General features: G+C 49.8%; 8 protein-coding genes and 1 pseudogene across 8 annotated transcripts in view; 3 read left to right on the forward strand and 6 right to left on the reverse strand.

The window, feature by feature from the left end:
• The first annotated feature begins 9,748 nt into the window (after positions 1–9,748).
• LOC145400145 (uncharacterized) lies at positions 9,749–12,192 on the forward strand. The gene is made up of 2 exons (XM_080272657.1): positions 9,749–10,240; positions 10,402–12,192. The coding sequence occupies exons 1-2, from the start codon at positions 9,749–9,751 to the stop codon at positions 12,190–12,192; spliced, it is 2,283 nt and encodes a 760-aa protein (XP_080128783.1).
• A 12,245-nt stretch (positions 12,193–24,437) lies between these two features.
• On the reverse strand, positions 24,438–24,848 carry LOC145399985 (histone H3-like). The gene has a single exon (XM_080272485.1). It carries the CDS (start codon positions 24,846–24,848, stop codon positions 24,438–24,440), a length of 411 nt encoding a protein of 136 aa, XP_080128611.1.
• Positions 24,849–25,448: 600 nt separating this feature from the next.
• LOC145399986 (histone H4-like) lies at positions 25,449–25,753 on the forward strand (annotated as a pseudogene).
• Positions 25,754–34,029: 8,276 nt separating this feature from the next.
• LOC145399988 (histone H2A-like) lies at positions 34,030–34,401 on the reverse strand. Its single transcript, XM_080272486.1, has one exon. It carries the CDS (start codon positions 34,399–34,401, stop codon positions 34,030–34,032), a length of 372 nt encoding a protein of 123 aa, XP_080128612.1.
• Positions 34,402–34,558: 157 nt separating this feature from the next.
• On the reverse strand, positions 34,559–35,995 carry LOC145400146 (uncharacterized). The gene has a single exon (XM_080272658.1). The coding sequence runs from the start codon at positions 35,993–35,995 to the stop codon at positions 34,559–34,561; it is 1,437 nt and encodes a 478-aa protein (XP_080128784.1).
• Positions 35,996–39,865: 3,870 nt separating this feature from the next.
• On the reverse strand, positions 39,866–40,096 carry LOC145399989 (histone H3, embryonic-like). The gene has a single exon (XM_080272487.1). The coding sequence runs from the start codon at positions 40,094–40,096 to the stop codon at positions 39,866–39,868; it is 231 nt and encodes a 76-aa protein (XP_080128613.1).
• An 8,483-nt stretch (positions 40,097–48,579) lies between these two features.
• On the forward strand, positions 48,580–48,891 carry LOC145399990 (histone H4-like). The gene has a single exon (XM_080272488.1). It carries the CDS (start codon positions 48,580–48,582, stop codon positions 48,889–48,891), a length of 312 nt encoding a protein of 103 aa, XP_080128614.1.
• Positions 48,892–69,448: 20,557 nt separating this feature from the next.
• On the reverse strand, positions 69,449–69,859 carry LOC145400147 (histone H3-like). Its single transcript, XM_080272660.1, has one exon. The coding sequence runs from the start codon at positions 69,857–69,859 to the stop codon at positions 69,449–69,451; it is 411 nt and encodes a 136-aa protein (XP_080128786.1).
• Positions 69,860–70,329: 470 nt separating this feature from the next.
• Positions 70,330–70,940, reverse strand: part of LOC145400148 (uncharacterized) — a 2,166-nt gene continuing 1,555 nt past the window's right edge. Inside the window, exon 1 of the mRNA XM_080272661.1 lies at positions 70,330–70,940. This exon is cut by the window's right edge and continues 1,555 nt beyond it. Within this exon, the coding sequence (XP_080128787.1) occupies positions 70,330–70,940 (611 nt within the window).

Genomic DNA, 70,940 nt, shown 5'->3' on the forward strand with positions numbered 1-70,940 from the left:
TGTGGGAATCAGTGGCAACGAGCGTGCTGATCACGCTGCGCGCTCAGCTTGTGATCTTCCAGACATCACATTCCCACTACGCCCTAGTCCCTCGCACCTCATCCACACTCTCACTGCCACCATAGGAAGACTATCCCTAGAGGACCATCAGCTCTGGGTCACGGAGGGCTCTTGCTCTGCAAAATGGTATGCTACTGCCACGTCCTATTCCCTCCTGCTGCCCCCCCCAGGTCTACCTAATTATATTGTAGTCCGGCTTCGAAGATTGCGTCTTGGGTTTCTCTGCTACAAGCAAATTGTGGGTATGGAGCCAGACCCATGTGCCCATTGCTTGTCCAGCTGTGAGGAGCCCCTTCTTCATTATCTTCTGGACTGCCCAGCCACCACCATGCTCAGGTCTGAGCTAGACTCGGCCCTTGCCCGATCTGGTGACGTCTTTATGCATGCTGCAGCCGTTGTTGCCCGTGCTCCATTAAATATATTAATTACTAAAGTAAAGGATTATCCTCCACCTCGCTAAAGCAAGTTCGCGCAAGTAGTGCGCACCTCTGACGGGCTCTCTGTTTTGCCCGTGTCCTAGGAAACTGGGACAAATATCAAACAAACAAGGTGGCTGACACTCGCCTCCCAACAGTTTCGATAAGCAGGCCTTCACCGGAGCTCGCAGTTCGATGGGTGGTGGTGGTGGTGGTGGTGGTGCTGCTGCTGCTGCTGCTGATGATGATGATGATATTATTATTAATCTTGATGATGATGATATGATGATGATGATGAATGAATGAATGGATGAATAGATGGTGGTGGTGGTGGTTTTTGATTGTGTAGTAACTAGTTGTTGCAATACTACTCATAATGACGAGAGAAATGAATGAAGAGTATTTTCTTCATTATTGCTCTTATTTGGGGGTGTTAAATCCACCATCCATGGTCGTCACCACACGGCTAATATATATATATATATATATATATATATATATATATATATATATATATATATATATACTGTTGTATCACCATTTCCTCTGCCACTGAACGACTTTGTCCATTCCTTCGATGGTGGGAGAACAGCCATCATCATCATCATCATCATCATCACCTATGTTTTCATTCATCCACCCGGCCAGGCAGTTAGGAGGCATAATTATACAGGACAGTATTATGCAGGTGCAGTTGGGAACGAGACAAGACTCTATGTAGTAGTGGGAATAATAATATTATTATTATTATTATTATTATTAATCCACCTTCACTGATGTCAGTAGCTTCTTACATGCAACCGAACGTAAATATAGCCACAGACACATGCCAGCATTCAACACATACCACGTTATAGGCACATACACACAGACACAAACATACAATATACCAACACATTCATCCATACACAAAGATGATGATGATGATGATGATGTTGGGCAATGCCAAAGTCTATTCTCTCTCAAGAAACGAATGTGGCTCCTAAAGGAGCCGATGGAGGTGAAGAAGAAGAAGGATTTCTTGGAAGCATTTACTTCTTCTCCGTCTTCTTGGGGAGCAGCACAGCCTGGATGTTAGGCAGGACACCTCCCTGGGCGATGGTGACGCCAGAGAGGAGCTTGTTGAGCTCCTCATCATTATGGATAGCCAACTGCAGGTGACGGGGAATGATACGAGTCTTCTTGTTGTCACGGGCTGCGTTGCCAGCCAGCTCAAGCACTTCAGCTGCTAGGTACTCCATGACTGCAGCCAAGTAGACGGGAGCACCAGCACCCACACGCTCGGCGTAATTGCCTTTACGAAGGAGACGGTGGATCCTGCCGACGGGGAACTGGAGCCCAGCCCTGCTAGATCGGGACTTGGACTTTCCCTTCACCTTGCCTCCCTTGCCACGTCCGGACATGCTGCTCCTGCTGGAGTAGTAGGACCTTCAGGAGAAGACTAATGCATCACCCACCGTTGTTGTTGCTGTTTGGATATTTGCCCCACCAAAAATGGTGGGGACACGGGCAAACAAGAGAGCCCGTCAGAGTTGCGCATGAGGCGCTAACCTTGAATTATCGAGGGGGAGGGTAGTCCCTGACCGTTTGGAGTAGAATATGGAGGGGAGCACGGGCGACAATGCCAGCAGCATCCATAGAGTCATCTCCAGACCGTGCCAGTGCTGTGTCAGGTTGAGGCCTAAGCATGGTAGTGGCAGGGCAGTGAAGCAGATAGTGAATAAGCGGCTCCATAGAACTAGCTAGACAGTGGGCACACGGTTCTGGCTCTGTGCCCATAATCTGCCTGTAACCAGGGAACCCCAGACGCAAGCGCCTGAGCCGCACTAGAAGATAATTAGGTGTACTCGGAGGAGGTGACAGCAGGGAATAGGACGTGGCTGTGGCATACCAGGTAGCTGAGCGAGAGCCCTTCGTTACCCAAAGCCGATGATCCTCAATGGATTGCCTGCCGATTGTAGCATTTAGAGTGTGGATGAGGTGCGATGGGCCGGGGCGCAGTGGAAATGTTATATCAGGGAGACAGCAAGCTGCATGTGCTGCATCATCTGCAAGCTCATTGCCGCGGATGCCAACATGTCCAGGGAGCCAGTGGAGGATGATATTAGCACCCCTGCGGACAAGAAGGGATGCAAATGTATAGATGGCCGTGAGAAGAAAGATATTGTCCCGAAGGGAAAAGGAGCGGAGTCTGTGCAGGGAGGAAAGAGAGTCAGTATGAATAATGACTCGGTGGCGATGATGGTGATGGGTGTGTCGCAAGGCACCCAAGATGGCAGCAAGCTCTGCTTGGAAAGCTGAGACACCCTGGGAGAGTCGCCAAGACTCTACCAGTTGGCCAGAAACAAAGGCCGCGCCAGCAGAGCCATCAGATGAAACTGAGCCATCAGTGAAGTAGACGGCCGAGTCCGGTAAGGCTAGAGTCGCTACTCGGCTTAGACCCTCCTGACGGAGGAGTGCAGGAAAGGATGAACGAGGTTTAGCCTCCAAGGGACCAAAAAAGTGAAAAAGCGGGGGATCCCATGGTGGTGGTTCCGCATATCCTGGAAAAGGGGAGTCAGGATCCTGACAGAGGCTCTCTGCAGCTCCCAACCCACGAACAATGGCAGCTGTATTGCGGGCCCAGTCATGCTGAGGGGCCTGTGCTGGTGGTCGACACATAAGCCTTTTTAAGAGTGCCGAGACAGGCAGGTGGGGCCGGCACTGCACCAGCTGTAGAGTGATGAGCACCACTCGTAGCTCAATACGACGTGCCAGAGATGGCAAGCCACCCTCCATTCGCAGATTGACAACCCGGGTCCAACGTGGAGCACCCAGCATGACACGGAGGGCATCGTTCTGGATGACCTCCAGAGATCGAGACACTGGTGAAGTGAGGCCAGTCAGACAGATGGCGCTGTAGTCCAACAGAGATCGGATGGCGTGAATATAAAAAGTCCGGAGGACAGAAAATGATGCCCCCAAAGTCCGCCTGGAGAGATATCTAAGAGCAGCCATTCGGGTGGAAGCACGTTCCCTCAGATACTGAACGTGACACGCAAAGGTGAGACCCCCATCTAGCCAGACCCCCAGATACTGGTGGACGGTGACCAGGGAGAGCTGATGACCTCCAAGCAGCAGTGGAAAGTCGGGGGGGCGGAGGCCAAAAGGCAGACACTTCGTCTTGGCGAAATTGATCTTTAGGCCTAGCTCGGTGCACTTGGCATGCAGCCAAGAAAGGGCCAAGTCCGCCTGTGTGTAGCAGTCTCTCCTCGTGAAGACGAGGGCCAGATCGTCAGCATAGCAGACAAGACTTATGCCAGGCCCATATTCCACAGTTAGGAGCTCCTCCATCAGGACGTTAAAGAGGAGAGGGCTCAAAACGCTTCCCTGGGGGGTGCCATTAGGATGAGGATGAAAAGGGGAGAGGTGCCCCTGAAAGAGGACCCCCGCAGTGCGGTCACTGAAAAAGTCCCGGACCCAGGATATGAGCCTGCCCCCTACTCCCCTGGCCACAAGAGCCGCCAAGATAACAGTGGGGTTTGCCAGTTCGAAGGCCTTCTCGAGGTCGAGGAAGATGGCCATCCCCCGTCCGCCCCTCAGCTCCCCAAGGAATGATGCAAGGCAGTGGGTGGCACTCCTGCCTGGATGATAGGCATAAATCCTTGGGTGCACCACAAGATTTTCGATAAAAAGGGGAAAGACAGACTTACCAATTTTCCTCTCAGGAACTCTGGTTTATCAGCTTTCTCTCTCTCTCTCTCTCTCTCTCTCTCTCTTTCTTTCTTTTCGGCAACGGTGGTTTGGGATGGGCACGTAGGCACAATCGAAATGTTTTGAACTAGGGTTGGGGGTTAAAACAATAGAGTCAAAACAAGAGAGTAAATAGGGCCGTGCGGGCCTTCTTATTCATATGAACAACCAACAACAACGTACCGTCGCCCCAAGAAGTGACGGCACAGTTTCAGATTGCTTCGGTCACTCTCCACTGCCATACGTTCTAGGAAAACAGTGAATATAAGGTAAACATTCAATGCCTTCATCACGTCATGCCAAATAACGTATATATTATATCGTGCAAATAATGATGTAAAATGAATAACAGGAGGCAGTGATATATTAGATGGTAACACTTAGTTATCTTTCCCGATCTGAATGAATGTGAAATGTAATAACTTCGCGCGCGGTGGCCAGTACGCCTAAAACTCCCAGTCCTTTTTTTTTTTTTTTTTTTTTTTTTTTTCCTGAACAGAAAATGCTTATTCGGAAGTTTTGAACTCAATGATTTCTTTATGAACCTCTGCATTTTATTACTCTTGCGAATCGATTATGCACTGAGGATATCAGAAACTGACAGAAGGTAGCATTCTCCAAGGAGCTCCGATTCTAATCTAGGCAGATTTCGATTTTTTTTTTTTTATCCACCGATAGCCCTCTGTCTTATATGAAATAATCCTGAGATTTTTCTTCGGGGGAAACTGGCCAAAGGCAGTGTAATAACTGCATGTCCTTGAGTGAATCTTATCTCCTTTCGTGCGTGTTGACCGAAACATTTAAAATAGCTTACCGGCTTACGCCTCCTTCCCGCTTTCTGTCGTCGTCCACCGAGACATTGGAAACGGAAATAAATGACTTTAAATTATTCCCTAGTATTGTACGGAAATTATTTTCTAAATAATATTTATTCATATCCAATGTTTATTGAAGCTCCCTTTGGTTCATTCTTACGCTACCCAAACGTCACTGTCTGTTACCATGCTAGATTTGAACTCCACAACATATTTATTCCCGACTCTTCCTGAGCGACAGTTGTGAAATATCACTTAGTTCCGTTTAGGAATACCTATTATCGTAACGAACCAACTGCTTCCTACAATACTTTTGAAATATACAGATAATTGGTCATGGATTTATTGTTTCTTGTAACAATTTTACGTATTAGGTTTCACCTCGTACAGATATTAGGAAGAGTAGGGACACTCGCTGACCGAAAACTTCTGGATACTCCGCCGGCACTTCTTAGGCCGCCTGTACCAACCAACACACTCAACAGGCATACAGTAAATACAGGCATGAATGACATCGTATCATGCCTATTCATGTCAGCCTATATGTAGGTACATACAACAACACATGTGCACAAATACATTTATACTATGTACGCAGTGACCTACACATGTACGTAAGTCATGCTCACATACACACAAGCCCTCATACGTCCGTACACACAGACATACATGCTCACAAAGACACACACATACACATACGTACAGTATAAACATACATACATACATACATACATACACACGCACAACTACAGTTAAAAATCGATGGGTTCAGGTTCACTTTTTTTTCTTCCCCCCCCCCAAGTATATTAACTGAAGGATTTACCGTGCGTTCGTGGCCACTGTCAAACCTTCATGACGGGTACAGAGCATCTCCTAATCCTTCCACCATCCTGCTCTTCAGTTCTGGCCTAGCTCTCATAGTGAGAACATCTCTTCCCCAGATCCTGAACTGTGGCTTGATTTCTCCTTAGACTTTCACAGTCTGTTTTTTCTCGTTTACGAGATCCGGTGCTTTCACAAAGTCTCGTGTGCTCTTGTGCTTTTTGTGTGTGTGTGTGTGTGTGTGTGTATCAGCTGTTTGTCCGGCTGCCACTTAGAGTCCCTGCCGTAGTACGACGCCGAACCCTGAAGGGATACCGTAGGGTATTTCCATGAAGGGGGGCCTTAGAGGCCTGGTTATAGGAGGCGGCAAGGGTAGGCTTTCTGTTAGGGCTAGGGTTAGGTAAGTCCCTCACGGGGCAGTGTTGGGGTACTCTCACGGCGCCCTTTAGAGGGCGGGGAGTTTAGGCCCCCGGCACTGTAGGGAACCGCCGGATTAGCAGCTGATAATTTATTTATTTTCTTGTTTCTTTCGTTGCTCTTTTAAGGTATATACATTGGTTCATGCACATATATTCGTGTATATTTTAAGTATACATGTGTGTATGAGTATGTACATGTGTGTATGCTAGGAAGAGGAATGGAATAACATTTAAATAAATAAATACTCCAGTACATATATATATATATCTTACAGATACATATATATATAGAGCCCATTTTTTTTTTTTTTTTTTTTACCATGAGCGCACCGGATCCTGCACTTGATCCTGACCAGAGTGGTGACTTGTGTTCACCTCCATCACCTACAGGCACCAAGCCTAAGTCTCAATGCAAAAGGCCACGACTAACAGGGCCAGAATATGGTGCTGATGATCTCTTCCTGAACATGGATACCGAAGATGTCTCTCCCACTGATTCAGACCTCTCCAGCAAGAACGCCCAGCTACCTCCTCCTGACACCTTGACCTCCAAGACAGATGCTACCCAGGCCCCTGCCACCACGATGACTGAAGATGACGGCTTTACACTGGTACAGAAAAGAAAAATCGCAAAAGACTTACCAACCTTGCTGATGAGCCAGCCACATCCTCCTGCAATACAGACCGCCACACCACACTCACAAACACACGTTCCTCTTCCCAGCACCTTCCTCAGCCACCTAACACTACCAGTACACCCTCTTCCCCCTCCAAGCCTCCTGCATTCCTTATCACCAATAATGATGCCTTCCCCACCCCTTATGACACTGTGATCGCCTTGGAGACAGAGATGCCTCATCTCAAGTTTAAATTAGAGGCAACACGGAACCAAAACACGATCCTGGTTCCTCTCGATAAAGACACCTTTCACGTCCTAGACTCTCTCACCTCTGTGGCAGGCAAACCTATCTGCCTGAAAAAAACTTGACCCTAACCTGTCCACCAGAAAAGTGATCCTCCAAAATTACCCTACAAATTTTCCCCTGCAAGCCATAAAAAACAATATCCAAGTGGAGGAAGCCACGAGATGCGAGGTAGGGGGAGCCCCCACCAGGCAGGTGCTAGTCACCCTCAGAGGCCCCATCCCAACAGCACTCGACCTACAGTCGTGGGGCACCTACACTATCCGCCCATACACCCCGGAACCTCTCAGGTGCTTCAATTGCCAGCGCTACGGGCACCACCAGTCACGTTGCACTCGCCCCCCAACATGCGCTGTGTGCAGCGGTCGTCATGCCACGGAGGAGTGCATCTCCAAGTTAAAGGCCAAGCAGCCGGTCCAGCCGAAATGCCCCAACTGCCAGCTCCCTCACCATGCCTGGAACAAACTATGCCCAGCTCGCAAAGACCTAGTGCAGAAGGGCATAGTGAGAGAGCACCGTTGGCTCCAGGCAAGGACCACAGTGACACCAGCACCACCAGGGACCTTCACATGGGGACAACAACGCACACCACAGTCCACAATACGGCAACCACCGGCCCCAGAAGAGTTCCCCCCTCTACCTCCAAGCAAACAGACACCTCCAGCAGTTCCCCCACCTCCATCCAGACCCACTCCCACTGCCACATCACACACCACAGCACAACCGCCTCCACCAACACGTCCGACAGTCCACACCATCTCGACTCAAACAGTGCCAGATGCCGCCACGCAAACTCCTCCACCAGCTCCCATACTACCTCCAGGATATGTCATTCTGAACAGGGACCAACTGGCCTGCTTTGCTCAGCAAATAGCCGACCATATCACCACATGGATGGGAAAGGAGCTAGGCATGCCTATCCCCAGCCCAGAGGGAATTCACTCGTTCGTACACAAATCCCTGGACCGGTTTGCACACAGCCCACAGCCAACACAAACAGAGATGCCACCGCCACCCACAACCCCTACCACAGCTCCTATTCACACACAACACAGCAAACAGAAGGGAAAAGAGGAACGTCAGAGCCGCTCACGTTCACGCAAGAAATCTCAAGGACGCTCACAAACACCTCTCCCACAATCACGCTGCCATGCCAACACCACAGACAAACAGCAAGACAAAGCACACCAGCTGTCCCCAGCACCACCACACACAGACACCAACACACACAGGAGATCACGATCCCCCATCCCAACGCACACAGACATGGACGACTAACACACACATTCCCTCACAGACAACCCACACACACACAAGCACTCCACATTTTACAGTGGAACGTCTATGGGATTACTCCCAAACGCCTCCTACTAGAAGAGGCAGCCCATAGAGACCATTTAGACATCCTCCTCCTCCAAGAAACACTCCTCCACCCAAACAGGCAGCTCCGAGTGCGAGGCTTCACCACCTTCCGCCTCCCCAGCACTCCAGGCGGCCCCAGAGGCTGTGCCATACTCTGTTCGGAGCCATATACCTGCCACAGCTATTGATCCGCCACCAGACTGTGGCGAAGGTGTTGAGGTACAAGGAGTTGACATAACCCTGGCAGATGGTCACCTACAAATATATAATATTTACCGTCACCCTACAGCAGACATTAACCTTGGGGAGGTTGCCACTCTCTCCACTGCTAACCAGCTCTTCATTGGTGGCGATCTTAATGCCCATCATCCCAGCTTAGGCTCTAGATCCCCACGAATGCAGCTGGATGCCATGTCTCTGCACTACTAGAGGAGGTGCCAGAGCTCATACTTCTAACGACCCAGCCACCCCAACACACGTCCGTGGAGGCAGGCTAGACCTCTCTTTTGTGTCTTCCAGCCTAGCCCCCCTCACTACCTGGAGGCTCCATCCCACCCTTACGTCTGACCACCATGCCATACTAACCACCATCAGTGTTGCCCCACTCCCCCACGCCTACTGGGCCGCCACCACGATGGAATACTAAGAGGGCAGACTGGCCTAAATTCACTACCACACTGGAAGAGACAGCAGCATTTAACGCTACAGTAAATCTAGAGGAACATGCTGCCCTCCTCACAGATGCCTTTAGTGCAGCAGCAGGCTCCTCTATCCCAAAACTGCTCCCCCAAAGGCTTACCATACAGACCATTGGTTCTACTGTGACAGGGTGAAGGAACTAAACAGACGCCTTAACAGAGCCAAGAAGAACCATAGAGCCAACCCGACAACTAATAGCCTAGCCTACCTCCAGGCCGTCGTCAGGCATTCTACAGCAGAGAAAACAGACATAAAGGAGCAAAAATGGCTGGAGTGGTGCCAGTCCCTTGGTGCTCATTCAAGACTGGGAAGCATTTGGAAAAAATTGAGAGCTGTTTCCAATCCGTTGCCACCTCGTCCCCCCTCTCACCCCGACCCACAGGGGAGAGGCTGAAAGACTGGCAGCTACATTTGCCCAGAGGACCTCCCCCACACAGCTTCCAGACGACACCAGACATAAGCAAGAAACCCTAAACCAGACCAGGACGGATCTTATAAACATGTGCAAGGCCACCCCAGCTGACTCTGATCATCTATTCACGATGCATGAGCTTGATCAAGCCTTGAAAACAAGCACTGACACTGCCCCAGGCCCAGATGGTATCACCTACTCCATGCTCACACACGCTGGGCCTACAGCAAGATCCGCCTTCCTAGACCTATTGAATCACTCCTGGTCTATGGGCAAAGTCCCTGAGCAATGGAAGACTGCCACCATTCACCCCATCCCCAAACCACCTGATCCCACAGCCTTTAGACCCATCTCCCTCCTCAGCTGCTTGAGCAAAACTGTTGAGAGGATGGTGCTCCAGCGCCTCAACTGGATTCTGCCATCACCCCACAGTCACATCTTTGCATATACCAGAGGCAGGGGAACGGCTGAGTGCCTGAGCTCCTTCCTCTCGGAGTTGCGTGGAGGAAGAGGCCTGGCCATTTTTATAGACCTCGAAAAGGCCTTCGAGCTGGCATGCCCGAAGGCTATCCTGGCAAAGGTCGCCTCCTGTGCTGGCTTGAGAGCTTCTTTCAGGGCCGACGGGCAGCAGTACGATTTCAGGGGCACACATCATCAGAACACCGCCACATCAACGGAACCCCACAGGGCAGCATTCTCAGCCCCACGCTTTTTAACGCCCTAATCAACTGCCTCCTACAGGTGGATCTAGGCCCTGGAGCCCGACTCCTCTGTTATGCTGATGATATTACTCTGGTAATCCATGGTGGCCCATATCATGCAAAAGCCCAGAGGGCTCTGACAAGACTCCACCTAAAATGTACAGAACTGGGACTCAAAATCAACCCAAATAAAACCAAGGCTCTTCCCTTCCTCATAAACCCACCGAAAGACAAACTCCACCTCGGTGACACAGCCATCGATTATGTTCCCACACACAAGTACCTGGGAATTATCTTCGACTCCAAACTTTCTTTCCGGACTGAGGTCAACCACCTCCGAGAAAGAACAAAGCTTCGCCTCAATGCTCTGCGATCCTTGGCAGGAAAGGGAAGGGGTGCCTCATACAAAGTCCTCCGTCTATTCTACATCCAGACCATAAGAGCAATAGTGGACTATGCAGCGCCAGTACTACCGTCCCTTGACGAGCCACAACTGACTAAACTGGAAGTCATCCAGAACAGTGCCATGCGCACCATGACTGGTGCACCCATGTGGACCAGACTATGCAATCTCCGCATGGAATGTCACCTCGAATCCTTACACCTTCGCATACAAGCAAGGGTGGCGGGCCTAGCAGCCAAACTAGCCCACAACTCTTCCCCCCTTCCCCTATTGCCACGGCTCACAGCAGCAGCCAGCCTCCACCAGGACTTACTCACAAATAGCTGGGTTCATAATGTAGCTCGAGCTATCCACACCTACGAACTAGACAACTTTATAACACAAGCCAATAACACACCTGCCACCAACTTCATCCCCCAGCCTCCTTGGAGTCCACCCCCATTCACGCTCATTCTCACGCACACACTACCCAAAAAACAAACGCCCACCCAATTGCTGCGTCAAGAGGGCCTCAGACAAATTGCCACCCACACAATCCCACGGTCCAATACATACTACACCGATGGTTCTGTCACACCAACCAAAGCTGGAGGAGCTTTTGTGTGTGGGGACAGATCTTTTGGCTTCCGTGTCACAGATGGTGCCTCCACCCTCCAGGCCGAGCTGGCAGCCATATTAGCTGCCCTCTCTGATGCCCTAGAGCACAACCCCACTACTCCCACTATCATACACACGGACTCTGCTTCGGCTATTCATACTCTTCGCCAACACACTCACAAAGACAACATTCACTTAATCCATGACATTCTCACCACCTCACAAGGTCTCTGCAATGCTGGAGGATCGATTATTATAAATTGGATCCCAAGTCATGTAGGCATCGTGGGTAACGAGAAGGCAGACCTTACAGCAAAACACGCCCTAGAAAGACCGAACATCGATTTTGTTATCATGACAAGCCTAAGCCAAGTCAAGCAAGGCATTAGAGAAAGGGCAGCCAGATTAAATAAAGATGACCACCGCCTATATGTCGAACTACGCTCCCCCTCTGCTAGATGGTATGCACTTGCCACACGCTACAAGCCACTACCACCTATCACTAGCTCCAACCTTAACATGCTCACTCGTCTGCGCCGCCTTCGCCTGGGATATAAATGCTGCAGCGAAATCATCGACGGTGACGAAGCACCAGAATCTGAATGTCAGCACTGTCAAGCGGCTACACTCTACCCCCTCCTGCACTACCTCCTCAAATGCCCAGCCACCTCACGCATCAGGAAAAGACCTCTTCCGAACCCAGATATTCCCAGAACCCATGATGCAGCCAGATCCATTAACTGTCTACGAAACGCTGCAGCCTATGTTGTAGCCACGGTCCCTCTCCCAATATTGACTGAGGTGGTACGCTCTGCCCCCCCTCCCACCTAACATGCATGTCCATCGATATGCAAGTATACATGTGTGTATGAGTGTGTGTCTGTGTGTGTCCATGTGTGTGTGAATATGCACATATACGTGTATATGTGCATATATATATTTTTACCAGTCAAGAGACTGCTCCGGCAGTATCTACCCCTTACTGATCTGTGCCTAAATCCACTGACTGGGCTAACATATGGCCCGGCCCCTTCCATTTAATAGAAGGGGAAATCTTTAACAAACAAACAAACAATCTCCTAATCCGCAGCGGGAATGAGGGCGTGACTGAATCGGTCAGGAAGTAAACGAAACAGGCAGATAACGATAACAGATCAACAAAAGAAATAAACGAATAGGTAAGTTCCTCTCCCCCCCGCCCAAAACAAGTAAATGAATGATTGAAAAAAGGATGAATGAATGAATGAATGCATGTATGTAAGTATATAAGTATAGTTCATTCGTCTGTGTGTGTGTGTGTGTGTGTGTGTGTGTGTGTGTGTCCTCAAACGTCCGTACACAGACATACATGCTCACAGACACACAAATACATACGTACAGTATAAACATACATACACATGCACAACTGCAGGCGAGAATCGATGGGTTCATTTTTTTTTTTTCCAGCATAGTAACTGAAGGATTCATCTTGCGTTCATGACGGATAGAGAGCATCTCCTAATATGCGGCGGAAATGCCTTTCTCGTTGTGCAAACCTGTGTACCTTTATGAGGGCGTGAGTGAGTCGCTGAGTAAGTCAAAGAAACGCAAATAACGACAACAAAAACTGCGACGCGAACAACAGATCAACCAAAGATATAAACGAATAGGCAAGTTCCCCCTCCCCCCCAAAAAAAAAAAAAATAAGTAAATGAATGATTGAAAAAAGGATGAATGAATGAATGCATGTATGTAAGTATATAAGTACAGTTCATTCGTCCGTAAGTGTGTGTGTGTGTGTGTGTGTGTCCTCTTACGCCCGTACACACAGACATACATGCTCACAAAGACACACAAATACATCTATCTATCTATCTATTGCCAGACGCCTCAATCCCGTTTGGGGTGGCCACAAACAAATCGCCTCCAAGTCGCCCTGTCCCCCGCCATTTCACTACCCTGCTCCCAACTCACACCCCCCTCTCTCATATACCTCTCCACCCCATCCCTCCATCTCATCCTCGGTCTCCCCCTCCCTCTTCCACCCTCCACCTCACTCACATACACTCTCTTCGTCAGTCTTTCACCCTCCATCCTCTCCACATGGCCAAACCACCTCAGTGTGTTCCTCACAACGCTTCCTATCACATCCACATCAACACCACAACGCTCCTTTATATCCTCATTCGTCAGCCTGTCTCTCCACGTGACTCCACAAGCTCCTCTTAAATAACTCATTTCCACTGCTCTCACTCTTGACTTGTGTCCTTCCAACAACGTCCAAGCTTCACTTCCGTACGTTAGAGTTGGTATCACAATACTGTCGTGTAGTAACTTTTTTACTTCCATGCTCACTTCCCTGTTTCTTATCACTGCTTTCAAGGAACCAGCAACCTTTCTTCCCTGCTGTACCCTTTCAAGCACTTCACCCTCCAAACCTCCATCCTTACTCATCACACTACCCAAATACTTAAACGTACTCACATTTTCCAATTCCTCACCATCCAACCTCGCTATACATTCACTGACTTCACCTCTCTCAAAGACCATCACTTTACTCTTCCCTACATTCACCTTTAGGTTCCGTTTCTTACACACTCTCTCAAACTCATCCACCAAGCCTTGCAGCTCCCCTTCATCTTCACTCAACAACACAGTATCATCTGCAAACAACAGTACAGGGAGTTTCCAAACACTATCCTCTCTCACCAGGGCCACTCCAACATCCACTACCCTACCTTGTACCTCTTTTATTACCCCATCCATGTACAGATTGAACAACCATGGAGACATGACACATCCCTGTTTCAAACCAACTTTCAAAGAGAAAAATTCACTTAGTTCACCATCCACACGCACTGCAGCCTTAGCACCATCATACATACTCTTCACAGCATTCAACAACTTCCCATCTACTCCATATATTCTTAACACTTTCCACAATCCTTGTCTATCCACCCTGTCATATGCTTTCTCCAAATCCATGAAAGCCGCATACAACTTCTTTCCCTTCTCTAGAAACTTTTCCATTAAAGATCTAAGAATGAATATCTGATCTACACAACCTCTTCCCTTCCTAAAGCCTCCCTATTCTTCTCCAACTAATTTCTCTGTTCTTTCTCTAACTCTGTCTATAAGTATCCTACCATACACTTTTCCTATTATACTAAGAAGACAAATGCCCCTATGATTACCACACACTTCTTTTTCCCCTTTTCCTTTGTACAAGGGAATAATTATACCTGACTTCCAATCCTCCGGGACTCTACCTTCCTCCCAGGCCAATCTGCACATCTTCCACATCCATTCTACTACTATCTCTCCCCCATGCTTCAGCATCTCACCACACACTCCATCAATTCCTGGGGCTTTCCCCGATTTAACTTTCTTCATTGCTTCCACAACCTCTATCCTACTGATTTCTACCTGTCTTCTCACCTCCCTCCTTCTCCCAGCCATTCCCCAGCCACTTATACTCGCATTACTTCCATCCTCTACGTTCAACAATTCCTTAAAGTGTTCTCTCCATCTGCTCACTTTTTCTCCCTTCTCCACTAGTAATCTACCATGTTTATCTTTCACTCCCCTGCTAACTTCACTTCCACCCTGTCTTACTCTTTTCACTTCTCTCCAGAACATTTTCTTACAGTCCCTCCACTTTACACTCAAATTCCTTCCAAATTCCTGATCCACTCTCTTCTTACTCTCTCTTACTAATCTTTTCACCTCTCTTCCTTTCCACATATAACTCTCTCTTCTGCCTCTCAACTTCTTCCACGCCCCTATTTCTCATCCATTCATTGTATGCTTTCTTCTTTTGTGCCACAGCCTGTTTCACCTCTTCAGTCCACCACGCTGTTCCTTGCACCCCCTCCGTCTTCTCTTCCTTCCACACACCACATCACATGCTGCACATATTTCTTCTGTAAATATCTTACACACACCTTCCACGTCTCCCATCTGCTCCAATTCATATTTGCCCAATCGTTCCTCCACTTCTCTCTTATACTCTGCCTTTTTCTCATCCTCTTGTAACCTTTCCACTCTCCTTGCAACTACTCCTTCCTCTCGTCTTTCCCTTCTTCTATTCCTCCATCTTACTTGCATCCTAATTCTGGCCACCACCAAGTAGTGGTCAGAAAGGCCACTCCCCCAACCTCTATAAACTCTTGCATCCAATATACATCTTCGCATCCTTTCATCCACACACACATAATCAATCATTGCCTTCCTTTCATTCAGTTCACCACCCACCCTTCTCATCACTCGCCATGTATACCTGTGGATCATTTTATGCCTGAAGAGGGTATTGGCTATTACCAACCCCCTCCCAGCACAGATGTCCACTAACGCACTCCCATTCTCATCTATCTCAGCAGGCACACCCCACTCACCAACTATTCCATCCACCTTCACATTACCAACTTTACCATTCATATCACCGATCAAAAACACTCTCTCATTCCTTCCAAACTTTTCCATGCACACTTCCACATTTGTCCAGAACTCTTCTCTCACTCTTCTAGCACGATCTTGCGTTGGCGCATACACACACACAATCGCCCACATTTGTATTCCAACTTTCAACTTTACCCACACAATCCTTGACCCAACTGATCCATACTGTCTTATGCTCTTCTTCCATCTTTTACTCACAACTATACACACTCCTTCCTTTGCCCTCTCATTCTCATCTACTCCTGCACATATACCCCATCCATACTCCCATTCTCTCACACTTTCTCCTCTCCATTTTGTTTCAGTTATTCCACATACATCCACTTTCGCATCCTCAAGCACCTGGACAATCTCTCTCTCTTTCACCTCATCATTCGCTCCTCTTACATTCCATGTACACATTACCAAGTCCTTTGTCCGGTCCTGGGTCGTCAACGTTTGGTCAGTCCTTGTCCGAGGCTTCTTGTTTGTTTTTTTAGTTAGTTGTTTTCCGGGGGGGGGCACTAACCCTCCGCCAACCCTTTTAGTCGCCTTTTACGACAAGCAGGGATACTGGGGGAGTATTCTTGAAAACCCCCCTACCCCCAGTACAGTATAAACATACATACACACGCACAACTGCAGGTGAAAATTGATGGGTTCAGGTTCCCTTTTTTTTTTTTTTTTCCCAGCATAGTAACTGAAGGATTCATCTTGCGTTCATGACGGATAGAGAGCATCTCCTAATATGCAGCGGGAATGCCTTTCTCGTTGTGCAAACCTGTGTACCTTTATGAGGGCGTGAGTGAGTCGCTGAGTAAGTCAAAGAAACGCAGATAACGACAACAAAAACTGCGACGTGAACAACAGATCAAAGAAATAAACGAATAGGCAAGTTTTCCCCCCTCCCCCCTTCCCCCCCCAAAAAAAGTGTAAATTGAAAAAAAAAAAAAAATGAATGCATTTGTTTAAGTAATGGAGTTCAATCGTGTGTGAGCATGCTTCGCTGCGGAAAAGCAAGAGCTGATACATGCAAACCTAAACTGAGGGTCTGTCATCATCTCTCTTTGAAGAAGGGTTTTGGCCCTTAAAAGGGCCGAGATTTCTTTCGATGGAGGTGGGGGGCCTCTCGCCTTAGGCCTTTGTCTCTGGGCAAATAGTGGAAGCTTGGCGACTCTCTTCAGGTGTATCCGGTTTCCAGGCGGAACTTGCGGCCATCCTGGGTGCTTTGCGCCATGCTCACCACCATCGTCGCAACCGAGTCATAATCCACACAGACTCTCTTTCTTCGATTCAGAGATTACGATCTTTCTCGCTGCATGACAACGTCTTTCTCCTAACAGCGATCCATACATTCGCATCACTTCTTGTCCATAGGAGCGCAACGATTAACCTGCACTGGCTCCCGGGACATGTGGGAATCAGTGGCAACGAGCGTGCTGATCACGCTGCGCGCTCAGCTTGTGATCTTCCAGACATCACATTCCCACTACGCCCTAGTCCCTCGCACCTCATCCACACTCTCACTGCCACCATAGGAAGACTATCCCTAGAGGACCATCAGCTCTGGGTCACGGAGGGCTCTTGCTCTGCAAAATGGTATGCTACTGCCACGTCCTATTCCCTCCTGCTGCCCCCCCCAGGTCTACCTAATTATATTGTAGTCCGGCTTCGAAGATTGCGTCTTGGGTTTCTCTGCTACAAGCAAATTGTGGGTATGGAGCCAGACCCATGTGCCCATTGCTTGTCCAGCTGTGAGGAGCCCCTTCTTCATTATCTTCTGGACTGCCCAGCCACCACCATGCTCAGGTCTGAGCTAGACTCGGCCCTTGCCCGATCTGGTGACGTCTTTATGGATGCTGCAGCCGTTGTTGCCCGTGCTCCATTAAATATATTAATTACTACAGTAAAGGATTATCCTCCACCTCGCTAAAGCAAGTTTGCGCAAGTAGTGCGCACCTCTGACGGGCTCTCTGTTTTGCCCGTGTCCTAGGAAACTGGGACAAATATCAAACAAACAAGGTGGCTGACACTCGCCTCCCAACAGTTTCGATAAGCAGGCCTTCACCGGAGCTCGCAGTTCGATGGGTGGTGGTGGTGGTGCTGCTGCTGCTGATGATGATGATGATGATGATGATAATGATTATTATTATTAATCTTGATGATGATGATAATGATGATGATATGATGATGATGATGAATGAATGAATGGATGAATAGATGGTGGTGGTGGTGGTTTTTGATTGTGTAGTAACTAGTTGTTGCAATACTACTCATAATGACGAGAGAAATGAATGAAGAGTATTTTCTTCATTATTGCTCTTATTTGGGGGTGTTAAATCCACCATCCATGGTCTTCACCACACGGCTAATATATATATATATATATATATATATATATATATATATATATATATATATATATATATATATATATATATATATATATACTGTTGTATCACCATTTCCTCTGCCACTGAACGACTTTGTCCATTCCTTCGATGGTGGGAGAACAGCCATCATCATCATCATCATCACCTATGTTTTCATTCATCCACCCGGCCAGGCAGTTAGGAGGCATAATTATACAGGACAGTATTATGCAGGTGCAGTTGGGAACGGGACAAGCCTCTATGTAGTAGTGGGAATAATATTATTATTATTAATCCACCTTCACCGATGTCAGTAGCTTCTTGCATGCAACCGAACGTAAATATAGCCACAGACACATGCCAGCATTCAACACATACCACGTTATAGGCACATACACACAGACACAAACATACAATATACCAACACATTCATCCATACACAAAGATGATGATGATGATGATGATGTTGGGCAATGCCAAAGTCTATTCTCTCTCAAGAAACGAATGTGGCTCCTAAAGGAGCCGATGGAGGTGAAGAAGAAGAAGGATTTCTTGGAAGCATTTACTTCTTCTCCGTCTTCTTGGGGAGCAGCACAGCCTGGATGTTAGTCAGGACACCTCCCTGGGCGATGGTGACGCCAGAGAGGAGCTTGTTGAGCTCCTCATCATTACGGATAGCCAACTGCAGGTGACGGGGAATGATACGAGTCTTCTTGTTGTCACAGGCTGCGTTGCCAGCCAGCTCAAGCACTTCAGCTGCTAGGTACTCCATGACTGCAGCCAAGTAGACGGGAGCACCAGCACCCACACGCTCGGCGTAATTGCCTTTACGAAGGAGACGGTGGATCCTGCCGACGGGGAACTGGAGCCCAGCCCTGCTAAATCGGGACTTGGACTTTCCCTTCACCTTGCCTCCCTTGCCATGTCCGGACATGCTGCTGCTGCTGGAGTAGTAGGACCTTCAGGAGAAGACTAATGCGTCACCCGCCATTGTTGTTGTTGTTTGGATATTTGCCCCATCAAAAATGGTGGGGACACGGGCAAACAAGAGAGCCCGTCAGAGTTGCGCATGAGGCGCTAACCTTGAATTATCGAGGGGGAGGGTAGTCCCTGACCGTTTGGAGTAGAATATGGAGGGGAGCACGGGCGACAATGCCAGCAGCATCCATAGAGTCATCTCCAGACCGTGCCAGTGCTGTGTCAGGTTGAGGCCTAAGCATGGTAGTGGCAGGGCAGTGAAGCAGATAGTGAATAAGCGGCTCCATAGAACTAGCTAGACAGTGGGCACACGGTTCTGGCTCTGCGCCCATAATCTGCCTGTAACCAGGGAACCCCAGACGCAAGCGCCTGAGCCGCACTAGAAGATAATTAGGTGTACTCGGAGGAGGTGACAGCAGGGAATAGGACGTGGCTGTGGCATACCAGGTAGCCGAGCGAAAGCCCTTCGTTACCCAAAGCCGATGATCCTCAATGGATTGCCTGCCGATTGTAGCATTTAGAGTGTGGATGAGGTGCGATGGGCCGGGGCGCAGTGGAAATGTTATATCAGGGAGAGAGCAAGCTGCCCGTGCTGCATCATCCACAAGCTCATTGCTGCGGATACCAACATGTCCAGGGAGCCAGTGGAGGATGATATTAGCACCCCTGCGGACAAGAAGGGATGCAAATGTATAGATGGCCGTGAGAAGAAAGATATTGTCCCGAAGGGAAAAGGAGCGGAGTCTGTGCAGGGAGGAAAGAGAGTCAGTATGAATAATGACTCGGTGGTGATGATGGTGATGGGTGTGTCGCAAGGCACCCAAGATGGCAGCAAGCTCTGCTTGGAAAGCTGAGACACCCTGGGAGAGTCGCCAAGACTCTACCAGTTGGCCAGAAACAAAGGCCGCCCCAGCAGAGCCATCAGATGAAACTGAGCCATCAGTGAAGTAGACGGCCGAGTCCGGTAAGGCTAGAGTCGCTACTCGGCTTAGACCCTCCTGACGGAGGAGTGCAGGAAAGGATGAACGAGGTTTAGCCTCCGAGGGACCAAAAAAGTGAAAAAGCGGGGGATCCCATGGTGGTGGTTCCGCATATCCCGGAAAAGGGGAGTCAGGATCCTGACAGAGGCTCTCTGCAGCTCCCAACCCATGAACAATGGCAGCTGTATTGCGGGCCCAGTCATACTGAGGGGCCTGTGCAGGTGGTCGACACATGAGCCTTTTTAAGAGTGCCGAGACAGGCAGGTGGGGCCGGCACTGCACCAGCTGTAGAGTGATGAGCACCACTCGTAGCTCAATACGACGTGCCAGAGATGGCAAGCCACCCTCCATTCGCAGATTGACAACCCGGGTCCAACGTGGAGCACCCAGCATGATACGGAGGGCATCGTTCTGGATGACCTCCAGAGATCGAGACACTGGTGGAGTGAGGCCAGTCAGACAGATGGCGCTGTAGTCCACCAGAGATCGGATGGCGTGAATATAAAAAGTCCGGAGGACAGAAAATGATGCCCCCAAAGTCCGCCTGGAGAGATATCTAAGAGCAGCCATTCGGGTGGAAGCACGTTCCCTCAGATACTGAACGTGACACGCAAAGGTGAGACCCCCATCTAGCCAGACCCCCAGATACTGGTGGACGGTGACCAGGGAGAGCTGATGACCTCCAAGCAGCAGTGGAAAGTCGGGGGGGCGGAGGCCAAAAGGCAGACACTTCGTCTTGGCGAAACTGATCTTTAGGCCTAGCTCGGTGCACTTGGCATGCAGCCGAGAAAGGGCCAAGTCCGCCTGTGTGTAGCAGTCTCTCCTCGTGAAGACGAGGGCCAGATCGTCAGCATAGCAGAGAAGACTTATGCCAGGCCCATATTCCACAGTTAGGAGCTCCTCCATCAGGATGTTAAAGAGGAGAGGGCTCAAAACGCTTCCCTGGGGGGTGCCATTAGGATGAGGATGAAAAGGGGAGAGGTGCCCCTGAAAGCGGACCCCCGCAGTGCGGTCACTGAAAAAGTCCCGGACCCAGGATATGAGCCTGCCCCCTACTCCCCTGGCCGCAAGAGCCGCCAAGATAACAGTGGGGTTTGCCAGTTCGAAGGCCTTCTCGAGGTCGAGGAAGATGGCCATCCCCCGTCCACCCCTCAGCTCCCCAAGGAATGATGCAAGGCAGTGGGTGGCACTCCTGCCTGGATGATAGGCATAAATCCTTGGGTGCACCACAAGATTTTCGATAAAAAGGGGAAAGACAGACTTACCAATTTTCCTCTCAGGAACTCTGGTTTATCAGCTTTCTCTCTCTCTCTCTCTCTCTCTCTCTCTCTCTCTCTCTCTTTCTTTTCGGCAACGGTGGTTTGGGATAGGCACGTAGGCACAATCGAAATGTTTTGAACTAGGGTTGGGGGTTAAAACAATAGTCAAAATAAGAGAGTAAATAGGCCCGTGCGGGCCTTCTTATTCATATGAAGAACCAACAACAACGTACCGTCGCCCCAAGAAGTGACGGCACAGTTTCAGATTGCTTCGGTCACTCTCCACTGCCATACGTTCTAGGAAAACAGTGAATATAAGGTAAACATTCAATGCCTTCATCACGTCATGCCAAATAACGTATATATTATATCGTGCAAATAATGATGTAAAATGAATAACAGGAGGCAGTGATATATTACATGGTAACACTTAGTTATCTTTCCCGATCTGAATGAATGTGAAATGTATTAACTTCCGCGCGGTGGCCAGTACGCCTAAAACTCCCAGTCCTTTTTTTTTTTTTTTTTTTTTTTCCTGAACAGAAAATGCTTATTTGGAAGTTTTGAACTCAATGATTTCTTTATGAACCTCTGCATTTTATTACTCTTGCGAATCGATTATGCACTGAAGATATCAGACACTGACAGAAGGTAGCATTCTCCAAGGAGCTCCGACTCTAATCTAGGCAGATTTCGATTTTTTTTTTTTTTTTTCCACCGATAGCCCTCTGTCTTATATGAAATAATCCTGAGATTTTTCTTCGGGGGAAACTGGCCAAAGGCAGTGTAATAACTGCATGTCCTTGAGTGAATGTTATCTCCTTTCGTGCGTGTTGACCGAAACATTTAAAATAGCTTACCGGCTTACGCCTCCTTCCCGTTTTCTGTCCTCGTCCATGGAGACTTTGGAAACGGAAATAAATGACTTTAAATTATTCCCTAGTATTGTACGGAAATTATTTTCTAAATAATATTTATTCTTATCCAATGTTTATTGAAGCTCCCTTTGGTTCAGTCTTACGCTACCCAAACGTCACTGTCTGTTACCATGCTAGATTTGAACTCCACAACATATTTATTCCCGACTCTCCCTGAGCGACAGTTGTGAAATATCACTTAGTTCCGTTTAGGAATTCCTATTATCGTAACGAACCAACTGCTTCCTACAATACTTTTGAAATATACAGATAATTGGTCATGGATTTATTGTTTCTTGTAACAATTTTACGTATTAGGTTTCACCTCTTACAGATATAAGGAAGAGTAGGGACACTCGCTGACCGAAAACTTCTGGATACTCCGCCGGCACTTCTTAGGCCGCCTGTACCAACCAACACACTCAACAGGCGTACAGTAAATACACGCATGAATGACATCGTATCATGCCTATTCATGTCAGCCTATAATATGTAGGTACATACAACAACACATGTGCACAAATACATTTATACTATGTACGCAGTGACCTACACATGTACGTAAGTCATGCTCACATACACACAAGCCCTCATACGTCCGTACACACAGACATACATGCTCACAAAGACACACACATACACATACGTACAGTATAAACATACATACATACATACATACACACGCACAACTGCAGTTAAAAATCGATGGGTTCAGGTTCACTTTTTTTTTCTTTCCCCCCCCCCCAAGTATATTAACTGAAGGATTTACCGTGCGTTCGTGGCCACTGTCAAACCTTCATGACGGGTACAGAGCATCTCCTAATACGCAGCGGGAATGAGGGCGTGACTGAATCGGTCAGGAAGTAAACGAAACAGGCAAATAACGACAACAAAAACTGCGACGTGAACAACAGATCAACAAAAGAAATAAACGAATAGGTAAGTTCCTCTCCCCCCCGCCCAAAACAAGTAAATGAATGATTGAAAAAAGGATGAATGAATGAATGAATGCATGTATGTAAGTATATAAGTATAGTTCATTCGTCTGTGTGTGTGTGTGTGTGTGTGTGTGTCAAACGTCCGTACACACAGACATACATGCTCACACAGACACATAAATACATACGTACAGTATAAACATACATACACATGCACAACTGCAGGCGAGACTCGATGGGTTCATTTTTTTTTTTTTCCAGCATAGTAACTGAAGGATTCATCTTGCGTTCATGACGGATAGAGAGCATCTCCTAATATGCGGCGGAAATGCCTTTCTCGTTGTGCAAACCTGTGTACCTTTATGATGGCGTGAGTGAGTCGCTGAGTAAGTCAAAGAAACGCAAATAACGACAACAAAAACTGCGACGTGAACAACAGATCAACCAAAGATATAAACGAATAGGCAAGTTCCCCCTCCCCCCCAAAAAAAAAAAATAAGTAAATGAATGATTGAAAAAAGGATGAATAAATGAATGAATGAATGCATGTATGTAAGTATATAAGTACAGTTCATTCGTCTGTAAGTGTGTGTGTGTGTGTGTGTGTGTGTGTGTGTGTGTGTGTGTGTCCTCATACGCCCGTACACACAGACATACATGCTCACAAAGACACACAAATACATACGTACAGTATAAACATACATACACACGCACAACTGCAGGTGAAAATCGATGGGTTCAGGTTCCCTTTTTTTTTTTTTTTCCCCAGCATAGTAACTGAAGGATTCATCTTGCGTTCATGACGGATAGAGAGCATCTCCTAATATGCAGCGGAAATGCCTTTCTCGTTGTGCAAACCTGTGTACCTTTATGAGGGCGTGAGTGAGTCGCTGAGTAAGTCAAAGAAACGCAGATAACGACAACAAAAACTGCGACGTGAACAACAGATCAAAGAAATAAACGAATTGGCAAGTTTTCCCCCCTCCCCCATTCCCCCCCCAAAAAAAAAGAAAGTAAATTGAAAAAAAAAAAAAAAAAATGAATGCATGTATTTAAGTAATGGAGTTCAATCGTGTGTGAGCATGCTTCGCTCCGGAAAAGCAAGAGCTGATACATGCAAACCTAAACTGAGGGTCTGTCATCATCTCTTTGAAGAAGGGTTTTGGCCCTGAAAAGGGCCGAGATTTCTTTCGATGGAGGTGGGGGGCCTCTCGCCTTAGGCGCGCTCGCCACGGATGCGGCGGGCCAGCTGGATGTCCTTAGGCATGATTGTTACACGCTTGGCGTGGATGGCACACAGGTTGGTGTCCTCAAAGAGACCGACCAAATAGGCCTCAGACGCCTCCTGCAGACCCATGACGGCAGAGGACTGGAAGCGCAGGTCAGTCTTGAAGTCCTGGGCAATCTCACGGACAAGACGCTGGAATGGCAGCTTCCTTATAAGCAGCTCAGTGCTCTTCTGGTAGCGACGGATCTCACGCAGGGCCACAGTGCCAGGCCTGTAACGGTGGGGTTTCTTGACGCCGCCGGTGGCAGGGGCGGACTTGCGAGCGGCTTTGCTGGCCAGCTGCTTGCGAGGGGCCTTGCCTCCAGTGGACTTACGTGCAGTCTGCTTGGTACGAGCCATGGCGCGCGACTGAGGAGGGAGCTGTGAGATGAGCGAGAGTGTTGGCGCGCCGCACCTGGCAGCGGCTTTTTATGTCGCCTGCCTCCGGACTGGCGGCGTGCGAGTGGTCGGGGTGTGATGTACATGGCGGTGATTTACTGTTCATGCTTTTTCGATGCCATTCCTGGTTTGCTTGCAAAATTTGGCATGCCCTGTGGCGTGACCTGGCTACGACGCCTCTCTAGGATTGGCCTCCTGGTAGCTGGGGTTGGGCCTAGGCCTCAAATCGAGGTTAGATGGATAAGGTTCGTACTTGCACGACCGACACTGCGTTATATAAGGGTGGTCGGCGAGCGGGGTCGTCACACACACCACAAAGCCAGTCAGGAGACAGGACGTGTGTGCTGGGCATTCCCCAGGTCCTGTCCTCCCCACTTACTGTTTTTTAATCAGCCCATACACCACTGACCGGGCTAATGTATGGCCCGGCCTGCACTATATGTGCAGGGAATCTTTCAACGAACGAACGAACGCGGGGTCGTCATCATTGTTGGTGCTGGGAGCGGAGTGGACACTCACTACTACTGGGTCTGAGGAGCAGTAGCAGCAGCTGTTGACACTATGACTGGTCGAGGGAAAGGCGGCAAGGGTCTGGGCAAGGGAGGCGTCAAGCGACACCGTAAGGTGCTTCGTGACAGGGCATCACCAAGCCTGCCATCCGTCGTCTGGCTCGTCGTGGCGGCGTGAAGCGTATCTCGGGCCTGATCTACGAGGAGACCCGCGGTGTTCTCAAGGTGTTCCTCGAGAACGTGATTCGCGATGCTGTCACCTACACTGAGCACGCCAAGCGTAAGACCGTGACCGCGATGGACGTGGTGTACACCCTGAAGAGGCAAGGGCGCACCCTTTACGGCTTCGGCGGTTAAGAGGCTGCGTGCATAACTGCATGGCACTATTCCACCTGGCCACGGCAAAGCACACAATAAACAGCAACCCCTGGACCTCTTTTAGAGGTCCACACCTACTTTCTGTGAAAGAGAATGAATGAAGGCATAGAAGTATAAGTAAATGCAGACGTTGAGCAGGTTAGCTAGCACCATTTTTTTTTTTTTTTTCTTTTAATGTAACAGATATGAAGACATGTAATGCAACCCAACCAACTCTTACCACACCTAACATAACCAAACCAAACCAACCATAACCTAACTGAACCATACCAAACCTCTCTCTCTCTCTGTCTGGCAGTTGTAAAAAAAAAAAAAAAAGGGGGGGGATTAGGCAACTGTCAATATGGCTGCTACATCTTCTAATTGAAATGGACGTCTGCATACGTATACATTATCACTCACTTATTTTGCTGGGCCATTGCTTTCTCTGTCCCTCTGATCTACTCCCCCCCCCCCATTTCAGGAAAGCTTTCTCCATACCTATCAGGGCAATTTCCATCCTGTTGCGAGAGCATCTCCTCTGCTGTACTCCGGGAGTCGCCTCCATAAATCGTGAAGGCAAATCCCACCAATCCAAGGTATTTCTGCCTTCATATGCACGAGCAGCAGCACACTTGAAGGATGCACCTAGAGTAAAGAAGACACAGTCAGTCACGTCGGTGAGGCACCACAAACGGTGCATGATATGAATGCCTAAGTGTTAGACAGACAGAATGTCTGCATATGAACAAGTTATCCCTTGAATTTGTCGCTGTCACGGCCATTTTCTCTAAGTGCCAAAACCCACCAATCACCCATCGTACAAGCATTGCATCAACCGCCATACAACCACTGAGGCCTGAAATCAAATTTAAAATGGATCCGATTGGTACTTGCACGACCGCTAGTGCATTATATAGAAGAGGTGGCTGACAAGGTGGGGACTCCTAGCTCAGACTCTGGTGGGTGAGGTCTGGCCGATTTCTCTCGAGCTCTGAACTCTGGTTCGTTTACTCGTGACGATTTTCGCCTGTTTTCCTCGTTTTTTGCCTGTTTAGGACTTAGTCCCTGGCTTAGAGGAAGAATTTTTGCTACTTTCCAGGTTTTTTCTCGGACTTAGTCTCCGATTGCCTGGGTGTGAGTGGGAGTGTGCGTGTGTTTGTGACTGTGTTTTTTTTTTTTTTTTTTTTTTTTTGGCCTGCCGTTAGTGTCCCTCGCCGTAGTATGACGCCGAACCCTGAAGAGGTGCCGTTAGGGCACTTCCATGAAGGGGGGCCTTTAGGGCCTGGTTATAGGAGGCGGTGAGGGCGGCTCTGTTAGATTAGGGAAGACTCGAAAGGGGCAGTGGCGGGGCCTCCCATCGCCCTTTAGAGGGCGGGGAGCATAGGTTGCCCGTCACTGTAGGGACCTGGCCACTTTTGCTGTTTTTTGTTTGTGCTGTTTGAGTGGTTGTGTGTGTGAGGTGTGTGTGTGTGTGTGTGTGTTTTGAGTTTTTTTTTTTTTTTTGGCTGCTGCTGTGAGCAGATGAAGGGATCCAGCATCCCTAGGCCCCAGGGGCATTCCCGCCTCCCGCTTCCTCAGTCGAGGCCCTCCATCCCGTGTCCTGCCACAGGCACGAAGCGGGAGCGTCACAACTCTGACTCGAGCTCCCACTCGTCAGCTCACGAGGTTTCCTGTGCCAACCCCTCTCTACCCAAGTCTGCGGGAGTGGTACCTCGCTCGCATGGTGCCTCTACCCGTTCTGCTAAGGCAGCCCTCAGACATGAGGCTATGGAGGAGGTTGCACCTGCTCCTCCCTCTCTCTCTTCCACCAAGAGCACTTCAGCTTCCCTACGTGCAGTTGCCAGCCCTAATCCACGGCAAGACACCCCTGTGAACCGAGCCCTCGGTCCGCAGCCTCGCGCTCCCACCTGCGCACCCTCTCATGAGCCTAGGCCAGCTAGGTCTCCTCGTATTCTCGAGCGGCTGGAGGTCCCGTCGGAGGCTCCTGCTGGGACTCAGATCTCCCCCTCTGCTGAACCTGCTCTGCATGATGAAGAGGGTTTCACCCCCGTGGTACGCAAGGGATCGAGGCGTGCTCGCCAGGGAAACGGCCCTTCTCCGGCAGTACGCACTGGGCCTCCCATCAGGGGTCCCTCTGCTGCTCGTCCCTCCGTGACAGTAGCTGTGCGTCCGCCGCCCCGCTCTGCATTCCCAGCTTTCCGTGTGCCGGTACAGGACGGGCATGCGACGAGTTACGACGCCGTCGCTGCACTAGAGCGTCACCTGCCAGGGCTACGCTGCTCCAACCTGATAGGTCGGGATGGAAGCTCGGTGTTGGTGCCGAAGGACGAGGAAGCCTACGACCTCTTAAGAACAGCTCTGCAGGACAAGGCCTGCCCTGTGAAGCTAGTCGAGCTGACGCCCGGCCAACAGTCGACGAAGGCAGTTGTCATGGGTTATCCCTTGAGAATGCCTATGAAGATCCTGCTTCACCACCCTCAGGTCGAAGAGGCAACCCGCTGCCAGAGAGCGCGGACCCGGGAGGAGACTCGACAGGTCATTGTCACCCTGCGGGGTCCTCTGATCCCTGCGATCGACCTGGGGAACTGGGGAACATATCACCTTCGCCCTTTCACCCCGGAGCCACTCCGTTGCTACCGCTGCCAGCGCTACGGGCACCACCGTGCCAACTGCAACCGCCCCGTCATCTGCGGCATGTGCAGTGCCCCCCACGACACGGACGAGTGCCTGCAGCGGTACAAGGCAAACCAGCCGATTGCGGCCAAGTGTCCCAACTGCGCAGGACGACATCACGCCTGGCACCCCAGCTGCCCCGCGAGGGTACAAAGAGTGAACCAGGGTCGGGAGAGGCAGGTTGCTTTTGTGAAGGAAAATCAGGCCATCAGCACCACTCCAGCTCCCCCCGGCACCTGCATCTGGGGACAACAGCGCCGCCCTCCCAGTCAGCGTCCACCACCTCTCAGCGACCAGGAGTTCCCTCCATTGCCCTCGGCTCTTACTATGGTCCAGACCACAGCAGAGGTTCACCGCCAACAGCCGCCTGTCTCGCCACCACTTCCCACGGTCGTGCCAAGTCAGCCACTGACGCTTCCGCCACCAGTACCTGGCTCTACACCCAGCCCACCCACTGCTGCTGCTCCACCAGTCCTTGCGTTCACGGTGGAGGATCTGCGGGACCTGGGTTCCCAAATTGCAGTGGCCGTTGCCCAAGCAGTGTCCCTCAAACTGGGGATCACCCTCAAGGCGGCCTCCATCGCCTCCGCAGCCGATCGCAACATCGATCGCACAATTGCCAGGAAGCAGCATGGTCCCGACACCCATCCTGCCCCTCGACGTCCGGCTCGCTCAACAGGGGGACCACGGACTCCCCCCCGCAAGCCGGCTCGCTCTTTCAAGCGAGCCAAGCCCAGGAAGGCCGCTGCTCTGTCTTCCACCCCTCAGCAGAGTTGGCCTCGCCCCCTTCCAGAGCAACAACCAATGCACGTCATGGCACCCTCGACAGCCATGGCCTCACCTCCGTTGCTGGAGGACGTCCGTCTCTGTCTGTCTCCGGACGGCAGGACGGCTCCCCCCTTCGACTCCTTCAGTGGAACTGTCTAGGAGCACGGAGCAAGCTCCCGCTCTTGTAGGAGGCGGCTGTGAGGGACCGCCCCCATATCATATTACTGCAGGAGACCCTGCTCCCAGACAGTTCCACATTTCGTCTCACGGGTTACACCACCCATCTCCTCCCGTACGTTCGTGGCGTCACACGGGGATGTGCCGTTCTGGTTCAGGACCACATTGAGTGCACAGACTGTGAACCTCCTCCTTTCTGTGGACCTGATGTGGAGGTTCTGGGCGTGGTTCTCCACCTGGTTACGTCGTCCCTGACGGTATACAACATGTACCGAAGTCACAGGGGCTCCCTGGAGATGGGAGATTTGTTCTCCCAGGCTGCCAGGGGCACTGTGTATGTCGGGGGCGACTTTAACGCCCACCACGCCTTGCTTTCATCGCCTCTCCCGTCCAATGATGCAGGGCGGCACATCTCTTTGGTACTGGAGGAGATGGATGGTGTATCTCTCTTAAATGATACAAAGGTCGCTACTCATGTGGCTGGGGGCCGTCTCGACCTATCCTTTGTGTCGTCCCCTCTGGCTGGATCTGCGACATGGTCACTTCACCCCCACCTCACTAGTGATCATTTCGCAGTTGCAGTTACACTACCAATGCCTCCACTCCCACCTCCCCCTCTCCCTCCACCGAGGTGGGATCTCCGCAGGGCTGACTGGCCGGTTTTTGGCCGTGTGTTAGCTGCGGCCTTTGAGGCATCTCCTCCTGCCCCGGACCTCGAGAGTCGAGCAGATCAGGTAGCCCGTGCTTTTTCCCAGGCTGCCTCTCTCACTATTCCTCTGCAGCGACGATCCACGCGGTGCTATCGGGACGGCTGGATTTACTGCGACAGGGTCAGGGAGCTGAATCACAGGCTCAATGCAGCACGCAGGCAGTACCGGCGGTGCCGTACATCCCCTCACCGTCGGTGCTTGGCTGCTGTCACACGCCATGTGACGTTGGAGAAGCGTCGCCTTAAGGAGGAGGCGTGGATTAGATGGTGTCGAACCTTGGATTCTCACTCCACTCTCCGTGAGATGTGGAGGAGGATCCAGTCCATCTCTGATCCACGTCCACCTCGACCACCGTCACACCCTGACCCTGCTGCTGAAGCCAGCCATCTTGCTCAGCATTTCGCGGATCGTTCTGCTTCCCACAATCTTCCGCAACCCGTCCGAGCCCTACAGGAGCAGTTGTCGGCTTCTCGTGTCGCTGCTGTACAGGCTGCTTGTGCCAGACCTGACCCCGCTGATCCTCCCATCACCAGCAGGGAGCTTCATAAGGCGCTGCGACACAGAACCGACACTGCACCTGGCCTCGATGGGCTCGTCTACTCGCTCTTGTCTCATGCTGGAGATTGTGGTAGTGAGAGACTGCTTGGTCTGTTCAATCTCTCGTGGTCTGAGAGCCGTTTGCCGAGGTCGTGGAAGACAGCTATCATCCACCCGATTCCAAAGCCTCACGATCCCGACGCCATGCGCCCTATCTCGCTCCTTAGCTGTGTGGCTAAGACAGCAGAAAGGGTTGTGCGTGCCCGCCTTGCCTGGCGTCTGGGACCGTTGCACCCGAGGACTTTTGCATACCATCCTGGCAGGAGTGCTTCTCACTGCCTTGCTTCCTTCCTCGGGGAGCTTCGAGGTGGACGGGGGATGGCAGTCTTCCTCGACCTCGAAAAAGCCTTTGAGCTGGCAAGCCCTCTAGCCATCCAGGCAGCCCTTGAGGCCCGGGGAGTTGGGGGTAGACTTCTCTCATGGGTGGGGGATTTCTTTTTGCACAGGTCGGCAGGGGTCAGGTTTCAAGGGGAGCTCTCACCGTTTTACCACCATCTTAACGGCACGCCCCAAGGGAGTGTTCTCAGCCCCTTGCTTTTCAATGTCCTTGTTGAAGGGCTATTAACGGTGGATTATGGTCCCGGCGTGACTCTGCTGGTGTATGCTGACGATTTGGCACTGGTCTTTTCGAGGGGGGACTGTTTCACCCAGGCACCCGCTGCTCTTTCTCGGCTACACGCCAAGTGTAATGAACTCGGGCTGAAGGTCAACCTCGGGAAGACCAAGTGCCTACCTTTCGGTCTCCGCCCTCCAGACCGTCCTCTCTTGCTTGATGGCTGCAGCATTGAGCTGGTCACGCTCCACCGCTACCTGGGCGTCTATTTTGATGCTGGCCTCACTTTCGCCAAGCACATCAGGTACCTGCGGAAGCAGGCTGCCACCCGAACTTCTGCTCTGCGTTATCTGTCTCGTCGCAGTCTAGGGGCATCCTATAACGTGTTACGCACCTTTTTTGTCCACGCTATCCGCTCTCTTGTGGACTATAGTGCCATATGTCTCACCAGCCTTGCCCCACATGTCTCTCAGTCCTTGGAGGTCCTTCAAAATGAGGCACTCCGCACCATGCTACATGCGCCACGCTGGACAAGGTTGGTTAACCTACGTCTGGAGAGTGGTTTTCCTTCACTGGCTCATAGAATTGCATTGCGTGCAACAGCTGAAACAATCCGGCTTGTGCATCGCCATCCGCACCTGCCGGTCTCGGCTTTACTGCGGCATTTAGCAGGCCGACCCCCTGACCCGCTTACTCGCCGTGACTGGGCTCGTGCCACTACAGCCCTACTACAGGATTTGGGCGTGGCTTCGGAGGTGTGCAGTGATCCTGAGGTAGACTGTCCAGGTTACTTGCCTCCTCCCCCCTGGTCGCCCCCCCCTTTCACTGTTGTCTATCCCTCAGTGCCCAAGCCTCGCCACTCCATTCCAGCAGTTCTTCGGCAGGTCAGTCTTTGTAGCATCTCTACTGTCAACTCAACAGCTTCGGCAGTCTATTATACGGACGGCTCAGTCTCATCCGATGGCTCAGCGGGGGCGGCTTTTGCTTTGACTTTTCCTTTTGGACCATACACTGAATCCTGGCGCATCTCCACGGGGGTCTCAGCCTTACAGGCGGAGCTGGTGGCTCTTCTCGGTGCCTTGCGTCATGCTTACCGGCATCAGCATCAGCGAGTCGTTCTGCACACTGACTCACTCTCTGCCCTTCAGTGTCTGGAGTCTCTCGCGCTTACATCTCACCGTTTCCTACTAACAGCTATATATACTGTTGCGTCTTTCATTCAGCAGCGTGGTGGCTCAGTGATTTTTCACTGGGTCCCTGGACATGTTGGCGTTTGGGGGAATGAACTGGCAGATACAACTGCACGTGCGGCTAGCACCCTCCCTGCTGTCACATTTCCGCTTCGCCCCTGTGCCACCCGTGTCCTCTCAGAGGTGTATGCCACTATCTACAGGCGTACCAGGGATGAGCATGAACTCTGTATTCCCGAGGGATCACGCTCGGCTGCCTGGTATGCGGCGGCCACATCTTATTCACCTCTTCCAATACCAACTGGATTACCCAACTTTATTCTAGTTAGGATTAGGCGTCTCCGCTTAGGTTTCCTGTGCTACCGCCAGGTTGCCGGCTTGGAGCCTGACCCATGCCCCCATTGCTATGCATGGTCCGCCGATCCTTTATCCCATTACTTACTAGACTGTCCGGCCACAGCGCTGCTTCTTGCAGGTCCTGGCGGAGGCTTCCCTCGTACTGGGGATGATGTCTTTGATGCAGCTAGGGTTGTTGGCAATGCATCTTTTCAGAGAATTTTGCGCACTGTGCGGGACTACCCTCCTCCTTGGTAATTCTCTCAGGCATTGATCCTGTTTTTTTTTTTTTGTTTTTTTTTTTTTTTAAGGCTTTTCTCTGACGGGCTCTTACTTTGCCCGTGCCCCACCAAGTGTGGGTAAATATCAAACAACAACAACAACGACAAGGTGGCTGATACTCCCCTCCCAACAGTTTTGATAAGCAGGCCTTCACCGGAGCTCGCAGTTCGATGGGTGGTGGTGGTGGTGGTGGTGGTGCTGCTGCTGATGATGATGATGATGATTATTATTATTATTAATCTTGATGATGATGATGATATGATGATGATGATGATGAATGAATGAATAGATGAATAGATGGTGGTGGTGGTGGTTTTTGATTGTGTAGTAACTAGTTGTTGCAATACTACTCATAATGACGAGAGAAATGAATGAAGAGTATTTTCTTCATTATTGCTCTTATTTGCGGGTGTTAAATCCATCATCCATGGTCGTCACCACACGGCTAATATATATATATATATATATATATATATATATATATATATATATATATATATATAGATATACTGTTGTATCACCATTTCCTCTGCCACTGAACGACCTTGTCCATTCCTTCGATGGTGGGAGAACAGCCATCATCATCATCATCACCTATGTTTTCATTCATCCACCCGACCAGGCAGTTAGGAGGCATAATTCTACAGGACAGTATTATGCACGTGCAGTTGGGAACGGGACAAGACTCTATGTAGTAGTGGGAATAATATTATTATTATTAATCCACCTTCACTGATGTCAGTAGCTTCTTGCATGCAACCGAACGTAAATATAGTCACAGACACATGCCAGCATTCAACACATACCACGTTATAGGCACATACACACAGACACAAACATACAGTATACCAACACATTCATCCATACACAAAGATGATGATGATGATGATGATGTTGGGCAATGCCAAAGTCTATTCTCTCTCAAGAAACGAATGTGGCTCCTAAAGGAGCCGATGGAGGTGAAGAAGAAGGATTTCTTGGAAGCATTTACTTCTTCTCCGTCTTCTTGGGGAGCAGCACAGCCTGGATGTTAGGCAGGACACCTCCCTGGGCGATGGTGACGCCAGAGAGGAGCTTGTTGAGCTCCTCATCATTACGGATAGCCAACTGCAGGTGACGGGGAATGAGACGAGTCTTCTTGTTGTCACGGGCTGCGTTGCCAGCCAGCTCAAGCACTTCAGCTGCTAGGTACTCCATGACTGCAGCCAAGTAGACGGGAGCACCAGCACCCACACGCTCGGCGTAATTGCCTTTACGAAGGAGACGGTGGATCCTGCCGACGGGGAACTGGAGCCCAGCCCTGCTAGATCGAGACTTGGACTTTCCCTTCACCTTGCCTCCCTTGCCACGTCCGGACATGCTGCTGCTGCTGGAGTAGTAGGACCTTCAGGAGAAGACTAATGCGTCACCTGCCGTTGTTGTTGTTGTTTGAATATTTGCCCCACCAAAAATGGTGGGGACACGGGCAAACAAGAGAGCCCGTCAGAGTTGCGCATGAGGCGCTAACCTTGAATTATCAAGGGGGAGGGTAGTCCCTGACCGTTTGGAGTAGAATATGGAGGGGAGCACGGGCGACAATGCCAGCAGCATCCATAGAGTCATCTCCAGACCGTGCCAGTGCTGTGTCAGGTTGAGGCCTAAGCATGGTAGTGGCAGGGCAGTGAAGCAGATAGTGAATAAGCGGCTCCATAGAACTAGCTAGACAGTGGGCACACGGTTCTGGCTCTGCGCCCATAATCTGCCTGTAACCAGGGAACCCCAGACGCAAGCGCCTTAGCCGCACTAGAAGATAATTAGGTGTACTTGGAGGAGGTGACAGCAGGGAATAGGACGTGGCTGAGGCATACCAGGTAGCCGAGCGAGAGCCCTTCGTTACCCAAAGCCGATGATCCTCAATAGATTGCCTGCCGATTGTAGCATTTAGAGTGTGGATGAGGTGCGATGGGCCGGGGCGCAGTGGAAATGTTATATCAGGGAGAGAGCAAGCTGCCCGTGCTGCATCATCCGCAAGCTCATTGCCGCGGATACCAACATGTCCAGGGAGCCAGTGGAGGATGATATTAGCACCCCTGCGGACAAGAAGGGATGCAAATGTATAGATGGCCATGAGAAGAAAGATATTGTCCCGAAGGGAAAAGGAGCGGAGTCTGTGCAGGGAGGAAAGAGAGTCAGTATGAATAATGACTCGGTGGCGATGATGGTGATGGGTGTGTCGCAAGGCACCCAAGATGGCAGCAAGCTCTGCTTGGAAAGCTGAGACACCCTGGGAGAGTCGCCAAGACTCTACCAGTTGGCCAGAAACAAAGGCCGCCCCAGCAGAGCCATCAGATGAAACTGAGCCATCAGTGAAGTAGACGGCCGAGTCCGGTAAGGCTAGAGTCGCTACTCGGCTTAGACCCTCCTGACGGAGGAGTGCAGGAAAGGATGAACGAGGTTTAGCCTCCAAGGGACCAAAAAAGTGAAAAAGCGGGGGATCCCATGGTGGTGGTTCCGCATATCCCGGAAAAGGGGAGACAGGATCCTGACAGAGGCTCTCTGCAGCTCCCAACCCACGAACAATGGCAGCTGTATTGCGGGCCCAGTCATGCTGAGGGGCCTGTGCAGGTGGTCGACACATGAGCCTTTTTAAGAGTGCCGAGACAGGCAGGTGGGGCCGGCACTGCACCAGCTGTAGAGTGATGAGCACCACTCGTAGCTCAATATGACGTGCAAGAGATGGCAAGCCACCCTCCATTCGCAGATTGACAACCCGGGTCCAACGTGGAGCACCCAGCATGACACGGAGGGCATCGTTCTGGATGACCTCCAGAGATCGAGACACTGGTGGAGTGAGGCCAGTCAGACAGGTGGCGCTGTAGTCCATCAGAGATCGGATGGCGTGAATATAAAAAGTCCGGAGGACAGAAAATGATGCCCCCAAAGTCCGCCTGGAGAGATATCTAAGAGCAGCCATTCGGGTGGAAGCACGTTCCCTCAGATACTGAACGTGACACGCAAAGGTGAGACCCCCATCTAGCCAGACCCCCAGATACTGGTGGACGGTGACCAGGGAGAGCTGATGACCTCCAAGCAGCAGTGGAAAGTCGGGGGGGCGGAGGCCAAAAGGCAGACACTTCGTCTTGGCGGAATTGATCTTTAGGCCTAGCTCGGTGCACTTGGCATGCAGCCAAGAAAGGGCCAAGTCCGCCTGTGTGTAGCAGTCTCTCCTCGTGAAGACGAGGGCCAGATCGTCAGCATAGCAGACAAGACTTATGCCAGGCCCATATTCCACAGTTAGGAGCTCCTCCATCAGGACATTAAAGAGGAGAGGGCTCAAAACGCTTCCCTGGGGGGTGCCATTAGGATGAGGATGAAAAGGGGAGAGGTGCCCCTGAAAGCGGACCCCCGCAGTGCGGTCACTGAAAAAGTCCCGGACCCAGGATATGAGCCTGCCCCCTACTCCCCTGGCCGCAAGAGCCGCCAAGATAACAGTGGGGTTTGCCAGTTCGAAGGCCTTCTCGAGGTCGAGGAAGATGGCCATCCCCCGTCCGCCCCTCAGCTCCCCAAGGAATGATGCAAGGCAGTGGGTGGCACTCCTGCCTGGATGATAGGCATAAATCCTTGGGTGCACCACAAGATTTTCGATAAAAAGGGGAAAGACAGACTTACCAATTTTCCTCTCAGGAACTCTGGTTTATCAGCTTTCTCTCTCTCTCTCTCTTTCTTTCTTTTCGGCAACGGTGGTTTGGGATGGGCACGTAGGCACAATCGAAATGTTTTGAACTAGGGTTGGGGGTTAAAACAATAGAGTCAAAATAAGAGAGTAAATAGGGGCGTGCGGGCCTTCTTATTCATATGAAGAACCAACAACAACGTACCGTCGCCCCAAGAAGTGACGGTACAGTTTCAGATTGCTTCGGTCACTCTCCACTGCCATACGTTCTAGGAAAACAGTGAATATAAGGTAAACATTCAATGCCTTCATCACGTCATGCCAAATAACGTATATATTATATCGTGCAAATAATGATGTAAAATGAATAACAGGAGGCAGTGATATATTAGATGGTAACACTTAGTTATCTTTCCCGATCTGAATGAATGTGAAATGTATTAACTTCGCGCGCGGTGGCCAGTACGCCTAAAACTCCCAGTCCTTTTTTTTTTTTTTTCCTGAACAGAAAATGCTTATTCGGAAGTTTTGAACTCAATGATTTCTTTATGAACCTCTGCATTTTATTACTCTTGCGAATCGATTATGCACTGAGGATATCAGACACTGACAGAAGGTAGCATTCTCCAAGGAGCTCCGATTCTAATCTAGGCAGATTTCGATTTTTTTTTTTTTTTCCACCGATAGCCCTCTGTCTTATATGAAATAATCCTGAGATTTTTCTTCGGGGGAAACTGGCCAAAGGCAGTGTAATAACTGCATGTCCTTGAGTGAATCTTATCTCCTTTCGTGCGTGTTGTCCGAAACATTTAAAATAGCTTACCGGCTTACGCCTCCTTCCCGCTTTCTGTCGTCGTCCATGGAGACATTGGAAACGGAAGTAAATGACTTTAAATTATTCCCTAGTATTGTACGGAAATTATTTTCTAAATAATATTTATTCATATCCAATGTTTATTGAAGCTCCCTTTGGTTCATTCTTACGCTACCCAAACGTCACTGTCTGTTACCATGCTAGATTTGAACTCCACAACATATTTATTCCCGACTCTTCCTGAGCGACAGTTGTGAAATATCACTTAGTTCCGTTTAGGAATTCCTATTATCGTAACGAACCAACTGCTTCCTACAATACTTTTGAAATATAGAGATAATTGGTCATGGATTTATTGTTTCTTGTAACAATTTTACGTATTAGGTTTCACCTCGTACAGATATAAGGAAGAGTAGGGACACTATCGCTGACCGAAAACTTCTAGATACTCTGCCGGCACTTCTTAGGCCGCCTGTACCAACCAACACACTCAACAGGCGTACAGTAAATACAGGCATGAATGACATCGTATCATGCCTATTCATGTCAGCCTATAATATGTAGGTACATACAACAACACATGTGCACAAATACATTTATACTATGTACGCAGTGACCTACACATGTACCTAAGTCATGCTCACATACACACAAGCCCTCATACGTCCGTACACACAGACATACATGCTCACAAAGACACACACATACACATACGTACAGTATAAACATAGATACATACATACATACACACGCACAACTACAGTTAAAAATCGATGGGTTCAGGTTCACTTTTTTTTTCTTCCCCCCCCCCCAAGTATATTAACTGAAGGATTTACCGTGCGTTCGTGGCCACTGTCAAACCTTCATGACGGGTACAGAGCATCTCCTAATCCGCAGCGGGAATGAGGGCGTGACTGAATCGGTCAGGAAGTAAACGAAACAGGCAGATAACGATAACAGATCAACAAAAGAAATAAACGAATAGGTAAGTTCCTCTCCCCCCCGCCCAAAACAAGTAAATGAATGATTGAAAAAAGGATGAATGAATGAATGAATGCATGTATGTAAGTATATAAGTATAGTTCATTCGTCTGTGTGTGTGTGTGTGTGTGTGTGTGTGTGTGTGTCCTCAAACGTCCGTACACAGACATACATGCTCAGACACACAAATACATACGTACAGTATGAACATACATACACATGCACAACTGCAGGCGAGAATCGATGGGTTCATTTTTTTTTTTTTTCCAGCATAGTAACTGAAGGATTCATCTTGCGTTCATGACGGATAGAGAGCATCTCCTAATATGCGGCGGAAATACCTTTCTCGTTGTGCAAACCTGTGTACGTTTATGAGGGCGTGAGTGAGTCGCTGAGTAAGTCAAAGAAACGCAAATAACGACAACAAAAACTGCGACGTGAACAACAGATCAACCAAAGAAATAAACGAATAGGCAAGTTCCCCCTCCCCCCCCAAAAAAAAGTAAATGAATGATTGAAAAAAGGATGAATGAATGAATGCATGTATGTAAGTATATAAGTACAGTTCATTCGTCTGTGTGTGTGTGTGTGTGTGTGTGTGTGTGTGTGTGTGTCCTCATACGCCCATACACACAGACATACATGCTCACAGACACACAAATACATACGTACAGTATAAACATACATACACACGCACAACTGCAGGTGAAAATCGATGGGTTCAGATTCACTTTTTTTTTTTTTTTCCAGCATAGTAACTGAAGGATTCATCTTGCGTTCATGACGGATAGAGAGCATCTCCTAATATGCAACGGGAATGCCTTTCTCGTTGTGCAAACCTGTGTACCTTTATGAGGGCGTGAGTGAGTCGCTGAGTAAGTCAAAGAAAGGAAATAACGACAACAAAAACTGCGACGTGAACAACAGATCAATCAAAGAAATAAACGAATAGGCAAGTTTTCCCCCCCTACCCCCTTCCCCCCCAAAAAAAAAAGAAAGTAAATTAAAAAAAAAAAAAAAATGAATGCATGTAAGTAATGGAGTTCAATCGTGTGTAAGCATGCTTCGCTGCGGAAAAGCAAGAGCTGATACATGCAAACCTAAACTGAGGGTCTGTCATCATCTCTCTTTGAAGAAGGGTTTTGGCCCTGAAAAGGGCCGAGATTTCTTTCGAAGGAGGTTGGGGGCCTCTCGCCTTAGGCGCGCTCGCCACGGATGCGGCGGGCCAGCTGGATGTCCTTAGGCATGATTGTTACACGCTTGGCGTGGATGGCACACAGGTTGGTGTCCTCAAAGAGACCGACCAAATAGGCCTCAGACGCCTCCTGCAGAGCCATGACGGCAGAGGACTGGAAGCGCAGGTCAGTCTTGAAGTCCTAGTCAATCTCACGGACAAGACGCTGGAATAGCAGCTTCCTTATAAGCAGCTCAGTGCTCTTCTGGTAGCGACGGATCTCACGCAGGGCCACAGTGCCAGGCCTGTAACGGTGGGGTTTCTTGACGCCGCCGGTGGCAGGGGCGGACTTGCGAGCGGCTTTGGTGGCCAGCTGCTTGCGAGGGGCCTTGCCTCCAGTGGACTTACGCGCAGTCCGCTTGGTACGAGCCATGGCGCGCGACTGAGGAGGGAGCTGTGAGACGAGCGAGAGTGTTGGCGCGCCGCGTTGTTGTTGTTGTTGTTCGATTTCCTCCCCTGTTAGAGAGGGCCGGGCCTTCATTTGTCCCAGTCAGTGAATGGGGCTGAGTTGTAACAGTTCGCGGTAAATTTTTACTTTTACTCCCGCACGGCATTTTTGCATGGAATTTTCATTTTCCTAGTATTTTCAGTGTAATTCATTTTAATTTGACCTTCATTTCTGTCGGAAATCACTCGTTTTTGAGTTACACCCCCCCCACCCCCAATGTTTCATTGTTGAACAGGAGGTTCTGGCAGGTTGGATTACGCAAAAACGAGTGATTTCCGACAGAAATGAAGGTCAAATTCAAATGAATTACACTGAAAATACTGGGAATATGAAAATTCCATGCAAAAGCCTAACCTTGTTGAAATAAACCTAACCTAACCATACTTAAACCGGTAAATTTTTAGAAGTGGACAGTACACCCCCTTGGTAGTGCAATATATTTTTCTGGCAGTTTTTGATGCGATATCGAATGTTTCTGACCTTCATTTTCGTCGGAAATGCCTCATTTCCCCTCTTTTCCAATCATGAACTTTGATTGGACAAGTAGGTGAAATCAAGCATTTTCCCAAAAAAGTGAAGTAAAAAACAACTCAATCGCATCAAAATCCACCAGAAAAATATAATTTTAAGCTTCTTATCGACCTCGTGTTTCCTAACTGGGGGGCTCCGCCCCCCAGACCCCCCTTACATTAACCTAACCTAACCTAACCTATCCTAGGGGAATGCTTACCTAGAGATACGATGGTCCAGGACGAGAGTCGTCCGTTCCTTGCGTCTTTTCTTGGTCTTATTCAAATAAAAAGTATGCCTACACCGCCAGATCTTGTCTTTTTCTCTAAAAACTAAGTCTGTATTATGTTCTGGGCACTTTGGAGCTGTAGATCTAATTACTTCATGGTCTTTCAAGAACGATATGGCACTATCTTCGTTTTCATAAAACGTAGCGAAAGCTTTCATGTAATTTAACTCGCACCAGTTACAGACCACCATAGCGCAATGACTTAGTTCTGGGGACTGACGAAGTTTCAAAATTTGAAATTCGAGGGGAAATGAAAAGGATGCACTTGATTGGCTATTGTCTATTGAATGTGATTGGTTGAAGCCGACTTACTTGCCCAGTTCCACCCACGCAGCGGTAACGCACGTACTAACACACACCCTACCCTTACTAACGCACGCACGAACACACATAATATCCTAGCCTCCACTCCGTCAACATGTCCGCCCGCCTCTGTCAGGTACATTAGTTAGTGGTTAATTAAACTAGTAAAATGAAATTTGCGACGGGTAGGACACACTCTGCGTTGCTAAGTATCATATTCAAAGTAAGATAATGGAAGAAAATGTGCCCGGTGCCGTACGGGAGTAATTATACAATAATACCCAGTTCGCCATCTTGATGGCTATGGGCGTTTTTTTTTTTTTTTTTTTTTTTTAATATATAGAGTGTCGTCACAAGTGCATCCTGTGTCTGCACACGTAGGTGTAAAATAACATCCACGCATGCAGGCACAAACACACTAGTGAACGGGAAAGGGGGAGGGGATTAGCGGTAGTGGGGATTAGCGGTAAATCTGCCGTTAGAACGGGGGCGGGGAGAGCTTAACTGTTTCACTCAGGGTTGAAAGGGGCGTAGTGGCAATTACTGTGGCGGCTGCCTGCCTGAGTGATGCTTCTATTTGTGGTGTAATATTTACGAGTGGGATGTCTGGGTTAGGTGGGTTGGCAGGTCTTTTAAGTTTACGAGTGGCTTGGCAGCGTAGGATGTAGTGGAGGAGCGGGAAGGGGGTGTCAGCGTTGCAAAGGTCACAGGAATGCGTTTGTGCTCCGCCTGTTTGCATTTGTGCCTTGCACTTATAACCAAGGCGTAGTCGTCTTATTTTTTTAATTGTTTTATTGTTTGAATGGCGGTTGATGTTTAATGGTACGTACTTGGTTGCCTTAGCGTACCAAATAGCAGAGGGGGAGCCGGCTTGGGCTTGGCTTTCATGCTCTTTATGATTGATTTCTATTGCCCTTTTTTTAATTGTGTTTTTGATTTGATTTATGCTGGGGGCAATATCTCTCTGTATGTGTGGGAATTCAGTGGCTTCTCTTGCCAGACGATCAGCTGACTCGTTGCCAGAAATACCTACGTGGCTGGGGATCCAGTGGATCGTGATTGATCCGCCAGCATTTCGTATTTCTTGGGCGGTGGCTTTAATGTTCGTTATGAGTTTTACGTTGTCTGTCTGTTCTCGTTTAGATAACGTTTGGATGGCGCACTTGGAATCTGTGTGAATTATGATATCTGATGTTGGCTAGATTTCAAGTGCGTCATCCATTGCTGCTAATATTGCTGTCAATTCTATTTGTAAGGTGGAGGCGCCATCTGGGACACGTAGTCCATATGAGTTGTTACGGCTCACCACAGCGGCTCCTGTTTTGTTGTTATTGACGGAGCCGTCAGTGTAGTATGTTGCTGAATCAGGGGTGGTGAGGGCCTCGATTCGCATGAGGCTCTCCTGTCTTAGTTGCCTAACGGGAGTGAGGGCTTTAGGAGGGGAGTCTGCTATAATGAGGTTGAACATGGGGGGGTCCCAAGGCGGGAGAGGGTGGTAATCGTGACTTGGTGTGTCTGGTGGGAGATTGATAAGGGGCTTAAGATTGAATGTATGAATAGCTCTGGCTACACAGTGGCTCCAAGAGTTTTTGAGGATGTCTGGATGTAAGTTAATTGCTGCTTTTAGTCTTGCTGTGAGTGGGAGGGGGGAGTTATTACGTATCAGTTTGGTTGTAAGGTTGGCTACTCGCGCTTTAATCCTAAGGTTTAGGGACTCGATGTTACATTCCATACGCAGATTACACAGTCGGGTCCACATGGGGGCTCCGGTCATTATTCTCAGGGCTTCATTTTGTATAACTTCTAGCTTGTCTGCCAGTCTAGGAGGGATTGTGGGGAGTGCTGGTGCCGCATAATCGACAATTGACCGTACTGCTTGGATGTAAAAAAGGCGGAGGACGTTGTAGGAGGCTCCCTCACCCTTTCCTGCTATGGCTCTGAGGGCGTTAAGACGTAATTTAGTTCTGTCACGTAGGTGGTGAACTTCGGTGTTGAAGGAAAGATTCGTGTCAAAATATACCCCCAGGTATCGGTGGGTGGTGACATATTCTATGGGTGTGTTGCCCAGAGTGAGTTGGCCTGGGGGGGTAGGAATTCTGATGGGAAGTGCTTTAGTTTTAAGGGGGTTGATTTTAAGCCCTAGTTCTTTGCATTTACTGTGTAAGGTGTCGAGGGCCCTATGTGCTTTGCGCTGATAATTACCCCCATAAATGACTAGAGTGATGTCGTCTGCGTAACGTAACAGTCGAGTCCCCTGACCTAAATTTAAGTTTAAAAGACATTCTGTTAACGAGTTGAAAAGGGTGGGGCTTTTAACGCTTCCCTGTGGCGCGCCATTTATGTGCTGGTGTGCGTTGGAGACTTGTCCCTGAAACCTTACTCTGGCTTTACGGCCTGAGAAGAAACTTTCGAGCCACTTCAGGAGGCGACCCTGAACTCCCCTGCTTGCAAGGGTGGCCAGGATCGCCTCTGGACACGCTAGCTCAAAAGCCTTCTCGAGGTCTATAAATATAGCAAGGCCCTTGTTGCCTCTAAGCTCTGATAGAAAAGAGCTTAGACATTCAGCTGTGCCTTTACTTTTGGTAAAGGCGAAGATGTGGCTGTGGGAGGAGGGGGTAACCCAGTCCAGACGGCTTTTGACTAGTCTCTCAGCAGTTTTGCTGAGACAGCTGAGCAGGGAAATGGGCCTATATGTGCGCGGGTCTAATGGCTTTGGAATCGGGTGTATTAAGGCTTCTTTCCATTGTGGTGGAATTTCCCCGAGGCGCCACGAGTGATTGAGGAGCTCTAATAAGGCAGCTTTGGCAGTGGGACCGGCATGATTAATCATGGAATAAGTTATTCCATCAAGTCCCGGGGCTGTGTCTGTACTTGTTTTAATAGCATGGTTTAATTCCTCGGGAGTGAACTCGTGATCAGAAGGGGCAGGGGTGTTTTTAATTTCCCTAATCAGCTGTATTCTTTCAGGGTGTAGTTCTTCTTGTTGCCGTCTTGTTGTTGTTGGTAGTTGGGTGGGGGAGGTTCTCAGGGCAAAAGCGGCCGCTAATCTCTCTGCCTCGCCTTTAGGGTCGGGGTGAGTCGGGGGGCGTGCGGGGCGGGGGTTAGATATAGAATTTAATTTTCTCCAGATGTTACCAGTGAGGGAGTGTGCACCTAGGGACTTACACCATTCCAGCCAGTGTTGTTCTTTGATGGAAGCTTTCTCAGTGTTTGAGTGTCTAACAACTGATTGGAGGTAACTCAGGCTTGCAGGGGTGGGGTTGTTTTTGTGCAGTTTTTTGGCTCTGTTTATTCTTTTATTGAGTTCTTTGACTCTATCGTTATAGTACCAATAATCTTTATGTGAGTGGGTGGGGGGGCTGGTGGTGGGAATAGCCTTAGAGGCAGCTGAGCGAAAGGCATTAGTAATTATATTTGTACGTTCCTCCAGGTCGTTAGGGGGGTCGAAAGAGCAGGCTTCCTCTAGAAAGTCTGTGAAGAGGGCCCAGTTAGCTTTTTTAGGATTCCACTTTGGTGCAGGGTTTGGGGGTTTTGGGAGCTTGGCAATATTGATCTGGCAAGTAATGGCGTGGTGGTCTGAGGCCAGTGTGGGATGAATTCCCCAGCTGGCTAAGTTGGCAATAGTGGTGGTTATAAGAGTTAGATCTAACCTACCCCCCCTTAGATGAGTGGGGGATTGCGTGTCATTTAATAGAGATATTTCGGGTATATTGTCAAGTGCGACAATAATGTGGCGACCTGCTTGGTTGGTTGATCTAGAAACGAGGCGGGGGTGGTGGACATTAAGGTCGCCGCCTAGCAGGATGTGTTCTGTGGTGGATGTGGCCAGAATCTCATCCAGGTGTAATTCTGCGTCATGATGGCGATAGACATTATATAAATGTAGTTGAGTGGAGGCTAGTGTGATGCTTCTGCCTTGAACTTCAACTCCATCCCCACAATCTGGTAGAGGGTGGATTGGTTTGGTGGGGATGTGGTTTCTGATTAATATCGCTGTTCCACGGTGACCCCCTCGTGAATAAGGGAGCGTATAGGAGGTGAAGCCTCGTATTTTAAGTGTTTTATTGGCAGGGATTAGTGTCTCTTGTAGTAGGAAAATATCGATGTTGTCGTTATGTGCGGTTTCTTCTAGTAGGTGGCGCTTTGTTGCTGCACCTTGTATGTTCCACTGTAAAATCTTTAAGTTGGGGGAGGTGGGGGGGTGTAGTGGGTGTGGGGGGGCGGGTGTTGGGGTGTTTAATTGTCCTTGTCTGGCCATGATGATGTGTAGTGTTCCGTGTTCAGTGTCATTTGTGTAGGTGGGGCGTGTCTTCTAAGTGGTGAGCGTGAGTGTGAGTCAGTGGATTGTGTGTCTGTGTCCATGTTTTCCTGTGAGTGTGAGCGTGAGCTTTGTTTTGTTCTGTGTGGGGATGCGCTTGCTGATTGTTTTGGTTTAAGGTGGGATGATGATGATTGTTTTCGGTTATCGGGATTTCGTTTTTGTTTTCTGGAGCGATGTTGTTCTGAATCGTGTTCTTCCTGGTGTGATGTGGTGTCTTGTGGCGGCGATGTAAAAGGCGTGTTGTGTGCTGGGTCTGGTTTAGTTGAGTTAGGGGTAGTGTTGTTGGCGTTTACTTTGGTGTCCGTGTTTTCTTCGATGGTCAATGTGGGTGTTTGGAGGGGGGCTGAGGTATTTGTGTCGGGGGTTGTGGAGTGGTTGTGGAGTGCTAGTATTGAATGTTGGAATATTTCACTCACTTGTGTTGCTGGCACATTCTTCCCTACGATGTTCGATAGGAGTGTGGCTAGTCCTTGGGCGAAGCTATTGGTTATTTTAAGATCATCAGTATTGAGGGCGACTGGGTACGGGGGCTGGGTGGCAGGTAGTGGGGGGGTTTGGGTTTGTGTGGATGCGGTTGTTTGAGTGCTTGCTTGTTTGTGTGTAGGTGTGGGAGGTGGGAGTATAGGATAGATTGGTGTATTGGGGGTGTTGGTGTGAGGAGTCTGGTGGTTGTTGGGGGTGTTGGGGTAATTTCTGTGGGGAGTCTGTAGTTGGGGGAAGTTGTTGGGTGTAAAGGAGGGGGGATTGGTGGCTGTGGTTTGTTGTTGTTGTTGTTGTTGTTGTTGTCCCCATTTGAAGGTGCCAGGTGGAGCGGGCATGAAGGCTGGTTTATTCTGGGTTACTGCCTGGGTGTTGTGTAGGCTTTTGTTGATGATAGCCTTGCGTATGGGGCACGCTTTGTTCCACGCGTGGTGGCTTCCATGGCAGTTAGGGCATTTTGCTGTTACAGGTTGTTTAGCCTTAAATTTGTCCAGGCAGGTTTGGGTGGGGTGACGGCCACTGCAAAGAGCACAGGTCGGTGGTCTGTGACACGAGGACTGGTGGTGTCCGTATCTCTGACATGTAAAACATCTTAGTGGTTCTGGGGTGTAGGGGCGGAGGTCGTATTGGCCCCATCTTTTGAGGTCTAGTATGCCTGGAATGGGGCCTCTGATGTTTATAAGAACCTGCCTTGTTGGTTCCCCCCCCACCTCGCATCTTTGGGCTTCTTCGACTTGGCAGTGATCAAATATGGCCTGTAGGGGGAAGTTTAGAGGGTAGTGCTGGACTACGACTTTCTTTACTGATAAATTGGGGTCGAGTTTTTGAAGAGTAACTGTCTTGCCCTCAACTGCGTCTAGATGTTCTAGAATGTTTAGGGAGTCTTGATCTAGGGGTACGATGATAGTATTAAGTGCTTTGGTGGCAATCATCTTAAATTTGAGGTCGGGGTGGGCGTTCTCGATAGCTGTAACAATTTCGTAGGTGTTAGGGAACGCATCTTGTTTAGGGATGAGGAATGCGGGGAGTTTGGGTGTTGAGGGAGGGGGGGGTTTGTGCTTGTTTGGTGGTCTGGGTGGGGTGGGGGTTAGGGGGGTTTTGGATGGGTTTTTTGTGCCGCCTGTTTTGAACGAGGGTGAAGCCCTCTTCCTGGTCTTGGGAGAAGGGGGCCGTCTCGCTGTTTGGATGGTCATTCTGGGTGGTATTAAAGTCCAGGGCGATGGCTTGGTTGCTGTCAGAGGTGGGTGTGGGGTCTTCGGTTTCCATGCCGTAGTAGGAGGGGTCGGGACGGGTTTGCCAATGATCTGGTCCAGTTCTTCTTGGTTCTTTGCCTGCGTTTTCTTCAGAGGAGTCGGGGGAATTTCCTCGTTTCGGATTTCTCTTCAGGGAGTCAGTGTTGGTTTCTCTTCCTTGGTTGACGGCATAGAGCTTGGCTGCAGGTCTGGGGTCACGGTTTGACAGGGGAGTGGGCTGGGTCTTGGAGGCAGGGGTAGATTCACGGCTCGCCATCTTGCGGCCGTCACACTCTCTTTCACACTACCTTTCACTCTCACATTCACTCAGAGGCAAAGAAGAGACCTGCCTACAGTGGCGGTACTGCCCCCCTGCTAGCGGAGGCCACGACAGTCCTACCACTGCCCCCGAAGGGTCTTTCCTAGGGTCCCTAACGAGTGTTTGGCTCACCCCAGTAATTCCTAAACCACCCTTACTAAAGGGCCCTTTTGTGCATCTGGCCTGCGCCAGAAAACCGCAAGGTTCGGTGTCGGAATTTTACTGGGGGTCACTAGAGCCGAAAGGAAAGATCAGGAGAAGAGGGGGTGCAACACCACGAAAGGGCGGGTGCACACAAGTGTGTGCACCCCGGTACACAATCGTGGGGCAATGTGTCTTCCAGAGACACACTGTGGACTGCGTTGGCACGGTGGATAGCAGGTGTGCATGCAGGTGAATCAGTGCTGGTATGAAAGCTCAGGATATGGAAACTCAGTAGAAGTACTCCGTGATGATATACCTCGAACGTTGCATCGGGAGTAGGGTGTTGAAAGCTAGACAACGGCTGGAGCTAGTTAAACTCGGAGTTCCGTTACCGTAGAGTTCCGCCTGTGCTGGCTGGCTGCCTGGAGGCGAGTGGCGCGCCGCGCCTGGCAGTGGCTTTTTATGTCGTCTACCTCCGGACTGGCGGCGTGCGAGCGGTCGGGGGTGTGATGTACATGGCGGTGATTTACTGTTCATGCTTTTTCGATGCCATTCCTGGTTTGCTTGCAAAATTTGGCATGCCCTGTGGCGTGACCTGGCTACGACGCCTCTCTAGGATTGGCCGCCTGGGAGCTGGGGTTGGGCCTAGGCCTGAAATCGAGGTCAGATGGATAAGGTTCGTACTTGCACGACCGACACTGGGTTATACAAGGGTGGTCGGCGAGCGGGGTCATCATCATTGTTGGTGCTGGGAGCAGAGTGGACACTCACTACTACTGGGTCTGAGCAGTAGCAGCAGCTGTAGACACTATGACTGGTCGAGGCAAAGGCGGCAAGGGTCTGGGCAAGAGAAGCGCCAAGCGACACTGCAAGGTGCTTCGTGACAACATCCAGGGCATCACCAAGCCTGCCATCCGTCGTCTGGCTCGTCGTGGCGGCGTGAAGCGTATCTCGGTCCTCATCTACGAGGAGACCCGCGGTGTTCTCAAGGTGTTCCTCGAGAACGTGATTCGCGATGCTGTCACCTACACTGAGCACGCCAAGCGTAAGACCGTGACCGCGATGGACGTGGTGTACGCCCTGAAGAGGCAAGGGCGCACCCTTTATGGCTTCGCCGGTTAAGAGGCTGCGTGCATAACTGCATGGCACTATTCCACCTGGCCACGGCAAAGCACACAATAAACAGCAACCCCCGGACCTCTTTTAGAGGTCCACACCTGCTTTCTGTGAAAGAGAATGAATGAAGGCATAGTAGTATAAGTAAATGCAGACGTTGAGCAGGTTAGCTAGCACCATTTTTTTTTTTTCTTTTAATGTAACAGATATGAAGACATGTAATGCAACCCAACCAACTCTTACCACACCTAACATAACCAAACCAAACCAACCATAACCAAACTGAACCATACCAAACCTCTCTCTCTCTCTCTCTCTCTTTCTCTCTCTAGCAGTTGTAAAAAAAAAAAAAAAGGGGGAGGATTAGGCAACTGTCACTTTGGCTACTACATCTTCTAATTTAAATGGACGTCTGCATACATATACATTATCACTCACTTATTTTGCTGGGCCATTGCTTTCTCAGTCCCTCTGATCTACTCCCCCCCCCCTATTTCAGGAAAGCTTTCTTCATACCTATCAGGGCAATTTCCATCCTGTTGCGAAAGCATCTCCTCTGCTGTGCTCCGGGAGTCGCCTCCATAAATCGTGAAGGCAAATCCCACTAATCCAAGGTATTTCTGCCTTCATATGCACGAGCAGCAGCACACTTGAAGGATGCACCTAGAGTAAAGAAGACACAGTCAGTCACGTCGGTGAGGCACCACAAACGGTGCATGATATGAATGCCTAAGTGTTAGACAGACAGAATGTCTGCATATGAACAAGTTGTCCCTTGAATTTGTCGCTGTCACGGCCGTTTTCTCTAAGTGCCAAAACCCACCAATCACCCATCGTACAAGCATTGCATCAACCGCCATACAAGAGGCCTGAAATCAAATTTAAAATGGATCCGATTGGTACTTGCACGACCGCTAGTGCATTATATAGAAGAGGTGGCTGACAAGGTGGCTGACACTCGCCTCCCAACAGTTTCGATAAGCAGGCCTTCACCGGAGCTCCCAGTTCGATGGGTGGTGGTGGTGCTGATTATTATTATTATTATTATTAATCTTGATGATGATGATGATGATGATGGATGAATGAATGGATGGATGAATAGATGGTGGTGGTGGTGGTTTTTGATTGTGTAGTAACTAGTTGTTGCAATACTACTCATTATTGCTCTTATTTGGGGGTGTTAAATCCACCATCCATGGTCGTCACCACACGGCTAATATATATATATATATATATATATATATATATATATATATATATATGTTGTTGTATCACCATATCCTCTGCCACTGAACGACTTTGTCCATTCCTTCGATGGTGGGAGAATAGCCATCATCATCATCATCATCACCTATGTTTTCATTCATCCACCCGGCCAGGCAGTTAGGAGGCATAATTATACAGGACAGTATTATGCAGGTGCAGTTGGGAACGGGACAAGACTCTATGTAGTAGTGGGAATAATATTATTATTAATCCACCTTCACTGATGTCAGTAGCTTCTTACATGCAACCGAACGTAAATATAGCCACAGACACATGCCAGCATTCAACACATACCACGTTATAGGCACATACACACAGACACAAACATACAGCATACCAACACATTCATCCATACACAAAGATGATGATGATGATGATGATGTTGGGCGATGCCAAAGTCTATTCTCTCTCAAGAAACGAATGTGGCTCCTAAAGGAGCCGATGGAGGTGAAGAAGAAGAAGGATTTCTTGGAAGCATTTACTTCTTCTCCGTCTTCTTGGGGAGCAGCACAGCCTGGATGTTAGGCAGGACACCTTCCTGGGCGATGGTGACGCCAGAGAGAAGCTTGTTGAGCTCCTCATCTTTACGGATAGCCAACTGCAGGTGACGGGGAATGATACGAGTCTTCTTCTTGTCACGGGCTGCGTTGCCAGCCAGCTCAAGCACTTCAGCTGCTAGGTACTCCATGACTGCAGCCAAGTAGACGGGAGCACCAGCACCCACACGCTCGGCGTAATTGCCTTTACGAAGGAGACGGTGGATCCTGCCGACGGGGAACTGGAGCCCAGCCCTGCTAGATCGGGACTTGGACTTTCCCTTCACCTTGCCTCCCTTGCCACGTCCGGACATGCTGCTGCTGCTGGAGTAGTAGGACCTTCAGGAGAAGACTAATGCGTCACCCACCGTTGTTGTTGTTGTTGGGATATTCGTCCCAGTTTCCTGGGACACGGGCAAACAGAGAGCCCGTCAGAGGTGCGCATTACTTGCGCGAACTTGCTTTAGCGAGGTGGAGGATAATCCCTTACCGTAGTGATTAATATATTTAATGGAGCACGGGCAACAACGCCAGCAGCATCCATAAAGACGTCACCAGATCGGGCAAGGGCCGAGTCGAGCTCAGACCTGAGCATGGTGGTGGCTGGGCAGTCAAGAAGATAATGAAGAAGGGGCTCCGCACAGCTGGCCAAGCAATGGGCACACGGGTCTGGCTCCATACCCACAATTTGCTTGTAGCAGAGAAACCCAAGACGCAATCTTCGAAGCCGGACTACAATATAATTAGGTAGACCTGGGGGGGGCAACAGGAGGGAATAGGACGTGGCAGTAACATACCATTTTGCAGAGCAAGAGCCCTCCGTGACCCAGAGCTGATGGTCCTCTAGGGCTCTAGGGATAGTCTTCCCATGGTGGCAGTGAGAGTGCGGATGAGGTGCGAGGGACTAGGGCGTAGTGGGAATGTGATGTCTGGGAGATTGCAAGCTGAGTGCGCAGCGACATCAGCACACTCGTTGCCACTGATTCCCACATGTCCCGGGAGCCAGTGAAGGTTAATTGTTGCGCCCCTATGGACAAGAAGTGATGCAAATGTATGGATCGCTGTTAGTAGAAAGACGTTGTCATGCAGCGAGAAGGATCGTAATCTCTGAATCGAGGAAAGAGAGTCTGTGTGGATTATGACTCGGTTGCGACGATGGTGGTGAGCATGGCGCAATGCACCCAGGATGGCCGCAAGTTCCGCCTGGAAAGCAGATACACCTAAGGAGAGTCGCCAAGCTTCCACTATTTGCCCAGAGACAAAGGCCGCTCCAGCTGCGCCATTAGGGGAAACAGAGCCATCAGTGTAATAGATGGCTGAGTCTGGTAAGGCCAGAGCTGCCACCCTACTGAGACCCTCCTGGCGAAGGAGTGCTGGAATTGAGGAGCGAGGTTTAGCCTCTGATGGACAAATAATATTAAAAAGAGGAGGATCCAATGCCAGTGGATCAACATATCCAGGAAAGGGAGAGTCAGGATCTTGACAGAGGCTCGCAGCAGCTCCCAGTCCATGGATGACAGCGGCTGTGGTGTGGGCCCAGTCACGCTGAGGGGACGGCTCGGGTGGGCAGCAGAGAAGGCGGTTTAGGAGGGCAGAGACAGGCAGGTGAGGCAGGGACTGGATCAGATTCAGAGTGACAATTGCCGCTCGTAACACAATGCGATGAGCCAGAGATGGCACCCCACCCTCCATACGCAGATTGACAAGCCGGATCCAGCGTGGAGCACCCAGCATAATGCGGAGTGCATCATTCTGGATGACCTCCAGAGATCTAGCGACTGGCGGAGCGAGTCCCGTGAAACAGATGGCGTTGTAGTCTACTAAGGATCGGACTGCGTGTATATAAAAAGTCCGTAGGACGGAATATGATGCCCCCAAACTCCGCTTGGATAGATAGCGGAGAGCAGCCATGCGGGTGGATGCACGCTCCCTCAGGTACCGAACATGGCAGGAAAAGTTAAGACCCGCGTCAAGCCAGACCCCCAAGTACCGATGTGCAGTGACAAGGGAGAGCTGATGGCCCCCGAGTAGCAGTGGAAAGTCTGGGGGGCGGAGTCCGAATGGCAGGCACTTGGTCTTATGAAAGTTAATTTTGAGGCCTAACTCGGCACACTTGGCATGGAGCCGAGAAAGGGCCAAGTCAGCCTGTCTAAAACAATCCCTTCTTGTAAAGATGAGGGCAAGATCGTCCGCATAACAGAGGAGGGTGACGCCAGGCCCATAGTCAATAGTTAAGAGCCCCTCCATAAGGATATTAAAAAGGATAGGGCTTAATACGCTCCTCTGGGGCGTGCCATTTGAATGTTCGTAAAAGTGTGAGAGGTGGCCAGTACGCCTAAAACTCCCAGTCCTTTTTGAAATGCGTGGCTTTAACAGACTCATATACGGTACTCCAGAATATCCCGGAGAATACCATACTATCCCCGACAACAGGGCGAACCAGAAACAACGGAGTTCGCCCACGAGAATGCCGACACCCCCACTCGGACCCCACGAGATAGCCGCCACTAGCCACCACCACTCCGGGCAACAACGACGTATGTCAGCCCAGGCCGTGCACCCCTGTGACATTCAACCACCATGCCGCCGCCACCGTAGGCGAAAGACACTACCTTTGCGTGGCGGAATCACTGAGTTAGCTAGGGGTGGAGTCAGAAATAGTACTCCAGGCAGCGCCCCTCTGGTAGAGACGATCTATGGTCGCTCCCACAGTGATTTGGTAGAGACGATCTATGGTCGCTCCCACAGTGATTCGGTCGAGACAATCAATGGTCGCTCCCACAGTGTCTAGGTAGAGACGATCAACGGTCGCTCCCTTGGGGTTCCGGTTGAGACGATCAATGGTCGCTCCCACAGTGTCCAGGTAGAGACGATCAATGGTCGCTCCCTTAGGGCTCCGGTTGAGATGATCAATGGTCGCTCCCACAATGTCCAGGTAGAGACGATCAATGGTCGCTCCCTTAGTGCTCCGGTCGAGATGATCAATGGTCGCTCCCACAGTGTTCGGGTAGAGACGATCAATGGTCGCTCCCCCAGGGTCCAGGTAGAGGCGATCAATGGTCGCTCCCTTAGTCCTCCGGTCGAGACGATCAATGGTCGCTCCCCCAGTGTCCAGGTAGAGACGATCAATGGTCGCTCCCTTAGTCCTCCGGTCGAGACGATCAATGGTCGCTCCCACAGTACTCGGGTAGAGACGATCAATGGTCGCTCCCCCAGTGTCCAGGTAGAGACGATCAACAGTCGCTCCCTTAGTGCTCTGGTCAAGACGATCAATGGTCGCTCCCACAATATTCGGGTAGAGACGATCAATGGTCGCTCCCCCAGTGTCCAGGTAGAGACGATCGATGGTCGCTCCCAGGGCGTAGTTAGGAGAGGGACGTCTCCACAACCGGAGACTGGACTCCAGGGGTCTCGTTCCAGAATATCCCGGACAGACCTCCCTGCTTCCCCCGGTCTCTGTTCCCTACGCTTGGCCTTCAAGCAGACACACCTGTCGGGCCCCCATGACAATCGCTGCCGCAGCCCTCCCCTGACGGCGCCTCTGGTCATGGGAGACCGCAGTCTGTCGCCTCTTCCAGCCCTCCCTAGGACACCCGGGCGAGACCTCACCACGCCCCCGCGACGCCGGGACCTGACCCAGAGGTTCCTGGACCTATTCGGCCCCAGTCCTACGTGCCTTACGCCGGAGCCCAGTCCGGAAGCCCCCGGACGCGAGAGGACGCCCTCACGAGCCGCCCCGTGCCCTCTCGGCTCGCCCCGCCTTGACGACGCCCTCAGTCCGACCGGATCACCGATGACGTGTCCTTGTTTCTCTCCATGAGGAAATACGGGTGACCCTGTAACAATCGTGAAGTAGGTTAAGTGTGGCTCCCTCTCTCTTAGAATAAGTATTGTGCAGTGAATTTATGTAATCTCTATTGGGGTAAATCAGAACACAATATCCAGTTGAAGGACGAGAATGTGGATTAAGATCTAAAGTGAAAATACGTGCGAGTGTCACCCCGAATCTTTCTAAAGACATATCTTCAGAACCAGAAGAAAGACTAAAATATTATTGATGTTCTATTGGCTAGTCTCTAAGTAATATTGTGAAATAGTATTTACGAGTATTCCGATCTTGTTACGCGTTGTGAAGCGAGAGTCTACCTATCATACTTGGAAGAGGTGTAATTAATAAGCCTATGCCTACAGAAACATGTTCCCACTCTAAATATCAAGAAAGGGGAGTATTAACGATATTCCCTCCCTCCGCACGCTGCTCTTAAAAACCCTCTCCATTCCCCGCTCACGCTCTTAAAGCCAAAGTAAGAACCAGAGTTATTTGTCAAAGAGTCTTCGCCAACAGAAAACACCTAAACTCCCTTGCCAATATCAGGCATCCTCAAATATTACTATAACTTTCTCCTCGCCATCTTAAGTCACTCTCCGCATCTCCCCTATCTCCTCCTAGTGGATCACAAACCCCCCCCTCCCCCTCCTCCTTACGCGCTCCGCGTGCACCTGTATTTACTGCACTCCTAGTACTAAGATTTGTTGTATTGTCATTAATATAGAGAAACCTAGTATCCTGCGAGATACACATATCTTAGATAAGGTTTTTGTATTGCTCTATATTGTGTTGTAATATCTGCTGAAGTGTCCTGTGTCTGACTGTGGTAATATACGTGTATGGTGTTGCCGAAGGTTTTTTTTTTGTCCTGCCTCTCTTTATTGCACTAGCTCCGGTCTCAAAAGAGGACCCCGCTCCACGTTGGGTGAAATAGGTACGAGAAGTCGAGCCTAATTCTACCCAGCATTACACTGGTGGCCAGCGGTGGTTCTAGATCCGAGCGTAGAAGAGAGGTAAGCAGGAAATATTTGGAAAAATGGCAACTAAACCGCACGTTCAGTTACCCAAGTTTGACCCTGACCAGTATGACATACACACATATCTTGCAATAGTTAAACCCTTACTAGATATTGGCTTCTATAATGACCAACAAAAAATTGCAGTCACACTACCACTACTGGGTAAAGCCGCAGCGAATATTGCGCCAAAAATTGTCCCAGAACTCACCTGGCAGAACTTTACCAAGTTCGCGGTCCAAGCCATCACCCCATCACTAGGGAAAGTGGTGGCTCTATCCAAATTGGATAGCTTTACTTATGACGGGGATTTAGATAATACCCTGTTGCAGGCAAGACGCCTGATTGCTGCTGCTTACCCGGAGGCAGACGAAGAAACCCGGGATCAGCACACATTCAATACTCTGCTCCGAGTACTCCCAAGTGTTGTGAAGCAACACTTTACTATCCATGACCCTACAGGAGACATGGATAGAGATATACAGCTGATACGGCGCCTCCTGACCGCCTGCCCTCCTCCACAACAAATTAATGTTGTCAAGAAATTCCCCACCCGACCCCCGGCTCCCCCAGCCACACCGCGTCCGCCCCTGCCCCACACCAGCCCGACCCCGACGCCTAGCCCACCCAGGGTGCACCCCTCTCGTCGGCGCCCCGCCCCGCGAGAAAACCCAAACATAATTCTGATCAACCCGTGGGAATTCACAGCCTGCAACTCCCGTTGCCCCCTTCATGACATACGGGACCAGTTGAAAGCTGCTCGCCGCAAAAGCACAACCCCGGGTTCGCGTAAAGTTTCCGCCCTAGAAGGCGAGGCCCCAGGGGACGAGCTGGCGCCTGCGGACGAACCCCCCCCAGGAGAACTAGAGCAGGAGCAGGAGCACGAGAGCCCTAGCCAGCTGGATTTTTAGGCCCGCCCCCGCACCAACCCACGGTGGCAGGGGCCATCACCCCTAAGTATCGCCCCCCAGTATACCACAAGATGAAAATCAACGGCGTGAAGGCCAGACTACTAGTTGATACGGGAGCAGCCAGATCCTGCCTTTACAGCCATTATTTCTCCCGCTACAAATCACGGTTTGGCCCACTCCACCCCACTACCACTCACCTTGTAGATGCGGGGGATGGCCCCCTGCCCATCCGTGGGGAGACTCGGGCCCTACGGGTCAACACCCACCAGCCAGTATCTGCCCAACACCCATTCATCATTTTTTATTCCTCCTGCCGGAGCTATGACGGATATTTAGGGCTAGACCTACTTCAAAAACTTGGAGCCACGATCGACTGTCGCAACCGACAACTCCAGTTCCGCCCCCCACCCCATTCCGCTCAAGCCGTTTGCACCTGCATGCCGCAGCCCCGGCCGGAGGACTCACACTCCCTCCCCCCATGCCCCCTCTCTTTTTTCCCCCCCTTCTTTGCCCCCCCCTTCCCCCGCACTGCCCCGCCCCACTCTTGCCCCCTCCTTTCCTGCCACCATTTCCACCGCCGTTACCATCCCCTTACACCACGAGGCATGGGTGCCCCTGAACAGGCCCTCGGGCCCGTCCGTTTTGTTCTCCCCCCTTCTCCCCTCCGGACCCCTTTCTGCCTGCCTCGTTTCCCCTACCTTTCTCCCCCCCCACCGCACTGCCATTCGCATCGCCAATCTCGCCCCATCCCCTCTCACCCTCCCCAAAGGGCTCATCGTCGGAGAGATGGAAGAAGCCGAGCCCTGCGCCCCGTCTCTCCCCACCACCCCGCCCCCCTTCCCCCCATCCCTGACCATCTCTCCGACCAACAGTCAGACGCCTTACGCCGCCTCCTCCTGGAGTTCCAGGATTTGTTTGAGACAGGACCCGCAGATATAGGACATACTACGTACCTGTCTCACGAGATCCATACGACAGGCCCTCCGATACGACAACCTTCCCGACGTAAGAACCCCCGACAGAGAGAAGAGGAGGACCGCCAAGTGCGCGAGATGGAAGAGGCAGGTGTTATCTCCCCCTCCACCAGCCCGTGGTCCTCCCCCGTCGTTCTAGTAAAAAAAGACGGCATGATGCGGTTTTGCATCGATTACCGCCGCGTGAACGACGTCACAATTAAGGATGCTACTCCCCTCCCCCGCATCGACGATTCCCTAGACTCCCTATACGGGGCGTCTTGGTTTTCTACCCTTGACCTCCAGTCTGGATATTGGCAGGTCCCCGTCCACCCGGATCATCGAGGCAAGACGGCCTTCTCTACCAGTAATGGCAGACATTACGAATTTAATGTCCTGCCATTCGGTCTCTGCAACGCCCCTGCCACGTTTTCCAGGCTGATGGAATCTGTCTTAAGCGGCCTCACTTGGGAGATATGTTTGGCCTATCTTGATGATGTCATTGTTTTTAGCCAGACCTGGGCCGACCACTTGCAGCGCCTCCGCCGAGTTTTCACCCGAATTCGCCAGGCAGGCCTCAAGTTACATCCATCCAAATGTGTCCTGGCTGCGAAAACCGTCGCGTTCCTAGGCCATACGATTTCCCAAGCGGGAATTTCCCCAGACCCCAACAAGCTGCGTGCCATAGCGGACATACCACCTCCGCAGGATGTCCACGGTGTCCGTGCCTTCTTGGGGCTCGCGTCCTACTATCGCCGCTTCGTGAAGGGGTTTGCACAGATTGCTAAGCCGCTTCACGACCTGACACGAAAAGGGGAACCTTTCCTCTGGACCGAGGACCGACGAGCCGCTTTCCAACAGCTGAAAGACAATCTCATCTCGGCCCCCATCGTGGCCTTCCCCGACTATGCCCTCCCTTTTCGCCTCTACACGGACGTCTCCCTTGATGCAATTGGTGCTGTTCTAGCCCAGGTACAGGCTGGTCGGGAACACATTATCGCTTGCGCCAGCTGCACACTGAACCCGGCCGAGAAAAATTATGCCGCCACCAAGCGAGAATGCCTCGGCATAATCTGGTCCCTCCAATATTTTAGGGCTTACAGTATCTTTCCGGGACTCAAGTCACTATAATAACCGACCACCAATCACTCCAGTGGCTGCGACAATCGGACTCCCAGAACGCTCAAGTCGTCCGATGGCGTGACACCCTAGAGGAGTTTCAATATGAGATTTCGTACAGACCCGGGAAGCTCCACACCAATGCAGATGCCCTCTCCCGCCTTCCCATCCACGCGGTCCAACCAAACCCGGACCTGCTGGAACTCTGGCACCACAAGGAATGCCCCCCCTGGATTCCAGCCCACCTGTTTCCCAAATTGTGCCAACAGGGCGACCACCTTTTAACCCCGTCTGGGCACATCCTCTTGGCCCCCGATGCGGCACGTGACACCCTGCGCCAGTTACACGCCCACAACAGCATCCATTTGGGCACAAAAAAGTTGCTACAGGTGTTTAATGACGTCTACTGGGCCCCGAACCCCTCCACCCTCGCCAAGGAAATTATTCAAACTTGCCGCGCCTGCGCGCTCGGGAAAGACATTACCCGGACCGCCAGGCCATCTGGCCATATCACCGCCCACAAACCCTGGCAGCTCCTGGCAGTCGACGTAGTAGGGCCTCTCCCTCCTAAATCGGGATATAAGTACATGATCACTTTTGTCGACACATATTCTAAATTCGTAGTAGCCTGCCCCGCTAAAGAACATCACGCCGTCGCTGTCACCGATGCCTTACTCCGACACGTGTTCCCCTACTTTGGCATTCCCCAAGCCATCCATTCCGATAATGCCCCCAAATTCTCCGAAAAAGTCTGGGAAGAACTGGCCAGGATTTTTGGATACGAAATCTCCCACTCCTCACCATACTGGCCCCAAGGGAACACAGTGTGTGAACGCAGCCATCGTACCCTGGTCAATCAGCTACGTACCAGAATCGAGGCTACGAAAAACAACGATTGGCCAGCACACGTCAAAATCGTCCAGTGGGGCATGAATTCGTGCCCCCGAGAGGACGGGGTTTCCCCCCACGAAAGGATCTTTGGGGAAACCCCCTTTACGCAGTCACCTGCAACCGCCCACCTCCGCCCCCTCCACGGACCCGCTACACTTGCTAAAAGGGCGGCTGTACCACCTACAGAGGAATATAGATCTTGAACCCGACACAGCCACCAACCCCTTCAAGCTGGGCGACACCGTAGTCGTCACCCAACTCCCCACTCCTCACAAACTTGCCCCCCGTTTCACGGGCCCCCACACCATCACCAAAATCCCCAACCCTTACCAGGTGGTCGTGGACTACTACGGCACTCCCCGTACCCTCCAAAACCGGCACATGCGCCCCTTCCTCACGCCCATTCCCCCCGCCCCAACCCCACACCCCCAACCCCCCACGGCTCCCGCCCCACCATCTACAACCACATATGAGTGCTACATCTCCTCACCTTCCCACTCTGCCCCCCCTACCACCTCCACCTCACCTGCCCCAGGCGCCTCACCTGACGCCTCCCCCGCCACCCCCCCCTCACCCTCGCCCCACCCATCCATGGTTTCCCCCTCAATCCTCACTCCCACATCTCCAGCCCCCACCACCACCCCCTCCCCCCAGCCCACTACCACCTCTTCCGCCCGCACCACCACACCTTCGCCACACCCCCCTTCCACCCCCTTCCCCTACCCACCACCCGTACGCCCACTCCACCAATACCACATTCCACCACGCCCGCGGCACGCAAGACAACACGCCCACCCCCAACGCCCACTTCCCCCCCCACCCCAACCCTCACCACCACCACCACTCGCTCCGGCCGCCTCTCACGCCCACCCGCCCAATATTCACACACCCCTACACCACCCACCTCCCCGCGACTTCACACCGTCCAGCTACATCAGGCCCAAATCCCCTCTACCTCTACTCCCCAGAGACTCAACACCGCATTACTGCCACACAAAACCCGGCCTTCGCCCACTCTATCCAGCATTCAACCTCCAACCACACCGACAGCCACACCAAGCAACACGAGGATAAAGCGGGCCGTATGGGCCCCTACCTTTACCAAGAACCACCGACTCCGCGGGCCACACCACCTGTTAAATATCCTCCAGTCCACCACCGCCCCCTCCACCCTCTTCCTCACCTATGACCAAGCACAGGAGGAAAATTCCTACACTGTCGCCTGGCAGAACACACTCCGACACCTCTAGCCCGTTTACACCACCCCCAACACTCTAGCGTTCCACCTCCAGCCACAGGGACGTGACTTTTTTCAAGAACACGGTGGTGAAATGCGTGGCTTTAACAGACACACATACGGTACTCCAGAATATCCCGGAGAATACCATAGTATTCCCGACAACAGGGCGAACCAGAAACAACGGAGTTCGCCCACGAGAATGCCGACACCCCCACTCGGACCCCACGGGGTAGCCGCCACTAGCCACCACCAATCCGGGCAACAACGACGCATGTCAGCCCGGGCCGTGCGCCCCTGTGACATTCAACCACCACGCCGCCACCACCGTAGGCGAAAGACACTACCTTCGCGTGGCGGAATCACTGAGTTAGCTAGGGGTGGAGTCAGAAATAGTACTCCAGGCAGCGCCCCTCTGGTAGAGACGATCTATGGTCGCTCCCACAGTGATTTGGTAGAGACGATCTATGGTCGCTCCCACAGTGATTCGGTCGAGACGATCAATGGTCGCTCCCACATTGTCCAGGTAGAGACGATCAATGGTCGCTCCCTTGGGGTTCCGGTTGAGACGATCAATGGTCGCTCCCACAGTGTCCTGGTAGAGACGATCAATGGTCGCTCCCTTAGGGCTCCGGTTGAGACGATCAATGGTCGCTCCCACAATGTCCAGGTAGAGATGATCAATGGTCGCTCCCTTAGTGCTCCAGTTGAGACGATCAATGGTCGCTCCCACAGTGTTCGGGTAGAGACGATCAATGGTCGCTCCCCCAGGGTCCAGGTAGAGATGATCAATGGTCGCTCCCTTAGTCCTCCGGTCGAGACGATCAATGGTCGTTCCCACAGTGTTCGGGTAGAGATGATCGATGGTCGCTCCCCCAGTGTCCAGGTAGAGATGATCAATGGTCGCTCGCTTAGTGCTCCGGTCGAGACGATCAATGGTCGCTCCCACAATATTCAGGTAGAGACGATCAATGGTCGCTCCCCCAGTGTCCAGGTAGAGACGATCGATGGTCGCTCCCAGGGCGTAGTTAGGAGAGGGACGTCTCCACAACCGGAGACTGGACTCCAGGGGTCTCGTTCCAGAATATCCCGGACAGACCTCCCTGCTTCCCCCGGTCTCTGTTCCCTACGCTTGGCCTTCGAGCAGACACACCTGTCGGGCCCCCGTGACAATCGCTGCCGCAGCCCTCCCCTGACGGTGCCTCTGGTCGTGGGAGACCGCAGTCTGTCACCTCTTCCGGCCCTCCCTAGGACACCCGGGCGAGACCTTACCACGCCCCCGCGACGCCGGGACCTGACCCAGAGGTTCCTGGACCTCTTCGGCCCCAGTCCTACGTGCCTTACGCCGGAGCCCAGTCCGGAAGCCCCTGGACGCGAGAGGACGCCCTCGCGAGCCGCCCCATGCCCTCTCGGCTCGCCCCGCCTTGACGACGCCCTCAGTCCGACCGGATCACCGATGACGTGTCCTTGTTTCTCTCCATGAAGAAATACGGGTGACCCTGTAACAATCGTGAAGTAGGTTAAGTGTGGCTCCCTCTCTCTTAGAATAAGTATTGTGCAGTGAATTTATGTAATCTCTATTGGGGTAAATCAGAACACAATATCCAGTTGAAGGACGAGAATGTGGATTAAGATCTAAAGTGAAAATACGTGCGTCACCCCGAATCTTTCTAAAGACATATCTCGAGAACCAGAAGAAAGACTAAAATATTATTGATGTTCTATTGGCTAGTCTCTAAGTAATATTGTGAAACAGTATTTACGAGTATTCCGACCTTGTTACGCGTTGTGAAGCGAGAGTCTGCCTATCATACTTGGAAGAGGTGTAATTAATAAGCCTATGCCTACAGAAACATGTTCCCACTCTAAATATCAAGAAAGGGGAGTATAAACGATATTTCCTCCCTCCGCACGCTACTCTTAAAAATCCTCTCCATTCCCCGCTCACGCTCTTAAAACCAAAGTAAGAACCAGAGTTATTTGTAAGTCTTCGCCAACAGAAAACACCTAAACTCCCTTGCCAATATCAGGCATCCTCCAATATTACTATAACTTTCTCCTCGCCATCTTAAGTCACTCTCCGCGTCTCCCCTATCTCCTCCTAGTGGATCACAAACCCCCCCTCCCCCTCCTCCTTACACGCTCCGCGCGCACCTGTATTTACTGCACTCCTAGTACTAAGATTTGTTGTATTGTCATTAATATAGAGAAACCTAGTATCCTGCGAGATACACATATCTTAGATAAGGTTTTTGTATTGCTCTATATTGTGTTGTAATATCTGCTGAAGTGTCCTGTGTCTGACTGTGGTAATATACGTGTATGGTGTTGCCGAAGGTTTTTTTTGTCCTGCCTCTCTTTATTGCACTAGCTCCGGTCTCGAAAGGGGACCCCGCTCCACGTTGGGTGAAATAGGTACGAGAAGTCGAGCCTAATTCTACCCAGCATTACACTTTTTTTTTTTTTTTCCTGAACAGAAAATGCTTATTCGGAAGTTTTGAACTTAATGATTTCTTTATGAACCTCTGCATTTTATTACTCTTGCGAATCGATTATGCACTGAAGATATCAGACACTGACAGAAGGTAGCATTCTCCAGGACCCATATACATACAGGGTCTAACCATACCGACCCCAAAACGCGTCGCGTTTGCGCATGACGTCATGGCGAAGACACCAGGTGAGGTCTTCCGAGAAGGGGTTGCCATATAGTGAGAAGTAGACTCAGTTGCTCAGAGGTCACGACGCCAAACAGGTCACCTCTGTCACCTGCACTTTATTCCATTGTATGTGCCCAGTGAAGTAATGCCTACCAATTGTGCATTGTTTGGCTGTAACTCTTTACTGAAGAAAGGTGGGGATATAACTTTCCATATTTTCCCCAAAGATGAAGAGATTAGACGTAAGTGGATTCATCTGTGCAAGAGGAATGACACAATTAATCCGAATACTGCTCGCACCTGCAGCCTTCACTTTGATCAAAGTGCTTATAAAAGAAATCTAGAATATGAACTTCTCAAACTGCCTATTCCAAAAAATCAAATACGCCTTGAAGAGCACGCCCTGCCAACGCTGAATCTGCCATCAGCTTCAATAAATGTTAAGTCCCTTCCCCTTTCTCTCTCTCTCTCTCTCTCTGCGTAGGTGCATATCCCTGTATATGGTGGGCTTTGCTTTTTATAAGCTGTACAGTGTATCTCCCCTCACGGGGTTAGTGCTTGCAGAAATGTGGAAAAGCACGTGGTGCATTGCATTTACCAGCCCAGGTAAAATAAATTCAGGCAACTGGCCACCGCACTAGTATGAGTTGCTAGTATTCATATTTACCCACCATTATTTTGTTCTACCCACGTACTGTAGGTAACCATTACTGAGTACCCTAGCAAGAAAGCAGTAGTGTTGGAAATTAAGTACGGTATATCGCAGAATGTATTTGTTTAAAGCAGGTTCGTACCGGTAGTAATTCCATCTGGAAGCGTTTGGCAAGAAGTATGTTATCATCCCCCCCCTTCCTTCCCTCCCTCCCTCCCTCCCTTCCAGGTCGCAAAAACAACGGTACCAGGTCGTTGGAAATGATTTATACAGCCACTTTTCGTTCTCAAAGAGTGAATAATTCGTGAAAACTATATAGCTTTTTATGTACATGAAGCCACAAAGAGTATATGAAATACATTCACATATATTTAGTAGCTCGGATTAAGAGATTTGTTATTTATAATTAACGCAGTCTCTCTCTCTCTCTCTCTCTCTCTCCATGATATATGCGGAATATATACATTTGACATACTGTGGCTTAAAACCAGCATAAAACCTAAGCCTTACCAACGGTAATTTAAAAGACAACTGGCAAGGCATTGTCAGTACTAATATATAGGGATGTGTCTCTTCGTACTGAAGTAATTAGCCTTTTTGTTCGATACCGAGTATTTTTCAAGATGCGGGTATTAAACAGAAATTTGGCTAACTCGACACGAAAGCTGCAGAGTAAGATGTCGAAGTTAAGGAAATGAAGCCTGCATAGTAACATGTAGTCAAAACCGGTAGCAGTACCAATAAACATCCGGTATCATTTATAAATTTGGCACAAAAGAAGAAAGCATACAATGAATGGATGAGAAATAGGGACGTGGAAGAAGTTGAGAGGCGGAAGAGAGAGTTATATGTAGAAAGGAAGAGAGAGGTGAAAAGATTAGTAAGAGAGAGTAAGAAGAGAGTGGATGAAGAATTTGGAAGGAATTTGAGTGTAAAGTGGAGGGACTGTAAGAAAATGTTCTGGAAAGAGGTGAAAAGAGTAAGACAGGGTGGAAGTGAAGTTAGCAGGGGAGTGAAAGATAAAAATAGTAGATTACTAGTGGAGAAGGGAGAAAAAGTGAGCAGATGGAGAGAACACTTTAAGGAATTGTTGAACGTGGAGGATGGAAGTAATGCAAGTATAAGTGGCTGGGGAATGGCTGGGAGAAGGAGGGAGGTGAGAAGACAGGAAGAAATCAGTAGGATAGAAGTTGTGGAAGCAATGAAGAAAGTTAAATCAGGGAAAGCCCCAGGAATTGATGGAGTGTGTGGTGAAATGTTGAAGCATGGGGGAGAGATAGTAGTAGAATGGATGTAGAAGATGTGCAGATTGGCCTGAGAGGAAGGTAGAGTCCCGGAGGATTGGAAGTCAGGTATAATTATTCCCTTGTACAAAGGAAAAGGGGGAAAAGAAGTGTGTGGTAATCATAGGGGCATTTGTCTTCTTAGTATAATAGGAAAAGTGTATGGTAGGATACTTATTGACAGAGTTAGAGAAAGAACAGAGAAATTAGTTGGAGAAGAACAGGGAGGCTTTAGGAAGGGAAGAGGTTGTGTAGATCAGATATTCATTCTCAGATCTTTAGTGGAAAAGTTTCTAGAGAAGGGAAAGAAGTTGTATGCGGCTTTCATGGATTTGGAGAAAGCATATGACAGGGTGGATAGACTAGGATTGTGGAAAGTGTTAAGAATATATGGAATAGATGGGAAGTTGTTGAATGCTGTGAAGAGTATGTACGATGGTGCGAAGGCTGCAGTGCGTGTGGATGGTGAACTAAGTGAATTTTTCTTTGAAAGTTGGGTTGAAACAGGGATGTGTCATGTCTCCATGGTTGTTCAATCTGTACATGGATGGGGTAATAAAAGAGGTACAAGGTAGGGTAGTGGATGTTGGAGTGGCCCTGGTGAGAGAGGATAGTGTTTGGAAACTCCCTGTACTGTTGTTTGCAGATGATACCGTGTTGTTGAGTGAAGACGAAGGAGAGCTGCAAGGCTTGGTGGATGAGTTTGAGAGAGTGTGTAGGAAACGGAATCTAAAGGTGAATGTAGGGAAGAGTAAAGTGATGGTCTTTGAGAGAGGTGAAGTCAGTGAATGTACAGCTAGGTTGGATGGTGAGGAATTGGAAAATGTGAGTACGTTTAAGTATTTGGGTAGTGTGATGAGTAAGGATGGAGGTTTGGAGGGTGAAGTGCTTGAAAGGGTACAGCAGGGAAGAAAGGTTGCTGGTTCTTTGAAAGCAGTGATAAGAAACAGGGAAGTGAGCATGGAAGTGAAAAAGTTACTACATGACAGTATTGTGATACCAACTCTAACGTACGGAAGTGAAGCGTGGACGTTGTTGGAAGGACACAAGTCAAGAGTGAGAGCCGTGGAAATGAGTTATTTAAGAGGAGCCTGTGGAGTCACATGGAGAGACAGGCTGACGAATGAGGATATAAAGGAGCGTTGTGGTGTTGATGTGGATGTGATAGGAAGCGTTATGAGGAACACACTGAGGTGGTTTGGCCATGTGGAGAGGATGGAGGGTGAAAGACTGACGAAGAGAGTGTATGTGAGTGAGGTGGAGGGGGAAAGAGGGAGGGGGAGGCCGAGGATGAGATGGAGAGATGGGGTGGAGAGGTATATGAGAGAGGGGGGTGTGAGTTGGGAGCATGGGAGTGAAATGGCGGGGGACAGGGCGACTTGGAGGCGATTTGTTTGTGGCCACCCCAAACGGGTTTGAGGCGTCTGGCAATACATAGATAGATAGATCATTTATAACAAGATGATATCCATGTATCCTAATAAATGCCACTATTAGAGTATATTGTGTTTATTTGTAAATCATGTACCTTTAAATATAAGAAGGGAGAGGTTAAACAATCATTTGAATTGAGGAAATGTGTGTGGGGAACAGAGCTGTGTAAAGGAAGCAAGGTGGGAGGGGTGGGTATGGAGGATGACAGACAGCTACACCTCACCGCGACTTGAGGCCTCCCTCTGAGGTCCCAAGGGAGATGGTGGGTGGGGAGAAATGGGGGGAGTGCCCTGTCTCAAGCGTGATGTCAGTAAATCTGCGTAGTGGAAAGGTGTGAGAAGACCCAATATGTATATGGGTCCTGGCATTCTCCAAGGAGCTCCGACTCTAATCTAGGCAGATTTCGATTTTTTTTTTTTTTTTCCACCGATAGCCCTCTGTCTTATATGAAATAATCCTGAGATTTTTCTTCGTGGGAAACTGGCCAAAGGCAGTGTAATAACTGCATGTCCTTGAGTGAATCTTATCTCCTTTCGTGCGTGTTGACCGAAACATTTAAAATAGCTTACCGGCTTACGCCTCCTTCCCGCTTTCTGTCGTCGTCCACCAAGACATTGGAAACGGAAATAAATGACTTTAAATTATTCCCTAGTATTGTAACGGAAAATATTTCCTAAATAATATTTATTCATATCCAGTGTTTATTGAAGCTCCCTTTGGTTCAGTCTTACGCTACCCAAACGTCACTGTCTGTTACCATGCTAGATTTGAACTCCACAACATATTTATTCCCGACTCTCCCTGAGCGACAGTTGTGAAATATCACTTAGTTCCGTTTAGGAATTCCTATTATCGTAACGAACCAACTGCTTCCTACAATACTTTTGAAATATACAGATAACTGGTCATGGATTTATTGTTTGTTGTAACAATTTTACGTATTAGGTACAGATATAAGGAAGAGTAGGGACACTATCGCTGACCGAAAACTTCTGGATACTCCGCCAGCACTTCTTAGGCCGCCTGTACCAACCAACACACTCAACAGACGTACAGTAAATACAGGCATGAATGACATCGTATCATGCCTATTCATGTCAGCCTATAATATGTAGGTACATACAACAACACATGTGCACAAATACATTTATACTATGTACGCAGTGACCTACACATTTACGTACACACTAAGTCATGCTCACATACACACAAGCCCTCATACGTCCGTACACACAGACATGCATGCTCACAAAGACACACATACACATACGTACAGTATAAACATACATATACATACATACATACATACACACGCACAACTGCAGTTAAAAATCGATGGGTTCAGGTTCACTTTTTTTTTTCTTTCCCCCCCCCCCAAGTATACTAACTGAAGGATTTACCGTGCGTTCGTGGCCACTGTCAAACCTTCATGACGGGTACAGAGCATCTCCTAATACGCAGCGGGAATGAGGGCGTGACTGAATCGGTCAGGAAGTAAACGAAACAGGCAAATAACGACAACAAAAACCGCGACGTGAACAACAGATCAACAAAAGAAATAAACGAATTGGTAAGTTCCTCTCCCCCCCGCCCAAAACAAGTAAATGAATGATTGAAAAAAGGATGATTGAATGAATGAATGAATGCATGTATGTAAGTATATAAGTATAGTTCATTCGTCTGTGTGTGTGTGTGTGTGTGTGTGTGTGTGTGTGTGTGTGTGTGTGTCCTCAAACGTCCGTACACACAGACATACATGCTCACAAAGACACACAAATACATACGTACAGTATAAACATACATACACATGCACAACTGCAGGCGAGAATCGATGGGTTCATTTTTTTTTTTTTCCAGCATAGTAACTGAAGGATTCATCTTGCGTTCATGACGGATAGAGAGCATCTCCTAATATGCAGCGGGAATGCCTTTCTCGTTGTGCAAACCTGTGTATCTTTATGAGGGCGTGAGTCGCTGAGTAAGTCAAAGAAACGCAAATAACGACAACAAAAACTGCGACGTGAACAACAGATCAACCAAAAAAATAAACGAATAGGCAAGTTCCCCCTCCCCCCCAAAAAAAAATAAGTAAATGAATGATTGAAAAAAGGATGAATGAATGAATGCATGTATATAAGTATATAAGTACAGTTCATTCGTCCGTGTGTGTGTGTGTGTGTGTGTGTGTGTGTGTGTGTGTGTGTCCTCATACGCCCGTACACACAGACATACATGCTCACAAAGACACACAAATACCTACGTACAGTATAAACATACATGCACACGCACAACTGCAGGTGAAAATCGATGGGTTCAGGTTTTTTTTTTTTTTTTCCAGCATAGTAACTGAAGGATTCATCTTGCGTTCATGACGGATAGAGAGCATCTCCTAATATGCGGCGGAAATGCCTTTCTCGTTGTGCAAACCTGTGTACCTTTATGAGGGCGTGAGTCGCTGAGTAAGTCAAAGAAACGCAAATAACGACAACAAAAACTGCGACGTGAACAACAGATCAATCAAAGAAATAAACGAATAGGCAAGTTTTCCCTCCCTCCCCCGTTCCCCCCCAAAAAAATGTAAATTGAAAAAAAAAAAAAAAATGAATGCATGTAAGTAATGGAGTTCAATCGTGTGTGAGCATGCTTCGCTGCGGAAAAGCAACAGCTGATACATGCAAACCTAAACTGAGGGTCTGTCATCATCTCTCTTTGAAGAAGGGTTTTGGCCCTGAAAAGGGCCGAGATTTCTTTCGATGGAGGTGGGGGGCCTCTCGCCTTAGGCGCGCTCGCCACGGATGCGGCGGGCCAGCTGGATGTCCTTAGGCATGATTGTTACACGCTTGGCGTATATGGCACACAGGTTGGTGTCCTCAAAGAGACCGACCAAATAGGCCTCAGACGCCTCCTGCAGAGCCATGACGGCAGAGGACTGGAAGCGCAGGTCAGTCTTGAAGTCCTGGGCAATCTCACGGACAAGACGCTGGAATAGCAGCTTCCTTATAAGCAGCTCAGTGCTCTTCTGGCAGCGACGGATCTCACGCAGGGCCACAGTGCCAGGCCTGTAACGGTGGGGTTTCTTGACGCCGCCGGTGGCAGGGGCGGACTTGCGAGCGGCTTTGGTGGCCAGCTGCTTGGGAGGGGCCTTGCCTCCAGTGGACTTACGTGCAGTCTGCTCGGTACGAGCCATGGCGCGCGACTGAGGAAGGAGCTGTGACACGAGCGAGAGTTTTGGCGCGCCGTGTTTGTTCGTTCGTTCGTTGACGATTTCCTCCCCTATAGGGAGTGCCGGGCCTTACATTAGCCCAGTCGGTGGATTTTTGACTGGATTTCTTAGTTGGTTGTGTTGGCTGTATTTGAGGGGGGAAGAAACCACCGTGGTGGTTCTGTATGGTCTCTCTCTCTCTTTTTTTTTTTTTTTTTTTTTTTTTTAAATAAAAATATAGCTCACAGGTGCATCATATGCCTGCACACGTTGATGTATAAAAACATCCGCGCATGCAGGCACAAACACACGAGTGATTTTAGAGTGGGAGGGTATAATGGAACAGGTGACAAGGTGACCGTTAGGCGCGGGGATTAGCGGGGATTAACGGTACCTGAACCATATGGAAGGGGGCATGGTGACTGAGACAGTTGTGGCTGCCTGACTGAGTGATTTTAAAAGGGTGGGGGGAAGTGTGCAGTGATGTTTGCTAGGGTTGTTATGGGTGTATTAGCAATCACTGCAGCAGCTGCTTGTTTAAGTGTCTCCTCGGGGCTGGCTGCTGTATTTATGCGAGGCGTATCTGGGTTGGGGAGATTGACAGGTCTGTTAAATTTATTGGTGTTTCGGCAGCTGAGAATATAGTGGAGAAACGGGAATGGGGTATCAGTGTTGCAGTTTTCACACGTGCTGGGTTGTGCCTCATTTGTGAGTATATGGGCTTTACACTTATATCCCAAGCGGAGGCGTCGTATATTTTTAAGTGTTCTGCTTTTGAGCTTGTTAATAGCATTTATTGGCTCATATTTTGTAGCGGCAGCATACCATATTGCAGAAGGGGAGCCCGCCTGGACTTGATGCTCGTGTTCTGAGCGGTTGATTGTTGCTGCCTGCATTTTAATTGTTCTTTTGATCCGAGTGAGGCTCGGTGTTATGTCAACCTGAACGTGTGAATATTCCGTGGCTTCTTTGGCTAGTTGGTCTGCCAATTCATTCCCTTTGATACCTACATGGCTGGGTATCCAATTAATTGTTATAGTTCCGCCAGCATCTCGTATTTCTTGCG

Source organism: Coenobita brevimanus, chromosome 51 (assembly GCF_032717465.1).
Source record: "Coenobita brevimanus isolate Jiangsu-jjx chromosome 51, ASM3271746v2, whole genome shotgun sequence".
In the NCBI taxonomy this organism is placed as follows: domain Eukaryota; kingdom Metazoa; phylum Arthropoda; class Malacostraca; order Decapoda; family Coenobitidae; genus Coenobita; species Coenobita brevimanus.

Bases quoted from the DNA above. Each gene is read 5' to 3' on its own strand.
- LOC145399985 (XM_080272485.1), bottom strand. From the start codon at position 24,848: ATGGCTCGTACCAAGCAGACTGCACGTAAGTCCACTGGAGGCAAGGCC.
- LOC145399990 (XM_080272488.1), top strand. From the start codon at position 48,580: ATGACTGGTCGAGGCAAAGGCGGCAAGGGTCTGGGCAAGAGAAGCGCC.
- LOC145400147 (XM_080272660.1), bottom strand. From the start codon at position 69,859: ATGGCTCGTACCGAGCAGACTGCACGTAAGTCCACTGGAGGCAAGGCC.
- LOC145400145 (XM_080272657.1), top strand. From the start codon at position 9,749: ATGTGCAAGGCCACCCCAGCTGACTCTGATCATCTATTCACGATGCAT. The intron at 10,241-10,401 runs GTCGCCTCCTGT...TGCCTCCTACAG, and splicing joins CGAAGGCTATCCTGGCAAAG to GTGGATCTAGGCCCTGGAGC.
- LOC145399988 (XM_080272486.1), bottom strand. From the start codon at position 34,401: ATGTCCGGACGTGGCAAGGGAGGCAAGGTGAAGGGAAAGTCCAAGTCT.
- LOC145399989 (XM_080272487.1), bottom strand. From the start codon at position 40,096: ATGGCTCGTACCAAGCGGACTGCGCGTAAGTCCACTGGAGGCAAGGCC.
- LOC145400146 (XM_080272658.1), bottom strand. From the start codon at position 35,995: ATGGCTGCTCTTAGATATCTCTCCAGGCGGACTTTGGGGGCATCATTT.